Source organism: Astyanax mexicanus, chromosome 1 (genome assembly GCF_023375975.1).
Source record: "Astyanax mexicanus isolate ESR-SI-001 chromosome 1, AstMex3_surface, whole genome shotgun sequence".
Taxonomy (NCBI): Eukaryota; Metazoa; Chordata; class Actinopteri; order Characiformes; family Acestrorhamphidae; genus Astyanax; species Astyanax mexicanus.
The window spans coordinates 1,230,646-1,302,500 of record NC_064408.1 but is presented as its reverse complement, the minus strand read 5'-3'; the positions used below and the strand labels follow the sequence as shown (position 1 = coordinate 1,302,500).

At 39.4% G+C, this 71,855-nt stretch overlaps 4 protein-coding genes and 1 long non-coding RNA gene across 9 annotated transcripts in view; 4 read left to right on the top strand and 1 right to left on the bottom strand.

The window, feature by feature from the left end:
• LOC103045620 (asialoglycoprotein receptor 1-like) overlaps positions 1-10,131 on the top strand; it is a 12,345-nt gene extending 2,214 nt beyond the window's left edge. Inside the window, exons 4-13 of the mRNA XM_049465478.1 lie at positions 158-262; positions 800-904; positions 3,068-3,163; positions 3,378-3,479; positions 3,579-3,644; positions 6,156-6,236; positions 6,319-6,384; positions 7,333-7,478; positions 8,139-8,248; positions 9,072-10,131. Of these exons, the coding sequence (XP_049321435.1) occupies positions 158-262; positions 800-904; positions 3,068-3,163; positions 3,378-3,479; positions 3,579-3,644; positions 6,156-6,236; positions 6,319-6,384; positions 7,333-7,478; positions 8,139-8,248; positions 9,072-9,222 (1,028 nt within the window). The 3' untranslated portion in view covers positions 9,223-10,131. The remainder of the gene's footprint in view (positions 1-157; positions 263-799; positions 905-3,067; positions 3,164-3,377; positions 3,480-3,578; positions 3,645-6,155; positions 6,237-6,318; positions 6,385-7,332; positions 7,479-8,138; positions 8,249-9,071) is intronic.
• A 4,563-nt stretch (positions 10,132-14,694) lies between these two features.
• Positions 14,695-25,703, top strand: LOC125782201 (C-type lectin domain family 10 member A-like). 3 transcript variants are annotated; one of them, XM_049465484.1, is made up of 13 exons: positions 14,695-14,802; positions 15,177-15,263; positions 16,139-16,246; positions 16,328-16,432; positions 18,194-18,298; positions 18,410-18,502; positions 19,606-19,707; positions 19,797-19,862; positions 20,963-21,043; positions 21,129-21,191; positions 21,973-22,118; positions 23,486-23,592; positions 24,718-25,703. In XM_049465484.1, the coding sequence occupies exons 1-13, from the start codon at positions 14,736-14,738 to the stop codon at positions 24,869-24,871; spliced, it is 1,284 nt and encodes a 427-aa protein (XP_049321441.1). In that variant the 5' UTR covers positions 14,695-14,735; the 3' UTR covers positions 24,872-25,703. The 3 variants fall into 3 exon arrangements, with proteins under 3 accessions (XP_049321441.1, XP_049321450.1, XP_049321439.1); XM_049465493.1 differs by having other exon boundaries at positions 18,407-18,502; positions 21,014-21,043; XM_049465482.1 differs by having other exon boundaries at positions 18,407-18,502.
• Positions 25,704-25,851: 148 nt separating this feature from the next.
• LOC111190475 (collagen alpha-2(IV) chain-like) lies at positions 25,852-34,391 on the top strand. 3 transcript variants are annotated; one of them, XM_049465644.1, is made up of 8 exons: positions 25,852-26,981; positions 27,083-27,125; positions 28,424-28,523; positions 28,815-28,907; positions 29,905-30,059; positions 31,354-31,401; positions 32,668-32,772; positions 33,926-34,391. In XM_049465644.1, exons 3-8 carry the CDS (start codon positions 28,442-28,444, stop codon positions 34,055-34,057), a joined length of 615 nt encoding a protein of 204 aa, XP_049321601.1. In that variant the 5' UTR covers positions 25,852-26,981; positions 27,083-27,125; positions 28,424-28,441; the 3' UTR covers positions 34,058-34,391. The 3 variants fall into 3 exon arrangements, with proteins under 3 accessions (XP_049321601.1, XP_049321605.1, XP_049321602.1); XM_049465648.1 differs by lacking the exon at positions 28,424-28,523; XM_049465645.1 differs by lacking the exon at positions 25,852-26,981 and having other exon boundaries at positions 27,043-27,125.
• Positions 34,392-38,777: 4,386 nt separating this feature from the next.
• On the top strand, positions 38,778-53,890 carry LOC111190855 (macrophage receptor MARCO-like). The gene is made up of 6 exons (XM_049465654.1): positions 38,778-38,937; positions 39,744-39,836; positions 40,902-41,056; positions 42,329-42,376; positions 44,562-44,666; positions 53,425-53,890. Exons 1-6 carry the CDS (start codon positions 38,856-38,858, stop codon positions 53,554-53,556), a joined length of 615 nt encoding a protein of 204 aa, XP_049321611.1. The 5' UTR covers positions 38,778-38,855; the 3' UTR covers positions 53,557-53,890.
• LOC111190410 (uncharacterized) lies at positions 47,048-49,095 on the bottom strand. The gene is made up of 3 exons (XR_007424851.1): positions 48,866-49,095; positions 47,863-47,933; positions 47,048-47,137 (listed from the first exon to the last, which is right to left on the bottom strand). It is a non-coding gene; the product is annotated as an uncharacterized LOC111190410 (long non-coding RNA).
• Positions 53,891-71,855: the final 17,965 nt, after the last annotated feature.

Sequence of the window (71,855 nt, the reverse complement as noted above, 5' to 3'; positions counted from 1 at the left end):
AAACTGCAGACATATTTTTTTAAATTATTGAGTTTTACCCCTAATAAAAGTATTATTTATGCTTGTAAAAGTAGCATAATTACTCTTATAGAACATTTGATTCTCACGCTGTAGTTATACAATGGTTATATAGTTATATTTATGTTTTTTTCTGCAGGTTCTGATCTGGAGAAGATGATGAGTGAACTGAAGAAGACTGTTTCTGGTTTGAGCTCATATGTAGATCTGTATAACTCCAGAATACAGACCCAGTTCAGCAGCGGTGAGAAATATAATATACTGTTTATGTTTAAGCAATAATGCACTCCAGGTTCGTGCTATAACCTGTAATATCGGCACTGTAGTGCTGCGGTCGTAGATCAGTGCCAATATTACAGGTCATAGCACAAATCTGGAGTGTATTATTGTGATTATACCACAGTTCCATTATCACTGTTTATTGAAAGATTTTAAAGAGGAGGAGTAAATAGGATCTGTTTGGTTATAAAAACTCCGGCAGTTAAAATAGTTCCATTGCTGCTCTGTTAGTAGCTGTGCTGTTTGGTTTGTAAGCGCTGCATCGTTGCTAGGTTACCTGTATGTGGTGGAGTAATACATGGAGAGCTTCGGTTACAGTGAATTACTGGCTGATAATGGTACTCATAGAACGCCTCTCAGCCAATCACATTGCAGAATCAGAACTAACTGTGGTATAATAAATGATAATTTAACTAATTCAGTCTGAGCTGTTTATAGAATATTGATGAATCTGATCTGATTTATACTCGGTTGCTGTGTGGATGATGGTGTTTGATTGTAGGAGCTCAGGTGAAGAAGTTAACGGATCTTCAGACTTTAATAAATAACCTCGGCTCCTCCCTCGGATCCATCTCTTCCAAACTCGAGAACCAGCAGAAGGAAACAGGTGAGAACCAAACCCCGCCCACTGGAGTATGTATATGTGTGTATGTATATATATATATATATATCTTAGCTTCTTCGACTAAAATCCTTCACAAATTAGTGCCAGTTCCATCAGTACAAAACTTAAATCTGCATCAAATTCCACCTTGCACCAAAATTACAGTTTTTAATACCAATTGCAGTGCTAAACACTAGCCATTAAAGTCTCCTTAAATCCCTGAATTAGCTAGCCTAGGTATTATAATAAAAAGTAGATATGCTATTTGTAGAGAGTTTTCTACTGGTGAAATGTGTGCTAACTTGTTAGCATGGTAGCTAAGTGATGAAATACCATACCACAGGCAGTTTTAATAAAAAAGTAAAAGCTGATGTACTATATGTAACTTTTTTGTGTAACTTTTCAAATGGTTGAATGTGTGCTAAGATAAGATAAGATAAAGGATTATTTTATCTGATTAATCCCACAATTGGGAAATTCACAATGTTAGAGCAGTACAGAGGAAAGGACAGAGAAACAGGGCAGGAAAAAATATAAACAAATAATAATAAGTATATATATACAAGAACTTTTACAGGAAATATATAAAGATACTAAAAAAAAAAAATATATATATATATATATATACAGTAAAGGAACAAATCTATACATCTAGTGCATAGAGAGATGATTATGGTAGGGTGTGACCAGTATTATTGCACAAAGAGTAACAGTGAATAAATATCAAATAGTAGATAAAAAGGTGAGAAGAATATTGCACGTTAAACATTTTGCATTAATGGTGATAAGGGGATCACAGTTCATGTAGTGAGATTGTGAGGATACTGCACATGGTGAGCATTACAGCTACACTGAGTAGTATGCAAGTAGCATGAAGTACTAAAATAGTAAACTAGTGTTTACTGAGAGCGTGGTGTGTTGTGTGTAGGAATTTATAATGCACCAGAGAAAAACAATATATTATTATTATTATTATTATTATTATTATTATTATTATTATTATTATTATTATTATTATTATTATTATTATTATTATATAAAATTAAGTTGGGTGAAAGCACAGAGCTGCTAAGTAACTCATATCGATAAGCAGAACTTGCTAGAAAATCATTATTTAAGATTTCTACAAATACAAGATATCTGTGAACACCTATTTTATTTCATGGATTTTGAGGAGGGAATAAATAGGATGGATAATTTTAGTCATCTTCAGGGGCTTAGCAGCAAATTCTGGGCCCTGTACACCCTCTATGTTAATGGGCCCCTATCCATGCCAGTAAACAAAGGAAAGTGAGCGAAAAAAAAATCAGGATTTTCATGGGCCCCTCTCCCTACTCTGGCCCTGGGTAGTCAGGTCCACTTTTCCCCCCACTACCACGCCCATGGTCATCTTTCACCATTAGCAAAGCCAGAAAATTGGACTGATACTGTAGAACACTTTTAGATCTCCTGCTGGTAAATCAAAGCATTTGGGTGATAGTTGTATAAAGTTCAGATTAAAAATACAGCTTTAGGAAAAAAAAAAAATAAGATTTCACTTAAAAATGATGATTTTCTTTGATTTTACCAAATTGAAAACCTCTGGAATATAATCAAGAGGAAGATGGATGATCACAAACCATCAAACCACCAAACTGAACTGCTTGAATTTTTACACCAGGAGTAAAGCAGCATAAAGTTATCCAAAAGCAGTGTGTAAGACTGGTGGAGGAGAACATGATGCCAAGATGCATGAAATTAAAACTGTGATTAAAAACCAGGGTTATTCCACCAAATATTGATTATTTCTGAACTCTTAAAACTTTATGAATATGAACTTGTTTTCTTTGCATTATTTGAGGTCTGAAAGCTCTGCATCTTTTTTGTTATTTCAGTCATTTCTCATTTTCTGTAAATAAATGCTCTAAATGAGAATATTATTATTTGTAATTTGGGAGAAATGTTGTCTGTAGTTTATAGAATAAAACAACAATGTTCATTTTACTCAAACATAAACCTATAAATAGCAAAATCAGAGAAACTGATTCAGAAACTGAAGTGATCTCTTCATTTTTACAGAGCTGTATATATTGCAATAAAATATAATGTAAAAGGTCTGTATTCGTTTTGATTTTAAAACAATGCATTTTTACCCATAATGCTTTGTGTTTGTGATATATTTTTCAGCCGGTCGGCAGAGCGGTCAGTACACAGAGCTGAAGGGATTCCTGAACCGGATAAACTCTTCTGTATCAGAGCTGGCAGAGAAACTACAGGAAAACGGTAAATAAATATATACTTTATTAAATACAGTAAATAAAGTGTTTTTTTTATTATTTTTGTACATGTTAACATTAAACTCATACAACTATTAAGAAAAATATATGGTATTATGTGTTTTGTTTAACACTGAAGTTACTACATGATTCCTTATGTCTTCCTTCATAGTCTGAATTATTAATTTATTGTTTTGACTGAATAAAGTGTGTGTTTTTAGTGAAGCAGCAGGATCTGGGTGTAGTTGGAGATTCTCTGGCTGCTCTGAATTTTTCTTTGGCGTCTTTTAAATCTGAACAGCTGAAGCGAAATCAGGACTCTGGTAAGAATGAGACTGTAGTTACACATTATAATACGTTATAATTTTTATTATTAAACAATAAAAGATAATAAAGAATATTTCTTTCTTCATTCTCAACAGATCAGAGAGTGATGAACACTCTGAATGAAATTAAGATAAAACTGGAAAACAAAAGTAAAGATGCAGGTAAAAACATCATTCTGACAGACTGTAATACACTACAGGAAGCGTAGGGGGCGCTCTATAATGCTCTATAATGTTCATATAATCCACAACACGCTCATTCTGACAGACTGTAATACACTACAGGAAGTGTAGGGAGTGCTCTATAATGCTCTATAATGTTCATATGACCCACAACACGCTCATTCTGACAGACTGTAATACACTACAGGAAGTGTAGGGGGCGCTCTATAATGCTCTATAATGTTCATATGACCCACAACACGCTCATTCTGACAGATTGTAATACACTACAGGAAGTGTAGGGAGTGCTCTATAATGCTCTATAATGTACATATGATCCACAACACTCTCATTCTGACAGACTGTAATACACTACAGGAAGCGTAGGGGGCGCTCTATAATGCTCTATAATGTACATATGATCCACAACACGCTCATTCTGACAGACTGTAATACACTACAGGAAGCGTAGGGGGCGCTCTATAATGCTCTATAATGTTCATATGATCCACAACACGCTTATTCTGACAGACTATAATACACTACAGGAAGTGTAGGGGGTGCTCTATAATGCTCTATAATGTACATATGATCCACAACACTCTCATTCTGACAGACTGTAATACACTACAGGAAGCGTAGGGGGCGCTCTATAATGCTCTATAATGTACATATGATCCACAACACGCTCATTCTGACAGACTGTAATACACTACAGGAAGCGTAGGGGGCGCTCTATAATGCTCTATAATGTTCATATGACCCACAACACGCTCATTCTGACAGACTGTAATACACTACAGGAAGTGTAGGGGGCGCTCTATAATGCTCTATAATGTTCATATGACCCACAACACGCTCATTCTGACAGATTGTAATACACTACAGGAAGTGTAGGGAGTGCTCTATAATGCTCTATAATGTACATATGATCCACAACACTCTCATTCTGACAGACTGTAATACACTACAGGAAGCGTAGGGGGCGCTCTATAATGCTCTATAATGTACATATGATCCACAACACGCTCATTCTGACAGACTGTAATACACTACAGGAAGCGTAGGGGGCGCTCTATAATGCTCTATAATGTTCATATGATCCACAACACGCTTATTCTGACAGACTATAATACACTACAGGAAGTGTAGGGGGTGCTCTATAATGCTCTATAATGTACATATGATCCACAACACTCTCATTCTGACAGACTGTAATACACTACAGGAAGCGTAGGGGGCGCTCTATAATGCTCTATAATGTTCATATGATCCACAACACGCTTATTCTGACAGACTATAATACACTACAGGAAGTGTAGGGGGTGCTCTATAATGCTCTATAATGTACATATGATCCACAACACTCTCATTCTGACAGACTGTAATACACTACAGGAAGCGTAGGGGGCGCTCTATAATGCTCTATAATGTTCATATGATCCACAACACGCTTATTCTGACAGACTATAATACACTACAGGAAGTGTAGGGGGTGCTCTATAATGCTCTATAATGTTCATATGATCCACAACACGCTTATTCTGACAGACTATAATACACTACAGGAAGTGTAGGGGGTGCTCTATAATGCTCTATAATGTACATATGATCCACAACACTCTCATTCTGACAGACTGTAATACACTACAGGAAGTGTAGGGAGTGCTCTATAATGCTCTATAATGTACATATGATCCACAACACTCTCATTCTGACAGACTATAATACACTACAGGAAGCGTAGGGGGCGCTCTATAATGCTCTATAATGTACATATGATCCACAACACGCTCATTCTGACAGACTGTAATACACTACAGGAAGCGTAGGGGGCGCTCTATAATGCTCTATAATGTTCATATGATCCACAACACGCTCATTCTGACAGACTATAATACACTACAGGAAGTGTAGGGGGTGCTCTATAATGCTCTATAATGTACATATGATCCACAACACTCTCATTCTGACAGACTGTAATACACTACAGGAAGTGTAGGGAGTGCTCTATAATGCTCTATAATGTACATATGATCCACAACACTCTCATTCTGACAGACTGTAATACACTACAGGAAGCGTAGGGGGCGCTCTATAATGCTCTATAATGTACATATGATCCACAACACGCTCATTCTGACAGACTGTAATACACTACAGGAAGCGTAGGGGGCGCTCTATAATGCTCTATAATGTTCATATGATCCACAACACGCTCATTCTGACAGACTGTAATACACTACATGAAGCGTAGGGGGCGCTCTATAATGCTCTATAATGTTCATATGATCCACAACACGCTCATTCTGACAGACTGTAATACACTACAGGAAGCGTAGGGGGCGCTCTATAATGCTCTATAATGTTCATATGATCCACAACACGCTCATTCTGACAGACTGTAATACACTACAGGAAGTGTAGGAGGACGCTCTATAATGCTCTATAATGCTCTATAATGTTCATATGATCCACAACACGCTCATTCATCTTTATTTCTTGTGTAAGAAGTTTATAACAGGACGCTGATGGAGATGAGACATTTGGCTTCTTCTCTGGAGTCTTTGTCCACTCAGCTTCAGAGCACAGGTCAGACAAAACAATTCTAAAATTATCATTAAATTGCTGGTTTTAATATTTTTTTCCTACATTGATTTTTTTTTCTCCTCAGATCAGAAAGTGATGACTGCTCTAAATGAAATGAAGGCAAAGCGGGAGATCCCCATTAAACCAGCAGGTAAGACTGTAGCTCCGCCCCCTCAGTGTATAACATCACAATACCTACATTTAACAAACTTTAATATCAAATAATCTAATTCTGATAACTGGTAAAGAGTCTTTCTCATCTCTGTGGAGGAATTTAGTTCCTCTCTTCTTTACAGAATTATTTTAATTCAGACACATTGAAGGATTTTATTTTCCAGCATGAACATCTAAAACTGTTTAAGATCATCCACAGCTAATCTCAATCATCCAGACTTAAACTAGACCTTTAACTCCATAACCTTTATTTAGTTTTTAATCCATTCAGAGACGGTGAACTTTAGTGTGGGTTTGTGTGCTTTGGGTCATTGTCCTGCTGCAGAACCCAAGTAAAGCACTCCTGAGCTTGAGGTCAGTAAGGAACAGATGGACGGATTTTGATTCTCCCTCAGGATTTTCTGATAAACAGCAGAATTCCTGCTGATTTAGAGAGTCATGTCTGTCATCTGCTGGTGTTGATCCACTGTGTTTTATTATCAAGTCTAAAGTCAGTGCAGTTTTGTTTTCCCACAAAATCTTACAGCACTTCATATCTTACAGCTTCCCTCTGCTGAAAACAACTTTTACAGAGATGCAGATTTCATTTTCCAGCAGCACTTGGCACACTGCCCACACTGCTCTAAAAGTATCAATTGGTCTTATATAATATTCTAATTTTCTGATTCACTGATTTTTGGGTTTTAATTGGCTGTAATCCATAATTATCACCAATAAAATTATTAAACCACTTAAAATAGATCACTCTGTGTTTAATACATTTATATAATATTAAGAGTTTCACATTTTGACTGAATTACTGAAATAAAGTAACTTTTCAATGATAATCAAATGTTTTGAGATGGCCCTGTATACACTAATGAGAGGCTGTAGCTCCGCCTCCAGTAACAGTATGGTAAATATATCTGTGTTTTGATTGGTTAAGCTGTATCCAGCTGTAAATCTGGTTGGACGTCGTTTGGATCCAGATGTTACTTCTTCTCCAGTGATCAGCTGAACTGGCACCAGGCTCGGGATTACTGCAGATCCCAGAATTCCTTTCTGCTCACAGTGGAAAGTGATGAAGAACTGGTGAGTGATGTGTATACGGTTCAATATGGGTTCTAATGGGTTCCGTATGGGTTTTGTAAAGGTTCTAATGGGTTCGTATAAGTTCTAATAAGTTTTCTATGGGTTCTAATCGGTTCTGTATGGGTTCTGTATCGGTTTTAACAGGTTCTAATAAGTTCTGTGTGGGTTCTGTAACGGTTCTGTGTGGGTTCTGTATTGGTTCTAATTGGTGCAAATGGGTTCTGTATCGGTTCTAATATGTTCTGTATGGGTTCTGTAACAGTTCTGTATGGGTTCTAATGTTCTGTGTGGGTTCTGTTACGGTTCTAATAAGTTCGATATGGGTTATATATGGGTTCTAATGTGTTCTGTCTGGCTTCTAATGGGATCTGTATGGGTTTTAATGGGATCTGTATGGGTTATAATAGGTTGTAATGGGGTCTGTTTCGGTTCTGTATGGGTTCTGTAACGTTCTATTGGGTTCTCTATGGGTTCTGTATGGATTTTGTAGTGGTCTAATGGGTTCTAATAAGTTCTGTATGGGTTCTAGTGGGTTTTGTGTGGGTTCTGTAACGTTCTAATGGGTTCTCTATGGGTTCTGGATGGATTTTGTAATGGTTCCAATGGGTTCTAATAAGTTCTGTATGGGTTCTAATGGGTTCTGCGTTACTCTCTCTGTAGATGTTTGTTCTGACCCGTACGGCGATGGAGTATTCCTGGGTGGGTCTGACGGATGAGAACACAGGACAGTGGAGATGGGACGACGGGACGCCCTACACCATGAATAAAGAGTGAGAACTTAATCATTCTGAAGTGGAAAGAAAATGATGCATGATTTAAATCATTTTTTTTGCAAATAAAAAGCTGAAAAGTGTGGTGTGCAAAAGTATTCAGCCCCCTTTTCTCTGAGTGCAACCATTTGCATTCAAAAGTTGCCTGCTAATGACTAAAGAGTAGATTACATCTGTGTGTTTAATCTAATCTCAGTATAAATACATGCTGCTCTGTGAGCCTTAGAAGTTGGTTAAGAGAATATTGGGGAGTAAAAACAGATTCATAAATCCCAAAAAACAAGGTTGTGGAGATGTTTTAAAGCAGGCTTTGTACATCTCAATGGAAAAAGTAAAACTGAAAACCTACCAAGACATGGCCGTCCACCTACACACCTACACACCTACACACCTACACACCTACACACCTACACACCTAGACACCTAGACACCTAGACACCTAGACACCTAGACACCTAGACACCTAAACACCTAAACACCTACACACCTACACACCTAAACACCTAAACACCTACACACCTACACACCTACACACCTACACACTTAAACACGGACAGCACTGATCAGAGATGCAGACAATAGGTCCATGGTCACTCTGGACGAAATGCAGAGATCCACAGCTCAGGTGGGGGAATCTGTCCGCAGGACAACAATTATAGTCGTGCACTGCACAAATCTGGCCTCTATGGAAGAGTGGGAAGAAGGAAGCCATTGAGGTGTTGCTGTGGTATAAATGCAGGTTGCTAAGGTGTTGCTAGGTAGTTGTTAAGGTATTTCCTGAATGAGTTATTTTATTGATATTAGTGCTTGCTGATCCTTGCAGGGACTGGAGTCCCGGACAGCCGGACGACTGGACGGATCACGGTTTGGGACCGGAGGGGGAAGACTGTGCTCACATCCTGAACAACGGGAAATTTAACGATTCGCACTGTTCAATAAGACTGAAATACACCTGCAAGACCAAGACCGGATAAAATACTCAAACTTCCACAGCGTTCCAACAACATTCCCACAGCGATCCTATAGCATTCCCACACCGTTCCCTACAGTGTTTCCCAGGCTTTCCAACAGCATTCCTACAGCTTCCCCACAGCGACCTTATAACGTTCCCTACAGCATTCCCTACAGCATTCCCACACCGTTCCCTACAGCATTCCCTAGTGTTCTCACAGCATTCCCTACAGCATTCCCTACAGCATTCCCAAACCGTTCCCTACAGCGTTCCCTACAGCATTCCCACACCGTTCCCTACAGCGTTCCCTACAGCGTTCCCACAGCATTCCCTACAGCGTTCCAACACCGTTCCCTACAGCGTTCCCTACAGCGTTCCCTACAGCATTCCCTAAAGTGTTCCCAACAGCATTCCCTACAGCGTTCCCTACAGCATTCCCTACAGCGTTCCCTACAGTGTTCCCACAGCATTCCCACACTGTTCCCTACAGCGTTCCCTACAGCATTCCCTAAAGTGTTCCCCACAGCGTTCCCCACAGCGTTCCCCACAGCGTTCCCTACAGCGTTCCCTACAGCGTTCCCTACAGTGTTCCCACAGCATTCCCACACTGTTCCCTACAGTGTTCCCAACAGCATTCCCAAAAGTGTTCCCACAGCATTCCCTACAGTGTTCCCTACAGCATTCCCTAAAGCGTTCCCACAGCATTCCCTACAGTGTTCCCTACAGCATTCCCTAAAGCGTTCCCTACAGCGTTCCCTACAGCGTTCCCTACAGCGTTCCCTACAGTTTTCCCACACCATTCCAGAACCTGATCAGATCAGTCTTTGATATGTAATGAGATTTTATAAGAAATGTAACTACTGAATCTGTATTTTGTATATTTTAATTAAATGTATTTGACTTTTAATAAACTTGCATTAATGATGTAAAAGTGTAATTCTTAATGCATTTTTTTGGCATCTGAATTTGAATTGTCCTATTTTGGTATGTGGGGTGGTTGATATGGGGTTGCTAGTTAGTTTGCTTTGCTATGTTTAATATGGGTTGCTAAGTGGTTGTTTGGTATCTGAAGTAGTTGATATGGAGTTGCTTTGGTATTTGAGGTGTTTGATATGGGGTTGCTGTGGTATCTGGGTGGTGGATATTGGGTTGGTGTTGTATGTGGGGTGGCTGGTAAGGGGTTGCTAAGTAGTTGCAATAGTATCTGTGGTGGTTGATATAGGGTAGGTGTGGTTTCTGGGGTGGTTGATATGGGGTTGCTAATTGGTTGGTGTGGTATCTGGGGTGTTTGATATGGGCTTGCTGTGGTATGTGGGGTGGTTGATATGGGGTTGCTAGTTGGTTGCTGTGGTTTGTGGATAATATAAATGATATAAACTGTAAGATAAAAGTTTATAGTTTCTACTTTTTGCTGTTTTGTGTGTCAGGAACGTATTTGTATATTCACACACATAAACATATATATGAGATGCATTAGAAATATATTGTTTAATTAGTTTAATTGCTACATGTATTTCAAACAATTGCAGCAGTACTTTAGTACTAGCAACATATGTTTTGGCCACTTTAATCTTTTCCACATTATTCCACATTTTAATCATTACATTAGATTATATAGTTATATTACATCATATAGCCTACATAATAATCAGTGATGGTATAGTTACTTTGAAAAAGTAATCCGATTACTGATTACTCCTTTAAAAAGTAACTTAGTTACTTTATGGATTACTTGATTTTAAAAGTAACTAAGTTACTTTACAAGTTACTTTATTAGTTACTTTCAGCAGCTGCAGACACCACCTCCCGCCGCCTTAACATAAACATTATAACCAGTTTTACCAATACTCCCTTTATTGGAAAATGCATTTTTAACAGCAACAATTTATCTCTATTAAGTCGAACTATTTCCTAAAAAAATAAGTTTTTTTTTTTATAAAAATAAAAAAATTAACTTAACATAAATATTTTTTTTTATAAAAAATAAAATATGGTCTTTCTTGATTTTACTAAACATAAATACTTGTTTTTATTAAAAATATATAAAATAAAGAAAGTCTTTCTTGACCTGACATATTTAACACTGTAAAACTGAACATTGAACCTGTTGTTCTCTGCAGGGCAGCAAGGAGTGGTTTTATAAAACAGAACTGTGTATATGGTCTAGACCAGGGATCACATATTTGCAGACTGCGGTCCGGGTCCGGACCCAGACGTTGTCCAATACGGACCCATACCGGACCCAACTACTGAGAAGGATGTAATTCTGACAGTGTTCATTTAAAGCACCGGAACTTTTCTTGTCTTTACGGTATTGTGAACTTCCAATCACGTGTGGTGTAAAATCTTTAAATGCTCTCCTCTGCCAATCAAATTTGTGGCAGACCGCTGCCCTGGCTAGTGAATTGGGACGCGGCCGCAAAAAAAACGCCTTTATAAAGAGAACTGGCGAAAAACGAAAACGGGCGGAAACTAAAGACACGCCGAGCGCGAGAGAGAGAGACAGGGGAGAAAGAGAGACGCGTGTGATTGGGGAAGAGCGGAGGGCATACCTGTCAAGTCTCCCGTTTTGGCCGGGAAACTACCGTATTTTACTCCTCTTTCCCGCCGTCCTCCCGTATTAGTATTTTCCCGTAAATTTCCCGTATTATACTAAGATTAAAAAATATATATTATTGAGGAGACAGGGCACTGACCCCGCTGTGTCTCTTAACCAATCGTGGAGCCGGTTCAAGGAGAAAGTCCCGCCTTTCAGGAGAAACAGCCAATCAGCTTGCAAGGAGGGTCAGCGTGGGGAAGCCCCCCCCCGTCGCTGTGAGTTCAGGCAGCTAGTCGGAGCTGCTGATGTTAAAACAGATCTGGATATACGGAGATTTTTCTAAAAGAAAGGTAACGGTAGGCTAATCATGGAAACTGTGATGAGATTTTTCTGATAGCTGCTTAAAAATACTCGACTCTGAAACAAAACACACAGATTAAACCTTTTAAAATAAAAGAATTACAGCTTGTGACTCAGTTTAACTAGAAATGTGGAGAGGACCGAAATTAACTGAACTGATCAGTAGTGTTCAAAAGAAAAAAGTATTATTTAAAAATTATTAATTGTGTAGGCCATTAGGACTAATTTTTACTGATGGAATATATCTGGTCCATGTCCTTTTAGTAAAAGCTCATGATACTATTTTTAGGTCACCTACAGTCATTTTGCAGAATTTGTGCACCCTTTGTTCAATTTTAAATCTATTAAATAAATAAAAAAATATATAATATAAAAGAGTGCATTTAAAGGCAAAAAAGACATGAAATCTTAACTTTTTTTAAATATCTAGAAAAGGGTTTTTAATTTGGCTGTATTAAAAGAATGACATATGTAGGAATGTGCACAACATGTTCAGATTCTGATAATCTAATTGTGTGTAAGTGGTTCACATGTGGTTATTTTAGATTTTTTGTAAACCTGTTTTAAAATGTAAGAGATACTGAACCTTCGTTGGGCTGGTGGGACGGCTTTAAGCGTACAGAGGAAAATATCCCTTATTTTTAAATCTAAAACTTGACAGGTATGGCGGAGGGGGAATGGGTAAGGGAGCGGTGTGTGTGTGTGTGTGTGTGTGTGTGTGGAGGAGATGAGGTGGAGAGAGAGAGAGAGATAGTAACGCACAGTGACTTAAATAAGTAACTTTAATCTGATTACTGGATTGGAAATAGTAACGCGTTAGATTACTCGTTACTGAAAAAAAGGGTCAGATTAGAGTAACGCGTTACTGACATCACTGATAATAATACCTTATGATCATCATAAGCTTGTATAAAAATGATAAAAAATTCAATTGACATACTCAACACATTATAAAGAACAGAAATCAGAGAGGCTTCATTTATTATTAGTGTTTAAACTGCTGAGTACAGAACTCTCACTTCCTCTTTATTTCCTCAACATTTCCTACTAAAATCACCAAAAATACAAAAAACTTTAAAAACCCTTATTTTCCTATTTTTACGCTTTCCTGCAGTTTCTGTTCTCCTACAGGAAACCAGAGCTCTGTTAACCTTTCATTTTTACGGTCGTTTTAATTTTATTTTAGAAATCCAGAGCATTATCTGAACACCGTTCTTCTAAAATATATATACAAAAAATGAATTATAATAAAATATTGTAAAATAACATGTAATTAATTACTTATAATATAAAAAAGAACTAACGTTAATCATTCATAACGGATACAGAATTAATTACCTGAGCTGACCATAAATTATTTACTGTTACCATGTCATGAATTTAAACATGTATTAATCACTATCCACTATGTATTATTCAGTATCCACTATGTATTAATTAGAATACTTTTAATGTACTGTTATATTATTTTTTTTTCATTAACCTTTTACATATTTTGTATCCACTATGAATTAATCAGTATTCACTATTATTCAGTTTCCACTATACATGATTCTGTCTCCACTGTGAATAATCCGGTATCCGCTATAAATGATTCGGTCTCCACTATGTATTATTCAGTATCCACAATGAATAATTCGGTTTCCACTATGCATTAATTAGTATCCACTATGTATTGTTCATTATTCTCTGTGTATTATTCAGTATCTATTATAAATTATTTGGTATCCACTGTATATTAATCAGTATTTACGATTAATGATTTGATATCCACTATGAATGATTCAGTATCAACTATTTATTATTCAGTATGTACTATGAATGATTCAGTATCTACTGTGTATTATTCAGTATCCTTTTTATTTATTGTTATATTCACTATTATAATCTGTTTTTCATTAATCTTTTAAAATAGTTTTGTATCCAGTATGAAATATTAAGCAACTACTATAACATTTTCAGTATGCAGTTTTATTTTTCTATAATTACTTTGAATTGGGAGACGGTGTCTCCTGTGATTTTTTTTATTTTATTTTTATGTGTATTATAAATTTTTATACGTTTTTTTTTTTTCTCAGTATCCACTATGAATTATTAACTATTGTATATGAAATATTACGTATCCACATGAATCATTTTAGGCTGTAATTAGTTTTTTCTGCGTCTATTTTGAATTTTACAATATCTATTCTGACTTATTTTTCTATATCCACTATGAATTATCTATCAAGAATTCAGTATCTACTCTAAATTGTTCGGTATAAACTCACCAATATGTAATATAATTAAAGTTCTTTTAAAGTTAAAACATTTTCCTGTGAGTTAGTCGGTATGAATTGTTCTGTATCCACTGAGAATTTTTTATTGTCTCACATGAATGACTTTTGTTAGTTGTTTATTGTGAATTATTTATGATGTAATATGAATAGTTTAGTATTTTGTTTTAAAGTAGTTATTGAGTATCCACTGTGAATGATCCAGTATGAATTGTAATGTACTCTTTCTCTTGAGGGGGGAAGAGTTAATAATAGTATGAGCAGGTCAGTGAACTGCTGTTTCTTCAGAAAGAGGAAGAGAAAACGTCCTCAGTTCTTCAGTAAAGATCTGATCTCTCAGAGTTTCTGCTGCAGAGCAGGATGGAGGACGTCCTGGAGCCGTACTGCAGGATGGAGATGGACGGAGAGAGCAGGACGTCTCGGACAGGTGCAGTTTTACCTTTACCTTCCCATACAGGTGTGCTGTTAGTGTCTGTAATCAGACTCCTCAGTATGGTTTAGGGGTTCTGTAGGAACTTTTAACAGATGTACTGAAGGGTGGACATGGATAGAGGAAGCGGGACGTCCTGTACAGGTGCCGTATAAATGTCTGTAATCAGACTCTGCGGGATGTGATGATTACAGTGTCTGTAATCAGACTCCTCAGTACAGTTTAGGGGTTCTGTAGGAACGTTGAACAGATGTACTGAAGGGTGGACGTGGACAGAGGAAGTGGGACATCCTGTAAAGGTTATTATATAATGTTTTACCGGTTGTAGGTTAGTAATAAATATAAACGAGATGTTTTTCTGATTTCTGCAGGTCGTGTTCGTGGTAAACTGAGTCTGATCTTCTCGGTATCTGCGGCCGTGGTCGTCTTCATTCTGTTGGTGATGACTTTTGTCACATGTGGGTATTTTATGAAGTACTAAGAAGGAACAATTAAGGAATTATGTAGTAACTTAAAAGTGTTAAACAAACCAAAATACTCTGTGAAGAAGCTTTTAGATGCTATTATCTTCAGAACTGTTAACTTGCAGTGAATGGACGAGCATTGTCCTGCTGGAAAATGAAATCTGCATCTCTGTAAAAGTTGTTTTCAGCAGAGGGAAGCTGTAAGATATGAAGTGCTGTAAGATTTTGTGGGAAAACAAAACTGCACTGACTTTAGACTTGATAATAAAACACAGTGGATCAACACCAGCAGATGACAGACATGACTCTCTAAACCATCACTGATTGGTGGAAACTTCACACTAGACCTCGAGCAGTTTGGACTGTGTGTCTCTCCACTCTTCCTCCAGACTCTGCTCTCTTGATTTACTTTAAATGAAATGTAAAATTTACTGATGATCAGTGATGGTTTGTTTGGAGAGACATGTCTGTCATCTGCTGGTGTTGATCCACTGTGTTTTATTATCAAGTATAAAGTCAGTGCAGTTTTGTTTTCCCACAAAATCTTACAGCACTTCATATCTTACAGCTTCCCTCTGCTGATAACAACTTTTATAGAGATGCAGATTTCATTTTCCAGCAGGACTTGGCACACTGCCCACACTGCTCCAAAAGTATCAATTGGTCTAATATAATATTCTAATTTTCTGAGACACTGATTTTTGGGTTTTCATTGGCTGTAAGCTTCATAATCATCAACAATAAAATAAATAAACACTTAAAACAGATCCCTCTGTGTTTAATACATCTATATAATATATGAGTTTCACATTTTACACAACTGAATTACTGAAATAAAGTAACTTTTTAATGATATTGTAATTTTTCAGTTGGGTATCAGGAGAGGAGGTTTGCTGGGATGGAGAGCTTCATGATCAGTCATGATTCCTCTCTGAACTCTGTGAACTCTGAGCTGAAGTTAAAACTGCAGAACACGGGTAAGAATCTACAGCTTTATCATCATGAACTTCAGGAGATAATTTGTGTGTTTAATTCGATAATTACTATGTTTATTGCAGGTTCTGATCTGGAGAAGATGCTGAGTGAAGTGGGGAAGTCCGTTTCCAGTCTGAGCTCCTATGTGGACTCGTATAACTCCAGACTGCAGGACCAGTTCAGCAGTGGTAATCACCTGATTCAGATTCTCCTCCAATAGAAATTTAATATAATTATAATAACCTGTGACAGTAGGAATCCCATCGCTATCTCACACCCCACCAACAGTCTATTATCACTCCTTCCTCCTGCCTGTTTATCTTGGTAACAGAAAACACAGGAGCTCCACTGACTAAATACAACCAAGACAGACGCCAACAGTCAGACGTTCATCGCTATCTTTGCAGTGCAGAATACTAAATAAAATAACATTGCTGTTCCCGTAAATGAGCTGCTGGAGCTCCTTCACAGCGTCAACCAGCAGCTCAGTTTCCTCTGCTGAGAAGAGTTTGTTGGACACGTCCAGGTAGCTGCACCGTTACAATAGCAATCCACCAAAGTCAGAGATCACCTGATCTACTCTTAAAGAGAACGATGAGCAAGAGACACTCTGATTGGTTTATTTCACGTTACGCCCAAAATTAACCACAACCATGATTAATTATGACTTTTGCACATTGTGTACTTTTCCCGTCGTTATGATAGCAAAGACACACTGACACGCCCTAAATCAAGCTGCATAGTTAATGGCTCGCCTATAGATCAGTAAAATAGGGCTCAAACTTATTATATTATATTATATTATATTGTAGCCACCTACAGCAGTGAATTAGCTCCGCCCATTCTAACTGAAGTTATAAGCTGTGTTTCAACCTGAACTTCTTTTTGGATGAGATACAATACAAGAGATCCAATAAGAAGAGAGCTCATTTACATACAGTGGCCTGCAAAAGTATTCATACTTAAGTATTCACCCCTTGAACTTTTCCACATTTTGTCTCCTTACAACCACAAACTTAAATGTATTTTATTGAGATTTTAAGTGATAAACCAACACAAAGTATTGCATAAGTTTGAAGTGAAATGAAAATCATCTATGGTTTTCAAAATGTTTATAAAATAAAAATCTAAAAAGTGTAATGTGCAAAAGTATTAAAACCAACTTTACTCTAAAACGCCTAAATAAAATCCAGTGCAATCAACTGCCTTTATAAATCTTAACTTAATGAGTCTATAACTTAATGAGTTTATAAATCTTAACTGAATAAGAAGCAGCCAAGAGGCCCATGGTCACTCTGGAGGAGCTGCAGAGATCCACAGCTCAGGTGGGAGAATCTGCTCTCCACAAATATGGCCCTAATGGACGAGTGTCAAGAAGAAAAAATATTTTTTTTGATAAAAGAAACATGAATTGCTGTTTGGAGTTGCAGCAAACATGTGGAAGAAGTTCTGTGGTCAGATGAGACCAAAGTTGAACTTTTTGGTCTAAATATAAAGCGCTTTATGGGGAGGAAAAGTAACACTGCTCATCACCCTGAACACACCATCCATCCCCACTGTGAAACATGGTGGTGGCAGCATCATGGCAGGGAAAGATTTAGGAAGCTGGTCAGAGTTGATGATGGAGGGAAGATGGATGGAGATAAATAAATACAGAACAATCCTGGAAGAAGAAAAGCTGTTGGAGGCTGTAAAAGACTTGAGATCTTCCAGCAAGACGATGACCCTAAACATACAGCCAGAGCTACAGTGGAGCTATAATGATTTAGATCAGAGAATATTCAGTATAAGTTTGTGGTTGTGATGTGACGAAATATGAATACTTTTGCAAGCCACTGTATTACCCACAGCAACATAATTAACTCTGTTTTTATAGTTATGAGTTTAATGTTGCCAAATTCTACTTTTATTAAACACTTAAATAAAAAATTCTGATTTATCTCCTGTAGGAGCTCAGGTGAAGAAGTTAACAGATCTTCAGACGTTAATAAATAACCTCGGCTCCTCCCTCGGATCCATCTCTTCTAAACTCGAGACCCAACAGCAGGAAACAGGTGAGAGCTCTGATTGGTTAATAAATACTGTATAATAATGAATATAGAATATTAATTTTATAGTAATTTATAGTTTGACGCTGTATTTTTTATTATTATGTATTTCAGCAGGTCAGCAGAGCAGTCAGTACTCAGAACTGAAGACGCTCCTGAACTCCATCAATAATACAGTATCAGATCTATCAGCCAAACTTCAGCACAACGGTAACTAATCAATAATCTATAACGCTAATATATAACCTAGCCACGCTCCCTACTGTATATGTATGCAAGGACTAATCCTATACACTGGTAAGAGTTTATTATAAGCGCCAACCCTCTACTGTATAAACAGACTGATCATATACACTGGGAGGAGTTTATAATAACCAAGCTCCGCCCCCTCTTATATACGTATACACAGACTGATCATATACACTGGGAGGAATTTATAATAACCAAGCCCCACCCCCTCTTATATACGTATACACAGACTGATCATATACACTGGGAGGAATTTATAATAACCAAGCCCCACCCCCTCTTATATACGTATACACAGACTGATCATATACACTGGGAGGAGTTTATAATAACCAAGCCCCGCCCCCTCTTATATACGTATACACAGACTGATCATATACACTGGGAGGAATTTATAATAACCAAGCCCCACCCCCTCTTATATACGTATACACAGACTGATCATATACACTGGGAGGAGTTTATAATAACCAAGCCCCACCCCCTCTTATATACGTATACACAGACTGATCATATACACTGGGAGGAATTTATAATAACCAAGCCCCACCCCCTCTTATATACGTATACACAGACTGATCATATACACTGGGAGGGGTTTGTTATAACCAAGCTCCGCCCCCTCTTATATATGTATACACAGACTGATCATGTACACTGGGAGGAGTTTATAATAACCAAGCCCCACCCCCTCTTATATATGTATATACAGACTGATCATATACACTGGGAGGGGTTTGTTATAACCAAGCCCCGCCCCCTACTGTATACAGTACACAGACTGATCCTATAAAAATAAATTTAATGAAGCCCCTCCTCCTCCTCAGGTTATCCTAATGAAGCCCCTCCTCCTCCTCAGGTTATCCTAATGAAGCCCCTCCTTCTCCTCAGGTTATCCTAATTAAGCCCCTCCTTCTCCTCAGGTTATCCTAATTAAGCCCCTCCTCCTTCTGTTTATTCTGATAGTAAACCCTGGAAATACATAAGTATAATGAATTATAAGAATGATATAATAAAATGATTATAGTTTTTATATATTTTATGATGTATTTGTGTGTTTTTAGTGAAGCAGCAGGATCTGGGTGTAGTTAAAGATTCTCTGGCTGCTCTGAATTTCTCTTTGGCGTCTTTTAAATCTGAACAGCTGAAGCGAAATCAGGACTCTGGTGAGAATCAGAATCAGATTTTTCGTAAAATTTTAAAAATTAACCAGTTCAGATCAGATTTATACAGTGATTATCACTTTCCTTCTCAGGTCAGAGAATGATGGACACTCTGAATGAGATAAAAGCTAAACTGGAGAGCATCAATGATCCAACAGGTAAGAAGCTTTATAATGCTCTATAATGTTCATATGATCCACAACACGCTTATTCTGACAGACTGTAATACACTACAGGAAGCGTAGGGGGCGCTCTATAATGCTCTATAATGCTCTATAATGTTCATATGATCCACAACACGCTTATTCTGACAGACTGTAATACACTACAGGAAGTGTAGGGGGCGCTCTATAATGCTCTATAATGTTCATATGATCCACAACACGCTCATTCTGACAGACTGTAATACACTACAGGAAGCGTAGACGGCGCTCTATAATGCTCTATAATGTTCATATGATCCACAACACACTCATTCTGACAGACTGTAATACACTACAGGAAGTGTAGGGGGCGCTCTATAATGTTCATATGATCCACAACACGCTCATTCTGACAGACTGTAATACACTACAGGAAGCGTAGGGGGCGCTCTATAATGCTCTATAATGTTCATATGATCCACAACACGCTCATTCTGACAGACTGTAATACACTACAGGAAGTGTAGGAGGACGCTCTATAATGCTCTATAATGTTCATATGATCCACAACACGCTCATTCTGACAGACTGTAATACACTACAGGAAGCGTAGGGGGCGCTTTATAATGCTCTATAATGTTCATATAATCCACAACAGGCTTATTCTGACAGACTGTAATACACTACAGGAAGTGTAGGGGGTGCTCTATAATGCTCTATAATGTTCATATGATCCACAACACGCTCATTCTGACAGACTGTAATACACTACAGGAAGTGTAGGAGGACGCTCTATAATGCTCTATAATGTTCATATGATCCACAACACGCTCATTCTGACAGACTGTAATACACTACAGGAAGCGTAGGGGGCGCTCTATAATGCTCTATAATGTTCATATGATCCACAACACGCTCATTCTGACAGACTGTAATACACTACAGGAAGTGTAGGGGGCGCTCTATAACGCTCTATAATGTTCATATGATCCACAACACGCTAATTCTGACAGACTGTAATACACTACAGGAAGTGTAGGGGGGGCTCTATAATGCTTGGCAGTAGAAAAGAACCCTAATATGAATTTATTATTTATATTTTTGTTTTGTTTAAGAGTTGCTGAACAGAATGATGACTGAAATAACAAAACTCTCTACTTCAATAGAGTCTCTGTCTACTAAACTACAGAGCACAGGTGAGTCTATATATATATATATATATATATATGTGTGTGTGTGTATGATATGCATAATATCTTTATAAATAAATTGATTCTTCAGATCAAAGAGTAATGGCTGCTCTAGCTGAAATGAAGGCCAAGCTGGAGAACAAAAATGTAACAAGTAAGTTTTTTCTATTTAATTTCATTTCATTTTATTAACATGTACTAGTGCATCTAAAAAAATTAGAATATCGTTAAAAATTGCTTTATTTCAGTAATTCAGTTGAAAATGTGAAACTCTTATATTATATAGATGTATTAAACACAATTTTATTGTTGATCATTAATGAAGCTTACAGCCAATGAAAACCCAAAAATCAGTGTCTCAGAAAATTTTAATATTATATAAGACCAATTGATACTTTTAGCTGTAGTGTTGGCAGTGTGCCAAGTCCTGCTGGAAAATGAAATCTGCATCTCTATAAAAGTTGTTATCAGCAGAGAGAAGCTGTAAGATATGAAGTGCTGTAAGATTTTGTGGGAAAACAAAACTGCACTGACTTTAGACTTGATAATAAAACACAGTGGATCAACACCAGCAGATGACAGACATGACTCTCCAAACCATCACTGATCATCAGTACATTTTACATTTCATTTAAAGTAAATCAAGGGATCAGAGTCTGGAGGAAGAGTGGAGAGACACACAGTCCAAACTGCTCGAGGTCTAGTGTGAAGTTTCCACCAATCAGTGATGGTTTGGAGAGACATGTCTGTCATCTGCTGGTGTTGATCCACTGTGTTTTATTATCAAGTCTAAAGTCAGTGCAGTTTTATTTTCCCACCCCTTAACGGTAAAGCATTTGACGATGAGTGATGAGTATACCCACTCTAATGAGAGACTGTAGCTCCGCCTCCAGTAACAGTATGGTAAATATGTCTGTGTGTTTTGATTGGTTAAGCTGTATCCAGCTGTAAATCTGGTTGGACGTCGTTTGGATCCAGATGTTACTTCTTCTCCAGTGATCAGCTGAACTGGCACCAGGCTCGGGATTACTGCAGATCCCAGAATTCCTTTCTGCTCACAGTGGAAAGTGATGAAGAACTGGTGAGGAAGAGCTACTTTAAGTTGACACAGATATGCAAATGCACAAACATGCACAACCTGTCTAGACGTGCTCTACTTATTTATATGTTTAAATAGCCGGGATGGTGATCAAAGTCTCTATTGCTCATCATTCCCTTTAAGAGTAGATCAGGTGAGCTCTGTCTTTGGTGGATTGCTATTGTAACGGTGCAGCTACCTGGACGTGTTCAACAAACTCTTCTCAGCAGAGGAAACTGAGCTGCTGGTTGACGCTGTGAAGGAGTGATATATTGTATATATTACTTTGTTAATGTAAAAATTAATGTGGAGAAATTTGAAAGCCGAATTTTTGAGATAAGAAGACGAAGCCTTTTAGAACTTCTCACATTCCTTTTTAGGAACCACCTAGCAACGGCTTAGCAACACCTTAGCAACCACCACAGACACCATACAGTAGCAACCACCAAGCAACTACCACGGATACCATAGCAACACCTTAGGAACCGCTTAGCAACACCTTAGAAAACACCATAGACAGCATAGCACCACCTTAGCACCTAGAAACACTTTAGCAACCACCTAGCAATCAAACTGCATAGCAACCAACATGTATACCATAGCAACACCTTAGCAACCACCACAGATAACAGCACCACCTTAGCAACCACCTAGCAATACTTTAGCAACCACTAAGCAACACTTCAGCCACCAACATGCAGACCATAGCAACCACCACAGATAGCATAGCAACACCTTAGCAACTACTTAGCAACACCATAGTAACCACCACGGACACCCTCGCAACACCTTAGCAACCACTAAGCAACACTTCAGCCACCAACATGCAGACCATAGCAACCACCACAGATAGCATAGCAACACCTTAGCAACTACTTAGCAACACCATAGTAACCAGCACTTAGTAGCAAGCACTTAGAAACTACATAGCAACCATCTTGCATCCAACACAGATACCATGACAACACCTTAGCAACCAGCTAGCAACCACTTTGCAACCACCACAGAGACAAGTTTTTAGACTTAAGCTTTTAGCCAAAGGTTTCTGTTTATTGTTGATGTAAAAGTTGGGTTTGTGCTGCTGTGTGTTCATGTGTGTGTAATAAGTGGGGGCGTACGCTCGGCTCGGCACGGCGCCTGTGTTACCGAGATAGCGATGAACGTCTGACTGTTGGCGTCTGTCTAGGTTGTATTCAGTCAGTGGAGCTCCTGTGTTTTCTGTTACCAAGATAAACAAGATAAAACTCCAGAAATGTACCTGAACACACCTCATTTCCAGAACACCACGCCCATCAGTGTAGATATATTCAGAAGATCTGCTGCTGTTTAAACTCTATGCAGTTTAATTTGATTATTTTGTGTTTTTGTAGGCGTTCATCAAGACTCGGATTACAGCGTTTCACTGGGTGGGTCTGACGGATGAGGTGACGGGACAGTGGAGATGGGATGATGGAACTCCGTACATCATGAATAAAGAGTGAGAAGTTTTTGTTTTAAGGATATAAACAAAACATTTAAGGAATTATTTTATAGTTCGTAATCAAAACACTTCACACTGTAGTGGATGTTTATAATGTGATGTTTATAATGTAATGGCGACTGTCACTGTATGAGATCATCACCAGATTATTGATCACACTGCAGTTTACAGGGGCAGTGTGTCGCTCCACATCACAGACAGCTGCGTGATGAAGAGGACAGCACAAGCTCTAATGACAGTTAGCTTAGAGACAAAAGTGACAGTATGATGGCATTTTAGGAACAAATAGTTGACTCTGAGAATGAAGTCATAATATTGCAAGAGTTAAGCTGTAATATTGTGAGAATAATGTCATAATATTATAGGATTAAAGAATAAAGTTGTAATATTATGAGATTAACATCATAATATTGTGAGAATAAAGTAATATTGCAGGTAGTAGTAAGATTAACGTTGTAATATATTGAGGATAAAGTCGTAATATTGAAAGACTTAAGTTGTAATTTTATGAGCATAAAGTTGTAATATTATGAGAATAAAGCTGTAATATTATGACAATAAAGTTAATATATTACGAGAATAAACATAATATTACAAGATTAATGATTAAGTCGTAAAATGATCAGAAAAAAGTTGTGTATGTTACCGGTGCATATTTAATTAAAAGTTTTAAAAAAGCTTCTTCCCATCCATAGTGAGTAAGGCCAATTGTGCTTTCTCGGGGCTCTGGCAGCTGATGGCAAGCTGCATGACCGGGATTTGAACCAGCGATGGGTCACTCCCCTCTGGACTACTTTTACCTTTTAATATTACAATATATTCTCGTATTGTTACGACTTTACTCTCGTGACTCTCGTTAACTTTCAATGGAAGTCAATGTAGAAAGAGTTTATTTCAGGTCATTTTGAAGAGTTTCTATTGGTCCGTTCATCAAAAAAATTTGGCACAGTGTAAAGGACAGTTTCTGTAGTAAACTAAATATAGACAAAAATGTAGATACTTGTTTTTCATTGGACAGTGACCATATGTACAATTAGTGGGTGTGGCTTACAGTCAGGTGCGCTCAATATCGTGAAATTCACAGTAAACCTGAGATAATCTGTTATTGTGTCTCTGTTTCAGTCAGTGGGTTCCAGGACAGCCGGACGACTGGAAGGATCACGGTCTGGGGGAGGAAGGAGAGGACTGTGGACATCTGAAACCCGGCGGGAAACTCAACGATGTTCACTGCTCCACTCGCATGAGATACATCTGCAGCACGTCCACCAATCACTGAATTCATCACAATTCTTTATTTACTCCTCGCCAAGTATTCCACATAAAGATAAAAGCAGAAAATATACGATAAGATAGAAATACTAACTAAATCTAAATATTAAATTAGTGTTAAATTTACATCCAGGATGGAAATATATACAAGAAAACAGTAATGGGGTATGGATATTATTTACAAGTAAGAACATGATATCTACAGCAGTGAAATATGAAAAAAGTGCAAAAAATTCAGTAGCGCAATTATAACATTTTTGCAGTAAAGTGAGCATGTGCCTCTGAGAAATGTTCTTGACATGTAAACATGTAGAGAGTAAAGTGCAGGTTATTTCTGAGGTAGGTTCAGGAGTCTGGTAGCAGTGGGGAAGAACCTGTTCTTTAGCCTGGTGGTTTTGAATTTCCCACAGTCCTGAGCGAAAACTGGCTCCAAAATTAATATTATCAAACATTTATATCATTATTACTGGTGCAATGTTTTAACGCAACATAATATCGTCGCTGTCCTATGAAAAACACTTATCTCCATTTTTGTCGATTTTTAGTTTACTACATAATTTAAACAGACAAACTCTCCCTTACCCTGTGCCAAAATTTATACATGAACGGACCAATAGAAACTCTTCAAAATGACCTGGAATAAACTCTATTTACATTGACTTTCATTAAAAGTTTACAAGGTTTTTTCTCTCTCCTGTAAAGTTGCTGTTTTGGAGATAAGTGTTTTTCGACAACAGCGACGAACTAATTTTGGCCAAGTTTTTGCTGTGATTCAATTTATACTTTTCTTTATTATTTGTTTGCTATACAGTCTAATCTTGCATGCAGCTGTTCATTAAATACCTAAAACTGTAATTACAACACAAATCAAACATTAAATGTGTTTTTATTCTGCTACTTTTTTCTGCTAATTGTTCTGTTATCATTTTAATTAATACACTATTTTATAGTTTTATCATTTGGGATTAAATTTTAGAATTTTTAATGCATTCTGTTTTATTATTATTATTATTATTATTTAAAAAAAATTCAGGTTTGTAAATGTATATACAGTAGTTGAAATTATCATTTATCAAGAATAACCAGATGCCATATTACAAGCAGAGTAACGTCTGAAATCCATAGAGGTACAGCTCTGGAAAATAATATATATTTATAGGTTTATGTTTGAGTAAAATGAACATTGTTGTTTTATTCTATAAACTACAGACAACATTTCTCCCAAATTCCAAATAAAAATATTCTCATTTAGAGCATTTATTTACAGAAAATGAGAAATGGCTTAAAAAAACAAAACCCTGGTTTTTAATCACAGTTTTTTTCATGCATCTTGTCATCATGTTCTCTTCCTCCACCAGTCTTACACACTGCTTTTGGATAACTTTATGCTGCTTTACTCCTGGTGTAAAAATTCAAGCAGTTCAGTTTGGTGGTTTGATGGTTTGTGATCATCCATCTTCCTCTTGATTATATTCCAGAGGTTTTTAATTTGGTAAAATCAAAGAAACTCATCATTTTTAAGTGATCTCTTGTTTCTCTTAATTTTGTCCTCTATACAGTTTATTCATGTGTGCAGCTGTTCCCTAAGTACCTAAAACTGTAATTACAACGCATATCAAACAATTAATGTGTTATTATTCTGCTATTTTATAAATATACATATTTAATAGTTTAATCATATGGAATTTTTTAAATTACATTTATTTTCTTAAATTGTTCTGTATTTATTTATCTCCATCCATCTTCCCTCCATCAGCTCTCACCAGCTTCCTAAATCTGTCCCTGCTGAAGAAAGAAAAGCTTATCCCCACAGCGTGATGCTGCCGCCACCATGTTTCACAGTGCGGTGGAGATTCAGGATGATGAGCAGTGTTACTGTTCTGCCACACACAGCAAATCATTACTATTTTTGCTTACAAACTGAAAATACATTAATAAACCTGCTAATATAAGTTAAGTGCTGGATAAGCACTAATGCTGGGGGTGAAAATTCACAGTTGTGCAACACATCCTCCAGAACTGCTCTTCTGCATAATCTTATCTCAAACCTCAATCTCAAACTGACTAAACCAGCTACACCACGTCTGCAGAACGTCCTCAGAACATCTTTAACAGCTGTACGGATCTTCTATATCTGTATTATAATTATAGAATGTATAATGATAAAGTTTACAGGATGTAATTTCAGATGTTTAAGTGCAGATTGTTCTGTTTTTAGAGGAACAGAAGAGGAACGGGACTCAGAGCTCCATCAGTGAACGGTAGGAGAACCGAGTTCTACAGCTAATGAGGAGAATCAGGAGAAACAGTTTAAAGAACAGCTTTTTCCCCAGAGCTGTTTCCATACTAAACTCTGTTCATAGCTGATCCTCCTCACCACCATTCTGATCATCAATTCATCTATTTATTGTAATATATAATGTACATTTTATATCTGTGGCTTAATCCATAATGTCTTTTTAATCTGTAAATCACTGTTAATATTCTGTAAATCATATTTACAATACCATATTTCTGTTCATATGTATAAATATATATCTATATTCTGCATATTTGGTATATATTGCACTTCCTCCTTTCCTCCTATTTTTACCGGGTAACTAAATTAATTTAAAGTGGCTTGCAAAAGTATTCAAACACCCCACATTTTGTCGACTTAACAACCAAAAAACTTGTATTTATTGAGATTTTAAATGTATTTTATTGATAAAATGTATTTTATTGAGATTATAAAATGTTTTTTATTGAAAAAATGTATTTTATTGAGATTATAAAATGTATTTTATCGAGATTTTAAAATGTATTTTATTGATAAAATGTATCTAGTTGAGATTTTAAGTGATAGAAAAGCACAAAGTATTGCGTAAGTGTGAAGTGGAACGAAAATGATACATATTTTTAAAAGATATTATCAAATAAAAATCCCAAAATGTGATGTGCATTTATATATATATATATATAACCTTTCTTAAATTGTTTTTGCAGGTAAAAAAATGGGATACATTTTTCACACTCAATATTTTACTTTAAAAACTTTTTTTGATCAAATTTTTATGTTTACTATTGTGGTTTAATTAATTTACAGTAAATTACAGTAGAATTCATTATATTCTGTGTGTAGAATGTTCATTTCACACAATTATATATATATAATTAAATTGTCTTTTGCAGGTAAGAAATGGGAAAAAAATGACTTTTTTTAAAAAGAATACTGATAAATTTAAATGTTGTAACTCACAGTTGACAGTGTTTTACAGTTAAATCCACTCTTTACAAAGCTGTAAAAATATGATCAAACACAACTGTCAGTATTTCACTATAAACTTCACATAAACATAATATAATGAATTTTACAGTAATTTACTGTAAATTAATTAATCCACAGTCGTAACCACCTTAAAAAATGCAGTCAAATACCATCGATCACAACCGTCACTATTATACACTAATTTTACAGCAGTTTGTTTCATACTGAAAGTTTAGAGCTCTTTTATCTCTAATGAAATTTAGAGAAAATTATTTCGCTATAATTTCTAATGATCTGGTTTTTATTAGAAAGTTGAAGATCCTCTCTGAGATGTCGTCGTCTGAGAAGACGGAGGACGTCTACCAGACCCTGAACCAGCCTTCAGTAGTGAAGAACCTCCACCCAGAACCCGGTGAGACCCAACGTTACCAAACACCACCATCACCATCACCATCATCACCACCACCAACCCCACCTTCACCATCACCATTATCACCATCACCATACCATCATCACCATCACCACCTTCACCATTATCACCATCATCATCACCATACCAACCCCATCATCACCACCATCACCAGTATCACCATCTCCATCATCACCAGTATCACCATCACCATCACCAGTACAGTGATCACAATTATTAATATTAATTTAATGTTATTTTAACAAATGTCCTGCTGAATTCCGTCTCCTACAGGATCAGAGAGGAGCAGCAAGCTGATGATGATGCTGATGATCTTTAACTCTCTGTTATTGATCGCTGGATTGATCCTGATCGGACTCTTTTACAGTAAGTACTGATCAGTTTAGATAGTTCGTTCTGGTTTATGATTTTCACTTTAATAAGAAACAGAAGTTTTATTAATGTTCAACACAGAAATCAGTTTTCAATTCCAAAGGGTTCACTTACTTTTTCTAGCCTGCACTGTCTGTGTTTAATTAATATTGAGGATATTCATTATTATTAAGGATTTATATTTAAAAAATCATGTTTGATAAGAAATGTTATTGAAATTCCTAACATTTTATTTTATTCAATTATTTAATAAAATTGTATTTAAATAAATCTGCAACTGCCAAAATATAAATAATAAAAATCATACAATTTGCACTTTCTTTCTTATACTTTATTGAACACAAATTAATCAGTTCAAGTTCCTCCAAACCTTTCGTTTTTGTTTTAGTTCTCTAGTTTTTATGTTTTTAATATTGATGATTTCTATTCAAGTTTTTAAATAAAAAATATTTATTCCTTCATTAGAAATGGTATTAAAAAGCGGGCTAGGCGCTGCCACTATGATCGGGAGATCGCTCTCTCTGGGTGGGTACAGTACAGTAGATGGTGCTCTCTCTTTCCCCTCATCACTCCTAGGGTGATGTGGATCAGCACAAGGCTGCATCTGTGAGCTGATGTATCAGAACCGAGTCACTGCGCTTTCCTCCGAGCGTTAGCGCTGTGATGCTACTCTGCAATGCTACAGCATCAGCAGCAGTTTAAAAAGAGGCGGAGTCTGACTTCTGTATCGGAGGAGGCGTGTGCTGGGGCACTACTAGTGATACTAGTGATAGGGGGAGTCTGTGTTGGGTAATTGGCTATGGGTAACAACTAAATTTTTGATTTAGGTAATTAATGCTTTAGGTAATTATTCATCAATTCAAAAATTTACACAATTCCAAAGAGTTCAGTTACTTTCTCTAGGTACTGTGATTAGGGTCGGTCTATGAGAATTACACTTGCAAATTTAATTATTATTATTATTATTGGTCTCATTGTATCATTTTTTCAGGGTCGGTATTGGAGGAGAATAAAGGGGCGTGGCTTCTTCATGATGATTCTTTCTACTTTATCTGGGAGGCGGAGGGGAACTGTACTAAAGCAGCGAACTACTGTAGCGCCAAAGCATCCAACATCAGACTCGCTGTACTCACACCTGAACTGAGGGTAATTTATCACCTGAGTATTAATTTTAATAATTATATTCACTGATTAGATTCATACTATAGACAGTATACATATCTACAGTAAATCAACACTAGTTTAAGTTCCAAATACCAAGAAACACCCTACAAACCACCTAGCAATAACCTAAAAACCAAGTTACCAATATCTAGTAACACCCTATCAACCACCTACACACAGAAGACAGATATACCTTATTTTTAAGCTATATTAATAATGACTAACATAATTAGATACATGATTATATTAGCTTAGCAAACCCACTGTACTCTACTTTGTATTGATTTAAACTGACATGATTTAAACTAGTAGTGCACTAGCAACAACCTGTCAATACCCTAGAAACCACTTTACGCTAACCTAGAAACCACTTAACAAATGTTTAGCCACAGCACAATACCTAAAAACCCAACTAATACCCATCAGCACCTTATAAACCATCTACCATTACCCTTAAAACCTTAAAACAAATATCTACCATCCACCAGGCAATACCCTAGTAACCACCTTTCGCTAATCTAGAAACCACTTAACAAATGTTTATTTACAAACTATAGTAACCGCAGGGCAATACCGAAAAAAACAACCTAATACCTATTAAATCCCTAAGAACCATCTACCATTAACATTAAAACCTTAAAACTAAAATCTAGCAACACCCTATCAACCACCTTACGCTAACCTAGAAACTGCGTAACATTTTTAGCCACACTCGAACAATCATCATCAATATAGCCTTAAAAACAACTGGTAAAAACCTCCCAACACCACAAGAACAACATAGGTGGTTACTATGGTATTGCTAACAAATATCCATCAACACCAACCTAATAACCAAGGAACCACCTCACAATAACTAGCGACTCCCTGCCAACCACCTTGCAATACACTAGAAAGCACAAAGCATCTACCTAGCAAAACTCTAAATACCACTAAACACCTAGCAACACCATAGCAACCACTAATAAATACCCAACAGAAATATTAGCAACACTGCAGCATCCACCCACCAATACCCTAAATACCAACTGATAAACACCTGGCAACATCATACCAACCCTCTGGCCATAATCTATAAAGCACTGAAGTAAGACTGTAAAACAGTATATCCACCTTAAAATCACGTAGAAACCTGGAAACAACACCACTTCAACAGCCTAGCAACACCCTAGAAACCACCAATCCAACACCTAACACTGCATGTGTGTGTGTGTGTGTGTGTGTGTGTGTGTTTATGTGTGTGTGTGTGTGTGTGTGTGTGTGTGTGGACGTGCAGGATTGGCTGATAACTCAGGCTAAAGGAAGAAAGCTCCTGGTTGCAGAGGTGAGTAACTGACTGTAGAGTGATATGGGGAGTGTAGTGGAGTGATCTGGGGGTGAGTAACAGACTGTAGAGTGATGGGGAGTATAGTGGAGTGATCTGGGGTGAGTAACTGACTGTAGAGTGATGTGGGGAGTGTAGTGGAGTGATCTGGGGGTGAGTAACTGACTGTAGAGTGATGTGGGGAGTGTAGTGGAGTGATCTGGGGGTGAGTAACTGACTGTAGAGTGATGTGGGGAGTGTAGTGGAGTGATCTGGGGGTGAGTAACAGACTGTAGAGTGATGGGGAGTATAGTGGAGTGATCTGGGGTGAGTAACTGACTGTAGAGTGATGTGGGGAGTATAGTGGAGTGATCTGGGGGTGAGTAACAGACTGTATAGTGATGGGGAGTATAGTGGAGTGATCTGGGGTGAGTAACTGACTGTAGAGTGATGTGGGGAGTGTAGTGGAGTGATCTGGGGGTGAGTAACTGACTGTAGAGTGATGTGGGGAGTGTAGTGGAGTGATCTGGGGTGAGTAACTGACTGTAGAGTGATGTGGGGAGTGTAGTGGAGTGATATGGGGGTGAGTAACTGACTGTAGAGTGAAGTGGGGAGTGTAGTGGAGTGATCTGGGGGTGAGTAACTGACTGTAGAGTGATGTGGGGAGTGTAGTGGAGTGATCTGGGGGTGAGTAACTGGCTGTAGAGTGATGTGTGGAGTGTAGTGGAGTGATCTGGGGGTGAGTAACTGGCTGTAGAGTGATGTGGGGAGTGTAGTGGAGTGATCTGGGGGTGAGTAACTGACTGTAGAGTGATATGGGGAGTGTAGTGGAGTGATCTGGGGGTGAGTAACTGGCTGTAGAGTGATGTGGGGAGTGTAGAGGAGTGATCTGGGGGTGAGTAACTGACTGTAGAGTGATGTGGGGAGTGTAGAGGAGTGATCTGGGGGTGAGTAACTGACTGTAGAGTGATGTGGGGAGTGTAGTGGAGTGATCTGGGGGTGAGTAACTGATTGTGGAGTGATGGGGAGTGTAGTGGAGTGATCTGGGGGTGAGTAACTGACTTTAGAGTGATGTGGGGAGTGTAGTGTAGTGATCTGGGGGTGAGTAACTGATTGTGGAGTGATGGGGAGTGTAGTGGAGTGATCTGGGGGTGAGTAACTGGCTGTAGAGTGATGTGGGGAGTGTAGAGGAGTGATCTGGGGGTGAGTAACTGACTGTAGAGTGATGTGGGGAGTGTAGTGGAGTGATCTGGGGGTGAGTAACTGACTGTAGTTGTAACTCCACAGGATGAGAGTGTGAGTGGGTGTAAACTGGTTGGAGATCAGGTGAGCTTGGAGACGCCGTTCATCCCTGGAGAAGAACAAGGCTGGGTGTGTGAACACCTTCACCAGGTAAGGGGGCGTGGTTTACACTAATAGGCGGAGTTTTAATTAATAATTGATGATTCGTACATGTTTGTTCTTCCCTCAGGTGTTTCTAAATCAGAATGTTCTGAAACTTTCTAGGAAATCTTTAGCAACACCCTACCAACCACCTAGCGACACCATAGAAACCAATTAAAGGTCTCATTCCATTGTTTTTTCCATCATGTTAAAATGTCTAGTTGTGGCTCTAGTATGAAAGAATACCATGTGAGAACGATAGAATTTTAGCTCTTGCTCATGAATATTCATACATGCAAACATATCGCCTCTGATTGGCTAACAGCACTGCAACACCAGGAGGCAGCGAGATGAACAACAGTTATAAACATTTTAAAATAAAGATATTTTTACACTAATAACAGTCTTTACAATGTATTACAATATATTCGCACAAATAACACAGGAATGAACTGCATGCTGTTCCTAGAGCTATTAGTTATCTCCTATCTGACGAGACGGCGCCGCCCGGCTTCAGCTCTGCCAGTAGGAGGTCCCGAGCCCAGGTGGGCGGGGCCATGAATACTAATTGACGGGTCGATGTAGACACGGTGCTTTTCCTGATCGACTCATTTTTCTGAATATTTGCAGACAATATCACATCATAGTTAATGATCTCTCACCAGGAGGTTCACTACCATAATGTGGCCTCTGAGAGACGTTTATAGACACCTTTACACCCTCAGTGTCTACCCTTTTGAAAAGAAAGTATACTTACGAGCATTAAAAGTATGTTTTAATTAGGTAAAGAATACTAAAAGTACATTTTCAATTCAATTTTCAAGCAATATGCTTTAAATAAAACGTTGTGTTGATTAAAACAATGTATTGGCATTAAATGCTGCTTAAAGTGCACTTTAGTGTAGGTGTTGTACATTTATTATGTATTTAAATAATATTAACTTTTATGCTGAAAGTATGTAAAACAAAATAGACTTAAATTCACTTTTCTTTTACAAGAGTAATCAGAGATTTGTGTTAATCCAGGCTGTGATGTGGGTTTTTATTGCAGTATTTGTGTTAAAAACGTTGAATGGTAATGCAGGTTAAACAGGATGTTTCAGAACTCAATCCTAGAAGCGTTTCTTTTACTCCCTCAATTTTAAATACCCCTGATTTACAGAAATTATCTGGGCCACCCGGACCACCTGGACCTGAAGGACCACCTGGACCAATGGGACTAAAGGGAGAACGTGGACTACCTGGATTCCCTGGAGTACCTGGACTACCTGGATCACCTGGACCAAGTGGATAAATGTAATATAACAAATGACTTGTGATTTAAAAATACATTTTTCCTGCATTATTTCCTGCATTAAATGAGAAATATACTGTAATATGAATAGAGTCTTGTGTGTACAGATTCCCTGTATGGATCTGTATAGACTCCTGTATTAAACCACCATCAGATCAACAGCTATGCTCTTAACTCCGCCCATCTTCCTCCACCTGATGGGAGGAGATCACCAGAAGTAATAAAGAAAAAATAATTCTTAAAATATATAAATATACATCTGTAATGCACTTAATTTGCCTGTGTGAAAGAAAGAAAGATGCCATACAAATAAACTTTCCTTGCATTAAACTTCTCCTACTTATCTCTACAATCTCTAACAGTAAGAACTGAAGGGTTAAATGTAGGAGGAACAGTGGAATTACTGTAGAATTAAAGAATTTCTCCTCAGGAGTTTTTATAGAGATTCTCCTTAATATTTTAATTTTTTGAGAATAATCTGACCACAACCTCATGACTTCAAGTTGAATCAAGTGTAACACTAGAATGACCAAGTTCTCCATCCTCAGCTTTTCTAGCTTTAAAACAGTAAATATCCATTACTCTGATACACTGTTTAAACTCAAATGATTTAAGTCTGTTTTATATAAAATTGGATATTTCTAAAGAATACTCAACTATTTTGAGTTAGTTGAACTGAATTTGTGAGCACATATACTGTACTATTCAAACTGAGATCTTTGAGTTGTTGAACCAACTTATATAATAACTGAGTTTAGTCTGTTTTGTCATTAACAGCTTCCTTTCTATTGGTTTCTGTCACAATCTATTTGCATACTGGGCGTGTCCAACAGTTTCTGACTAACCAGACACTCACCATCAGTGTGTAGTGATTCCCCCCCTGTGCTACCTTACAAATAAATCAACTTCCCCTGTTTTTAATTTATGCTAACTCAATTTTCATTCCTCGTTACTTAACAAAAAAAATGAGCAAACCGGCTGCTTAAAAAAGTTAAGTAAACTCAAATTATCCAGTATTACAGTAAAACAAAAATCAAAAAGTTAAATCAACTTCCCCTTTAATTGTAATAACTTGATGTTTTAAGTTATGCTAACTTAAGTTTTCATTTCCCATTACTCAACTTTTTTAAGGCAACTGATTTCCTATTTTTTTTTTTTAATTAACTCGATTTATCAGGCTCACAGTGTAATAACTCACAATAGACCAGCCCTGCAGCCCCTCAACCTGATATACACTACCAATCAAAATGTATCCTTTATTTCTATTATTTACCACATTGTAGATTAATATTACACACTTAAAAACGGATTAAAAAAAGGAACGCAGATACAGTTCAGTAGGAGACAAAAGAAGTGTTTGATCTTCACATGAACATAAAACACCTGAACACAAAAACCCAACTCAGGTGTTAATCAGGACGAGTTGGTGAGCAAACTCGAGTTCAGCACCTCCAGAACTCCTTTAAAGGCAACTGCACGAACGAGATGCACATTTTGGTGGCTTGTCTTGCAGTGTCTCGTGAGCTGATTTCCCAGAATTCACTGCAAATATGCCCATAAAAAAGCCTTTATTTTGGAGTGATGGGCTTTTCCATATGGGTTTCTTGGTTCTGGATGTATAGAGCACTCAGGTTTTTGTATGAGTCGTTACTGAATAGTTACAAAATGCAAAAAATAAGCAAAAACCCTTAATAAGGCTGTTTTTGAGGAAATTGTGCAACTTTTCCTCCAGAATTTCACATCTGCATGAGCTTGTCTCAAAGATTAATCACAAACCAACAAACCACATCATCAGAACATCTTCAGAGCATCATCAGAGCATCTTCAGAACATCTTCAGAACATCTTCAGAACATCTTCAGAACATCTTTAAAGCATCTTCAGAGCATCTTCAGCAGCTGTAAGGATTTTATTCTCTATTACGTTTATATAGTTTATTATAATAAAAGTTTGGGTGTTAAACAGTAGATTGATCTGTGTTTAGAAGGACAGGAGACAACGTGGTTCAGAGCTCCACCAGTGAACGGTAGGAGAAAGCAGCTCTTTAGTTATACTGGAGTTAATAGGGGGTTTCTGAATAAAATTCATATTAATTCATTTTAATTGCTAAAAGTAGCTGAAAAGATCCAGTCAGTGGTTGTGGGGAAGAAGGGCTGAGGATAGGTGGTCTTAATTCAGTGAGACACTGATGAAGGAAGGTGCCGAGCTGATGCCCCCTGTGAAGAGCTTGTATTGAAGTTGGTGTTTAGAATATGGATGAAGGGGATTGGGTGTTTTTTCTTGCTGTTCTTGTAGTCATTTGTCGCATATCTTTCTGTGAAGGGTGGATATTTGGCAGCTGAGGCGATGAACCATGAACTTAGTGTTATTCTGTGCTTCTGGATTCTTGTTGAATCAGTATCAGATTGTAGCGGTTAGGGGTGGGCGATATGGCTCTAAAATAATATCACAATATTTTAGGGTATATTTACGATAACGATATACTTGGCGATATAGTAAATAAAATTTAAAATAATTAATTCATTTCAGGAATATAGTATAATAGTATAACAGAATAATCATAATGTGGCAAAATAAATAATATAGCATAAAATAATATAATGCAGCAAATAATATGGCAGAATATTTAGTGCATGCATATAAACTGCAAAATAAAACAATTATACAATAAATACACCTAAAGCTTCACAGTGAATAATAGACTACTTTTAAGACAGAACATCTCTTTTATCACGATATGGATTTTTAATATCATGATATTTCTGTCACGATATATTGTATACGATATAATATTGCTCACCCCTAGTAGCAGTTGCTGTATTCCGCACACACAACCTTAAATTACTGTAAATGATTGTGTGATATTGTGTTTAGGTAGTGTTAGTGTTAGTCGTTGGTTGTCTATGGTTAAAGGGAGTGAGCACAGACTAACCCTGAGTTCACTCTGTAAAAGCAACACCGAAGCAGGTGATCGTTCATTTCCTATGGCATGGTGAGAGTTGAAATTTTCCCAACTTTGTGGTGGGGAAGTGATACTCTAACCCGATTGGCTGCTGGCATTTCTTTGGACCCATCATATAAAAGGCAGTCCGAGGTCCTCAAGCTTCTGCTCTCTGAGCTTTTGGTTATTTTCGCAATTCCTTCCCTTCCTAATTCCTAACACACAAATCTGCAGAATAAAGTGGCCGAGCGATTTCTTATATTTATACCATATTATATTATCTCCATCTATGTCCATTTTCAGTTTACTACATAATTCCAACAGACAAACAGTTCAACAAATACACTGTGCCCAAATTTATTGATGAACGGACCAATAGAAACTCTTCAACACGACCTGAAATAAACTCTTTTACATTGACTTCCATTGAAAGTTTACATGTTTTTTATGTTCTCTCTCCTGTAAAGTTGCTGTTTTGGAGATAAGTGTTTTTTTTTTTATTGGACAGCGTTGATATGTATATTTTTCAAGTGGGAATATATATATATATATATATTTATACATAAAAAACATGCAACATGTCTTATTATTAATTAAAGTCAATTTATTTTTAACCCTTTTAGTGATCTTAATTTAGTAAGGAAAAAAAACATATTTAATACAAAAACACATTTAATAAATATTTTTTTAGCGCCGTTAAAGCAATACAATGTTTTGTGTCATTTTTATTGTCGGAAGCTGAACTGTGATACACACACATGTTGAGCTTTGACACGCCCACAAGCGACAAACGGAAAGCGACGCGAGCGACTCGTCCCGTTCTACTGTGAACACAGGATGAGGAGTATTTTTTTAGTTTGTTGTGAAGAGTACTGAGTACTGGGTAATTTTCTCTATAGGTCTGGATACTTGGCAGTTGAGGAAATGGAACATGAACACTCAGACTACACAACATTTTTGTCCCTCACGATGTTCACTATGTCAGATTAAGCAGTTATCTTCGCTTTGTGTCGTTCTCGGGGGACTGGCAACACTACACGATAGTAACCAAATAATCATCGCCGGCGTCCTTGCGAGAGTTCGTAGGTCATCGCGGCGGAGAGGCATAGAATCTGACGATCATCAATCCTGGCCACAGAAACGCTTTGCGTGATGGATGCGCTTTTGTGCTCAGAAAAACGCAAAAAGAAGAGGAAGAAGCCACTGTGGGCTCGATCCTGGGCTTTGATTACTCTGTTAAACTAGGCGATAAAATACTAACTTAGTGAACTAAAGCTAGGCTAAGTAAACAAAACTGTAATAAAAAAATGTTTTAAAGTTAATCGATTGCCGGTTTTTAATCTACACAGATTTCTCTCCTGAAAACTGTTTACTGGGTGAGGAAAGAGCTTCTGCTTATTTACAGTAAGATTAGAGTCTTAGCGGGTAATGCTAATGCTGCTCCAGTAGTGCTAGCTGGGTTTAGCAGCAGGCTACCGGTTGATAATACTCACCTCTGAACAGGAAACTAGTTAAACTTCACTGAAACCCCTGTATAACTCTGTACTTCAGTGGAGTGTCTTTACTGCTCCTTAATACCTGACTGATAGAATTCATACATAAGGAGCACCGGATTATAAAGAGCTGTGATGATGATTTTGGGAAAAATTAAAGGATTTTAGGTGCAGCTTATAGTGCAAAAAAAAACAGTAATAAATCCTGGCTGAGCCCTATCCATAACTCCAGTTGTTAGGTGCAGGATTCATCGTCTTCCTGAATTATATTAATTAATTGTTTTAAATGTTTAAAATAAACTAATTTAGAAGAGAGCTGAAGATCCTGTTGGAAAGTGAGGAGGCTCCAGAAGATCCTCTCTGAGATGTCGTCGTCTGAGAAGACGGAGGACGTCTACCAGACCCTGAACCAGCCTTCAGTAGTGAAGAACCTCCACCCAGAACCCGGTGAGACCCAACATAACCCAACACCACCATCACCATCACCATCATCACCACCACCAACCCCACCTTCACCATCACCATTATCACCATCACCATACCATCACCACCACCATCACCACATCACCATCACAATCACCACCATCACCACCACCATCACCACCATTACCATCATCACCACCATCACCATTACCATCATCACCACCACCAACCCCACCTTCACCATCATCATTATAACCATCACCATACCATCACCACCACCATCACCACATCACCATCACAATCACCACCATCACCACCATCACCACCACCATCACCATCATCACCATCACCACCACCATCACCACCATTACTATCATCACCACCATCAGCCTTCAGTAGTGAAGAACCTCCACCCAGAACCCGGTGAGACCCAACATTACCCAACACCACCATCACCATCACCATCATCACCACCATCATCACCATCATCACCACCATCACCATCACCACCAACACATCCATCACCATCCCCACCATCACCATCACAATCACCACCATCACCATCATCACCAACACTACCATCACCACCATCACGAACACCACCATCACCACCATCACTATCATCATCACCAACACCACCACCATCATCATCACCAACACTACCATCATCATCATCACCATCATCATTACCATCATCACCAACACCATCATCACCACCATCACCATCACCACCATCATCACCATCACCATCACCAGTACAGTGATCACAATTATTAATATTAATTTAATGTTATTTTAACAAATGTCCTGCTGAATTCCGTCTCCTACAGGATCAGAGAGGAGCAGCAAGCTGATGATGATGCTGATGATCTTTAACTCTCTGTTATTGATCGCTGGATTGATCCTGATCGGACTCTTTTACAGTAAGTACTGATCAGTTTAGATAGTTCGTTCTGGTTTATGATTTTCACTTTAATAAGAAACAGAAGTTTTAATAATATTTAAAAGAGAAATAAAATTTCAAAATCAGGGTTCACTTACTTTTTCTGGCCTGCACTGTCTGTGTTTAATCAATGTTCTGTCTGATATTACGCTCATTAATATTGATGATTTATATTCAAGCTTTTCTTAAAAAGGTTTCATGTTAGATAAGGTATGAAAATCATAACTAGAAAACATTTTATAAAATTAAAATAAATCTGCATGGCCAAAATATGAAGAATAAAAATGTAACGTCTTAAGCATCACTTCAAAATAAATATTTTAGTAAATACAAATCAGTTCATGTTCCTCCAAACCTTTTATTTTGTTTTAGTTCTCTAGTTTTTATGTTTTTAATATTGATGATTTCTATTCAAGGTTTACATGAAAAGATGTTATCCTTCATAAGAAATGGTATTAAAAAGCAGGCTAAGCACTTCCACTATGATCGGGAGATCACTGGTTCAAATCCCGGTCATGCAGCTTGCCATCAGCTGCCGAAGTCCTGAGAGAGTACAGTAGGTCTTGCTCTCTCTGGGTGGGTACAGTACAGTAGATGGTGCTCTCTCTTTCCCCTCATCACTCCTAGGGTGCTGTGGATCAGCACAAGGCTGCATCTGTGAGCTGATGTATCAGAACCGAGACGCTGCGCTTTCCTCCGAGCGTTAGCGCTTTGATGCTACTCTGCAATGCTACAGCATCAGCAGCAGTTTAAAAAGAGGCGGAGTCTGACTTCTGTATCGGAGGAGGCGTGTGCTGGGGCACTACTAGTGATACTAGTGATAGGGGGAGTCTGTGTTGGGTAATTGGCTATGGGTAACAACTAAATTTTTTATTTAGGTAATTAATGCTTTAGGTAATTATTAATCAATTCAAAAATTTACACAATTCCAAAGAGTTCAGTTACTTTCTCTAGGTACTGTGATTAGGGTCGGTCTATGAGAATTACACTTGCAAATTTAATTATTATTATTATTATTATTGGTCTCATTGTATCATTTTTTCAGGGTCGGTATTGGAGGAGAATAAAGGGGCGTGGCTTCTTCATGATGATTCTTTCTACTTTATCTGGGAGGCGGAGGGGAACTGTACTAAAGCAGCAAACTACTGTAGCGCCAAAGCATCCAACATCAGACTCGCTGTACTCACACCTGAACTGAGGGTAATTTATCACCTGAGTATTAATTTTAATAATTATATTCACTGATTAGATTCATACTATAGACAGTATACATATCTACAGTAAATCAACACTAGTTTAAGTTCCAAATACCAAGAAACACCCTACAAACCACCTAGCAATAACCTAAAAATCAAGTTACCAATATCTAGTAACACCCTATCAACCACCTACACACAGAATACAGATATACCTTATTTTTAAGCTATATTAATAATGACTAACATAATTAGATACATGATTATATTAGCTTAGCAAACCCACTGTACTCTACTTTGTATTGATTTAAACTGATATGATTTAAACTAGTAGTGCACTAGCAACAACCTGTCAATACCCTAGAAACCACTTTACGCTAACCTAGAAACCACTTAACAAATGTTTAGCCACAGCACAATACCTAAAAACCCAACTAATACCCATCAGCACCTTATAAACCATCTACCATTACCCTTAAAACCTTAAAACAAATATCTACCATCCACCAGGCAATACCCTAGTAACCACCTTTCGCTAATCTAGAAACCACTTAACAAATGTTTATTTACAAACTATAGTAACCACAGGGCAATACCGAAAAAAAAAACAACCTAATACCTATTAAATCCCTAAGAACCATCTACCATTAACATTAAAACCTTAAAACTAAAATCTAGCAACACCCTATCAACCACCTTACGCTAACCTAGAAACTGCGTAACATTTTTAGCCACACTCGAACAATCACCATCAATATAGCCTTAAAAACAACTGGTAAAAACCTCCCAACACCACAAGAACAACATAGGTGGTTACTATGGTATTGCTAACAAATATCCATCAACACCAACCTAATACCCAAGGAACCACCTCACAATAACTAGCGACTCTCTGCCAACCACCTTGCAATACACTAGAAAGCACAAAGCATCTACCTAGCAAAACCCTAAATACCACTAAACACCTAGCAACACCATAGCAACCACTAATAAATACCCAACAGAAATATTTAGCAACACTGCAGCATCCACCCACCAATACCCTAAATACCAACTGATAAACACCTGGCAACATCATAGCAACCCTCTGGCCATAATCTATAAAGCACTGAAGTAAGACTGTAAAACAGTATATCCACCTTAAAATCACGTAGAAACCTGGAAACAACACCACTTCAACAGCCTAGCAACACCCTAGAAACCACCAATCCAACACCTAACACTGCGTGTGTGTGTGTGTTTATGTGTGTGTGTGTGTGTGTGTGTGCGCGTGCAGGATTGGCTGATAACTCAGGCTAAAGGAAGAAAGCTCCTGGTTGCAGAGGTGAGTAACTGACTGTAGAGTGATGTGGGGAGTGTAGTGGAGTGATCTGGGGTGAGTAACTGACGGTAGAGTGAGGTGGGGAGTGTAGTGGAGTGATCTGGGGGTGAGTAACTGACTGTAGAGTGATGTAGGGAGTATAGTGGAGTGATCTGGGGGTGAGTAATTGACTAGAGTGATGTGGGGAGTGTAGTGGAGTGATCTGGGGGTGAGTAACTGACTGTAGAGTGATGTGGGGAGTGTAGTGGAGTGATCTGGGGGTGAGTAACTGATTGTGGAGTGATGGGGAGTGTAGTGGAGTGATCTGGGGGTGAGTAACTGACTGTAGAGTGATGGGGAGTGTAGTGGAGTGATCTGGGGTGAGTAACTGACTGTAGAGTGATGGGGAGTGTAGTGGAGTGATCTGGGGGTGAGTAACTGACTGTAGAGTGATGTGGGGAGTGTAGTGGAGTGATCTGGGGGTGAGTAACTGACTGTAGAGTGATGTGGGGAGTGTAGTGGAGTGATCTGGGGGTGAGTAACTGATTGTGGAGTGATGGGGAGTGTAGTGGAGTGATCTGGGGTGAGTAACTGACTGTAGAGTGATGTGGGGAGTGTAGTGGAGTGATCTGGGGGTGAGTAACTGACTGTAGAGTGATGTGGGGAGTGTAGTGGAGTGATCTGGGGGTGAGTAACTGACTGTAGAGTGATGTGGGGAGTGTAGTGGAGTGATCTGGGGTGAGTAACTGACTGTAGAGTGATGTGGGGAGTGTAGTGGAGTGATCTGGTGTGAGTAACTGACTGTAGAGTGATGGGGAGTGTAGTGGAGTGATCTGGGGGTGAGTAACTGATTGTGGAGTGATGGGGAGTGTAGTGGAGTGATCTGGGGGTGAGTAACTGGCTGTAGAGTGATGTGGGGAGTGTAGTGGAGTGATCTGGGGGTGAGTAACTGGGTGTAGAGTGATGTGGGGAGTGTAGTGGAGTGATCTGGGGGTGAGTAACTGACTGTAGAGTGATGTGGGGAGTGTAGTGGAGTGATCTGGGGGTGAGTAACTGACTGTAGAGTGATGGGGAGTGTAGTGGAGTGATCTGGGGGTGAGTAACTGATTGTGGAGTGATGGGGAGTGTAGTGGAGTGATCTGGGGGTGAGTAACTGGCTGTAGAGTGATGTGGGGAGTGTAGTGGAGTGATCTGGGGGTGAGTAACTGGGTGTAGAGTGATGTGGGGAGTGTAGTGGAGTGATCTGGGGGTGAGTAACTGATTGTGGAGTGATGGGGAGTGTAGTGGAGTGATCTGGGGGTGAGTAACTGACTGTAGAGTGATGTAGGGAGTGTAGTGGAGTGATCTGGGGTGAGTAACTGAGTGTAGAGTGATGTGGGGAGTGTAGTGGAGTGATCTGGGGGTGAGTAACTGACTGTAGAGTGATGTGGGGAGTGTAGTGGAGTGATCTGGGGGTGAGTAACTGACTGTAGAGTGATGTGGGGAGTGTAGTGGAGTAATCTGTGGGTGAGTAACTGACTGTAGAGTGATGTAGGGAGTGTAGTGGAGTGATCTGGGGGTGAATAATTGACTAGAGTGATGTGGGTAGTGTAGTGGAGTGATCTGGGGGTGAGTAACTGGCTGTAGAGTGATGTGGGGAGTGTAGTGGAGTGATCTGGGGGTGAGTAACTGGCTGTAGAGTGATGTGGGGAGTGTAGTGGAGTGATCTGGGGGTAAGTAACTGACTGTAGAGTGATGTGGGGAGTGTAGTGGAGTGATCTGGGGGTGAGTAACTGACTGTAGAGTGATGTGGGGAGTGTAGTGGAGTGATCTGGGGGTGAGTGACTGATTGTGGAGTGATGGGGAGTGTAGTGGAATGATCTGGGTGAGTAACTGGCTGTAGAGTGATGTGGGGAGTGTAGTGGAGTGATCTGGGGGTGAGTAACTGGCTGTAGAGTGATGTGGGGAGTGGGGTAGTGGAGTGATCTGGGGGTGAGTAACTGGCTGTAGAGTGATGTGGGGAGTGTAGTGGAGTGATCTGGCGGTGAGTAACTGATTGTGGAGTGATGGGGAGTGTAGTGGAGTGATCTGGGGGTGAGTAACTGACTGTAGAGTGATGTGGGGAGTGTAGTGGAGTGATCTGGGGGTGAGTAACTGACTGTAGAGTGATGTGGGGAGTGTAGTGGAGTGATCTGGGGGTGAGTAACTGACTGTAGTTGTAACTCTACAGGATGAGAGTGTGAGTGGGTGTAAACTGGTTGGAGATCAGGTGAGCTTGGAGACGCCGTTCATCCCTGGAGAAGAACAAGGCTGGGTGTGTGAACACCTTCACCAGGTAAGGGGGAGTGGTTTACACTAATAGGCGGAGTTTTGATTAATAATTGATGATTCGTACATGTTTGTTCTTCCCTCAGGTGTTTCTAATTCAGAATGTTCTGAAACTTTCTAGGAAATCTTTAGCAACCACCTAGCGACACCATAGAAACCAATTAAAGGTCTCATTCCATTGTTTTTTCCATCAGTTTAAAATGTAAAGTGTCAAGATGTAGTTAAATCAAGGCGGCAGGTAGAAATAGAAAAACTGGTTAAGGAATCAAGGTTACTCAGAAAGAAGTGGAAGAAGGGGAATGAGGCAGAAAGAGAGGGCATTGAGTTTTGCAGGAGGAGTTGAGAAGTAAGTTGGTAAAATTGCGGAGAGCAGAGGCTATGAGGAAAAGGAGGAAGAAGAAGGAGCGTGCTAGGATAGAGTTCTTTAGAGATCCATTTAGGTTTGTTAAGAGTCTGTTTAGTAAGGAGAAATCAGGAAATCTAAAGGTCGGAAAGAGGGAGTTGGAGGAGCACTTTAAGAGTGTTTACACAGAGAAGGAAAGGTCTAGCGACCTGGACCTACCAGCAGACATGCCGCCGTTAGGTGATATAGGGTCTGTCCCAAAACCTAGTGAGCTCTCTATGTAGGCACTGACTACGTAGACAGCTGTTTAACTAGACAGCGTTCTAACCACCATCCAGCCTTATAAGACACATTATTGGGACTCTCTAGTTAGGCAGCGACTGCGTCACGACTTGGCCCCGCCCACAGCACGCGCCCACTGTTTACTTACCTCAGCCGCGGGAACCACCTCATCACCCTACCGGCATTATGGACGAACCTCTTGCTGTTTTTATTACAATTTTAATCGTTTTTGCGCTGGAGGAAGAGCGACAGAGACGTGAGAGTAGACATGCTGCAGCCAGAGTCCGAAATTTAAGAAGAAGAGCGCTGATTTCTGCCCTTGAACAGGTAAGATCCGCTCAGAAAAAAACATTTCCTCTTATACTCTGTGGTAAAAATTCCACTATTAACACCCCCCCATATTAGTTCATTGTAAAAACTATGGTATTTTAACAACAATTAATTAATTAAGCTATTAATAATAATCATAATAATAATAATAATAATAATAATAATAATAACAATGAATAATTATTATAACAACATGTACAGAACACCTACATAGTTTATTTAATACATTTATATTGATTAAATAGTTGCTAATAATCAAGCTGATACAATTAATTGAAAATTGTGGGGGGGAAAAAGTTTATATGCAGACAGACAAATGCTGTCTTTTAAGCATGAAAGGTTTGTTTAAAGAATAGCACTCATCTGTTTTTGCAAATGCATTTTATTTTATGCTAACTTCAAAGTGATACAACTATACATATGCAGACAATTCATTTATTAACAATTAATCAATCAATCAATAAATAAATACATAAATAGAACCTGTGCAAACAGTTAATTTACAAAACAGGAAAAAAAAAAGGAACAAATCACTTTTCTGTTTTGCAAAATAACTGTTCACACACACTAAATAAATAAATAAATAAATAAATAGCATATATAAAAGTAATTTTTCTTGCAGGGAGAAAGACCTACAAGATACTGTGCTCTGAATTCAAGTGTACCACTTCTGAGAATATTCCCAGACGACACCCAAGACACCAAGCCTGACTTTCGCCTGAATCGTGAATCCCTGAAAGTGCTTTTTAAACTTATTCAGCACAAGAGCACCCATGGTTGGGGAGGGACCATTGAAGTCTTGTTTTTTCTTTTTTGGTTGGCCTGTGGCACATCATACTGTGTTGTGTCCCGTGCTTTTTCTATGCCCCGTTCTATAGTGCACCGTGTAATTCACAGAGTGGCCAATGAAATGCGGTGAATCCTTCCGAAAGTTATCCGGCACCCAAAACCCGGAGAACTGCAGAGCATCTCTGATGACTTTGTGAGGCTGGGAATCCATGCAGCTTTCCACTCTGTAGTGGGTGCCATAGATGGGTGCCATGTGCAAATCAAAGACCCTGGAGAACCTGATGCACAGTGCTACAGAAATCGGAAGCTCTACCCCTCTGTGCAATTTCAGGCTGTCTGTGACCACCAGGCAAAGTTTCTTGATGTTTTTATTTGCTTTCCTGGCTCAGTACGTGATGCAAGGGCGCTCTGTTACAGCACTCTGTATCGGCAGGCCACTTTCCCACCCAGAGGCTACATGATCCTTGGTGATGGTGGGTACCCATGTATCTCTCAGCCCATAGCCCTCATCACTCCATTCAAGAAGCCTGTCAGAGGAGAAGAGAGGGTGGCCTTCAATAGGCATCATGCAAGGGCACGTTCTACAATTGAACGTGGTTTTGGGACGCTGAAGACCAGATAGAGGTCAATTTTCCTGCATGCTCAAGAAGTGAACCCAAGGTATGTGCCAGAGGTGATTGCTGCCTGTGTCACTCTGCACAACATCTGCATGGGAGCGGGAGATGTTGTTCAGCCTGAGGAGGAAGCAGATGAAGATGAGGAAGCTGATGTGCAGGAAGAAGACATCACAGCTGTCAGTGGCCACCAATTACGGGAGCAACTTTGTCCCAACATTGCTGGTGTCCAGTGATTTTATCAAACTGGAAACAAATAGATCAGTTTGGTTTTCATTAAATGTTAAATTTGCACTGCCAATATTGTGTAAATATTGTACACGCATCATTCATGTTTGTTTAATGTTCTAGTTTAAAATGTCTTATTTCATTGTCTTATTTTGTGCTACTTTAAACCAGTTCACGTGTTCCACTCACTGTTAATATTAGTCTTGTTCTGTAAGTGTGGTTAGAATAAACAATACAAACAATATAACTGAAGTATGAATTTCAGTGTTATTATGAACAACCTATTAAGTAGGTTTATATCAGTATAGAATACCTACAAGGCATGCATTAGTTTTCCATGACTGCTTTAAAAACACACAAATGCCAGTTCTCAACTTAAAAAAAACGACAACTTTATTGTAAAACATGCATAAATTATTCTCAGTTAATTTTGTTAACTAGCTTTTCTAGGAGGTTATACAAGCGCTCTGACCGCTCCTGCTCTGCTCTCTTCTCTCTCCCCCTCAATTATACTTTAACAATAATTTACATATCTATACTACACTCAAATCAATACATAAAAATCAATAAAATACATAAATTATTCTACACAATTTCAGATTCATCTTTGAACTTACATTGTATTTATTTTTTAAGTTTTCCCATTTCTTTTACTTTGTCCGCAAGCCCCAATTCCAGAACAATAGTCCTGTCAAAGAACAAACAAAAACAAATTATGGCATTAAGATGCTTTATAGTTGAGGAAAATAACACCATTTTAACTTCAGTGATCTACACAATGGCTTCGATTTAAGTGTAAACAAACATTTTGCAAAATCTACCTACATTTTTTAATTAGTTTAGAAAGATGCCTAAATGCATGAATGTATAACTTAAGCAATTATTAGCTTAATATTAGCTTAGATATGCTGTAACTGGCAATGCATTAGTTACGTATTAACTAGTTTTCTAAAGCGGGTTTTCTATCAACTTATTTGCCACAAACCTATTGTTTTATTATTGTAATCATAAGCCATTAGCTAGCTGGTTGGATTAATGTATCAAATTGTAAAAGCTGCATAATTTAAGATGGAATATAATAAGAATATATTATCGTTAAATAACTAACTAGTTTAGCTTAAATAAGCTCTTAATTCCATGCTGAGAGAGCTGAGTTTTTCTCCCCAGTGAAGAGCCTCTCTTGCGAGCCTTTATAAAGGCTTCTATTGCTGATCTGCTCCCTAAAAGAGTGGAAGTAATTTGTATATCTGAACACTGGCTATCACGTTAAACAGCCCACATACAGATCGTATAAACCCGACAGGTCTAACTAACTATACAGAAAGGGTTAACTGAGTTAACTAATAAAATATTACGGCGACTGATAAAAAAAAGCGCTGAATATCGCCAGTGAGGCTACTTAGCTATTGAGCTAACAGGCTAGTTAGCATCAGCCCATCTAAAACAATGCACTGGCGCTTCAAAACCCGCTAGCATAAATGCTAACACCTCGATATATAAAAAACTGGAAAACGGCCACCAACTAACCAAAACTACAAATAAAACGCTAATTTATGTTATTTTATGCCAAGAAAACTCATGAAACACCACACTTACGCTATAAAAACTTAAATAACTTACATTTGAAAATGACTTCGCCGCTGGCCGATCCACTTCCGTCCGCCATGATGGAAGAAGTTGAGCTACGCTGTGCTGCCCGCGCTGCATCATGGGATTGCCTTACCGGCTGAGGAAGGGTCTAATGCTCTCTTATTACAGGGTCAGAATAAGGTATCTTAGTAGACAGCATTTTAAGGTATCTAAGAATTGGGACAGCCTACTTCTCGGGAACGCGCATCCCATGACGTAAGAAGCTGTCTATGTAGAGAGCTCCCTAGGTTTTGGGACAGACCCATAGAGTGGAAAATGGATGTTAACCCCCCTAGGTGGAGTGAGGTTCAGGAGGTGGTGAAGGCTGCAAAGGCAGGTTCTGCCCCAGGGCCAAATGGGGTTCCATATAGATTATATAAAAGTGCACCAGATGTTTTGAAGTTTCTATGGAAATTAATGGCTATAGTGTGGAAGAAGGGGATTATTCCAAAGGAGTGGCGCAGAGCAGGTGGTGTTCTTATCCCAAAAGAAAAGGATTCTGTGGCTATTGATCGGTTCCGTCCCATAAGCTTGTTGAATGTGGAGGGTAAGATCTTCTTTAGTGTGGTTGCACGTACTAGCAGCGTACCTGAAAAGAAATCATTTAATTGATACGTCTGTTCAAAAGGCAGGAATTGCAGGTTTTTCTGGTTGCATAGAGCATAATAGTATGATTTGGCATCAGATTCAAACAGCAAGAGCCGAGAAAAAGGATCTACATGTGGTGTTTTTAGATCTGGCTAATGCTTTTGGTTCGGTACCGCATGCATTGTTGTGGAAGGCATTCAATTTTTTTAGGGTTCCAGAAGAGATTTCAAGGTTAGTTAAAGCCTATTTTGAAGACATACAGTTTTGCTTTAGTGTAGGGGAGTGTGTCACATCTTGGCAACGACTGGAAATAGGTATAATGGCAGGTTGTACAATTTCACCGCTAGCGTTTACGATGGCAATGGAGGTGATTATTAGGGCTTCTAAGTGGGTCGTAGGCGGGGAGAGGCTGCATGATGGCACCCGGCTCCCACCAGTTAGGGCGTTTATGGACGATATGACAACATTAACGACCACGGTGCCATGTACCCGGCGACTGCTAGGGAAGTTAAATGATAATCTTAGGCTGGCTAGGATGAAAGTTAAACCGAGCAAGTCTAGGAGTGTATCAATCGTTAAAGGGAAATTGATACAAGAAAGGTTTATGATGGAGGGAGAAGTCATACCATCTATATTGGAAAAGTCAGTTAAGAGTTTAGGTAGGTGGTATACTGCAGCACTGAATGATAAAGAGCAGGTGGAAGGGTTGAGGACAGAAATGATGGAGGCCATTAATAGAATTGATAAGTCTTTTCGGCCAGGTAAATTAAAATTGTGGTGTCTGCAGTTTGGTTTGTTGCCTCGTCTAAGGTGGCCACTTACAGTTTATGATATTCCGATTTCTGAGGTTGAGAGGTTAGAAAGGGTTATGAGCAAGGCTATGAGGACATGGTTGGGGGTGCCGCGTTGCCTTAGTAGTGTGGCGTGGTGTGGGAGAGGGATGCTGGAACTGCCGTTGACGAGCTTGGTTGAGGAGTTCAAATGTGCTAAGGTAGGACGTGAAATGCAGTTGTTAGGGTCAAAAGACGGGCTGGTTAAAGCAACAGCACCAGTGACTAGGTCTGGGAGAAAGTGGAATGCTCGAGAAGCTACTCAAGCCGCAAGGAGGGCACTGGAGCACAGGGATGTTGTGGGGCAGGTGCAAAAGGGGAGGGCAGGATTAGGTTTAGGTGATTCTTGGAAAGCATTCGGCAAGGCCACATCACCTGAGAAAAGGCGTATGGTTACAGGGTTTATTCGTGAGCAGGAGGAGGAAGCAAGGAGGGCAAAAGCAGCAGGGCAGAGTAAACAGGGGCAGTGGATGAGATGGGAAAGTGTAGAGAAGCGGAGAATCACCTGGCGAGAGTTATGGGGATTGGATACAGGCCGTATAAAGTTTCTTTTGGGAGCTACATATGATGTTCTGCCAACGCCACAAAACCTTGCTCAGTGGGTGGGTGAGGATCCAAGTTGTAAGCTATGTGCAGGAAGTGGCACGCTGAAGCACATTTTGTCGGCATGTAAGGTGAGTCTATCCCAGGGGCGCTACACATGGAGGCATAATCAGGTACTTAGATCTTTTGCAGGTGCACTTGATAAGAAACGGTTAGAAGTTAATAACATGCCCGTGGTAGGTTGCAGTAGGGTAATCACGTTTGTGCGTGAGGGGCAGCATAGTGGAGAAACAGCACAGTGCTTGAAAACTGCTGGTAAGTGGGCCAATGCACGAGATTGGAAGTTATTAGTGGATGTAGGTAGTAAACTGCAGATCCCAGAGTGCATTCTGGTTACAACCTTGAGGCCGGATGTAGTGTTGTACTCTGAAAGTAAGCGGATAGTGTATTTTATAGAGCTGACTGTTCCGTTTGAAGACGAGGTAGATGGAGCTTATGAAAGGAAAAGGCTGAAGTATACAGACTTGGTGGCTGAGGTGAGAGAGCGTGGGTGGCAAGCGTATATTAGACCGGTAGAGGTAGGTACTAGAGGCTTTGTTGCGAAGTCTGCCACAAGACTGCTGTCTGAATTGGGAATTGGAGGTCGTGTGCTAAGGACTGTAGTGAAGGAGTTGTCAGATGTAGCTGAAAGGTCTAGTCAGTGGTTGTGGTTCAGAAGGGCTGAGGCTACGTGGGGAAGGGAGTGAGTTTGTGCTTCTACAGCAAGCTTGGAGGGGGGTGGGTCTGGGACGCCAGACTTCACTGTTGAGCCTTTTGGAGGTGTCGTGGGCCTAATTCAGCAAAACACTGACGAAGGAAGGTGCCTGCCTGATGACCCCTGAGAAGAGCTTGCACTGAAGTTTGTGTTAGAGTTTGATGAAGGGGATTGGTGTGGTCCTGCTCTTGTAATAATTTGTCTCATGAGTTTTTGTAGACGTCTGAGTACTTGGCAGTTGAGGCACGGACCATGAACATAGTTCGCTATGCTTCTGGATTCTTGTCGAGCCAGTATCAGATGGTAGTGGTTGCTGTGTTTTGCTCACGCAACTTATAATGTGATTTATTGTGTGTGATTGTGCTTAGGTAAGTGTGTTGTTGCCATAGTTAAAGGAAGTGAGCTTAGATTAAGGAGGGATTCTGTGTGTTCATAGGTTATTTTTTGGTAGGTCTGTTACTTGGCAGTTGAGGCAATGGACCATGAACATAGTGTTAGGCTGTGCTTCTGGATTCTTGTCGAGCCAGTATCAGATTGTGGTGGTTTTGCTATTGTTGTTAGTTGAGTGAGTAGTAGATCCTGGCTGAGCCCTATGCATAACCCCAGCTGTTAGGTGCAGGATTTGTCAATTTCCTGTATTATATTACTTAATTACTAGTTGTGGCTCTAGTATGAAAGAATACCATGTGAGAACGATAGAATTTTAGCTCTTGCTCATGAATATTCATACATGCAAACATATCGCCTCTGATTGGCTAACAGCACTGCAACACCAGGAGGCAGCGAGATGAACAACAGTTATAAACATTTTAAAATAAAGATATTTTTACACTAATAACAGTCTTTACAATGTATTACAATATATTCGCACAAATAACACAGGAATGAACTGCATGCTGTTCCTAGCGCTATTAGTTATCTCCTATCTGACGAGACGGCGCCGCCCGGCTTCAGCTCTGCCAGTAGGAGGTCCCAAGCCGAGGTGGGCGGGGCCATGAATACTAATTGACGGGTCGATGTAGACACGGTGCTTTTCCTGATCGACTCGTTTTTCTGAATATTTGCAGACAATATCAGACAATATCACATCATAGTTAATGATCTCTCACCAGGAGGTTCACTACCATAATGTGGCCTCTGAGAGACGTTTATAGACACCTTTACACCCTCAGTGTCTACCATTTTGACAAGAAAGTATACTTACGAGCATTAAAAGTATGTTTCAATTAGGTAAAGAATACTAAAAGTACATTTTCAATTCAATTTTCAAGCAATATGCTTTAAATAAAACGTTGTGTTGATTAAAACAATGTATTGGCATTAAATGCTGCTTAAAGTGCACTTTAGTGTAGGTGTTTTTTTTTACCATTAGCACTAAAGTATTAAATTTACAAATATATACTTCAAGTGTATTACAAATTATATTTAAAAAACACAAACTTAAATCTATCTTAAATCTGCTTAAGTTTGCAGAAGAAAAAAGCGCTCAGATGCACAACCTCATACTCTTAATGTTGTATTTAAATTAAGCTTAATTACAGTTATAGAAATAGGCTTACGTTGCCATAAGTTGTTCCAAAATTGTACATTTATTATGTATTTAAATAATATTAACTTTTATGCTGAAAGTATGTAAAACAAAATAGACTTAAATTCACTTTTCTTTTACAAGAGTAATCAGAGATTTGTGTTAATCCAGGCTGTGATGTGGGTTTTTATTGCAGTATTTGTGTTAAAAACGTTGAATGGTAATGCAGGTTAAACAGGATGTTTCAGAACTCAATCCTACAAGCGTTTCTTTTACTCCCTCAATTTTAAATACCCCTGATTTACAGAAATTATCTGGGCCACCCGGACCACCTGGACCTCAAGGACCACCTGGACCAGTGGGACCAATAGGAGCACGTGGACCACCAGGACAAACTGGACCACGTGGACCACCTGGAGCACCTGGACCAAGTGGATAAATGTAATATAACAAATGACTTGTGATTTAAAAATACATTTTTCCTGCATTATTTCCTGCATTAAATGAGAAATATACTGTAATATGAATAGAGTCTTGTGTGTACAGATTCCCTGTATGGATCTGTATAGACTCCTGTATTAAACCACCATCAGATCAACAGCTATGCTCTTAACTCCGCCCATCTTCCTCCACCTGATGGGAGGAGATCACCAGAAGTAATAAAGAAAAAATAATTCTTAAAATATATAAATATACATCTGTAATGCACTTAATTTGCCTGTGTGAAAGAAAGAAAGATGCCATACAAATAAACTTTCCTTGCATTAAACTTCTCCTACTTATCTCTACAATCTCTAACAGTAAGAACTGAAGGGTTAAATGTAGGAGGAACAGTGGAATTACTGTAGAATTAAAGAATTTCTCCTCAGGAGTTTTTATAGAGATTCTCCTTAATATTTTAATTTTTTGAGAATAATCTGACCACAACCTCATGACTTCAAGTTGAATCAAGTGTAACACTAGAATGACCAAGTTCTCCATCCTCAGCTTTTCTAGCTTTAAAACAGTAAATATCCATTACTCTGATACACTGTTTAAACTCAAATGATTTAAGTCTGTTTTATATAAAATTGGATATTTCTAAACAATACTCAACTATTTTGAGTTAGTTGAACTGAATTTGTGAGCACATATACTGTACTATTCAAACTGAGATCTTTGAGTTGTTGAACCAACTTATGATAATAACTGAGTTTAGTCTGTTTTGTCATTAACAGCTTCCTTTCTATTGGTTTCTGTCACAATCTATTTGCATACTGGGCGTGTCCAACAGTTTCTGACTAACCAGACACTCACCATCAGTGTGTAGTGATTCCCCCCCTGCGCTACCTTACAAATAAATCAACTTCCCCTGTTTTTAATTTATGCTAACTCAATTTTCATTCCTCGTTACTTAACAAAAAAAAAGAGCAAACCGGCTGCTTAAAAAAGTTAAGTAAACTCAAATTATCCAGTATTACAGTAAAACAAAAATCAAAAAGTTAAATCAACTTCCCCTTTAATTGTAATAACTTGATGTTTTAAGTTATGCTAACTTAAGTTTTCATTTCCCATTACTCAACTTTTTTAAGGCAACTGATTTCCTATTTTTTTTTTTTAATTAACTCGATTTATCAGGCTCACAGTGTAATAACTCACAATAGACCAGCCCTGCAGCCCCTCAACCTGATATACACTACCAATCAAAATGTATCCTTTATTTCTATTATTTACCACATTGTAGATTAATATTACACACTTAAAAACGGATTAAAAAAAGGAACGCAGATACAGTTCAGTAGGAGACAAAAGAAGTGTTTGATCTTCACATGAACATAAAACACCTGAACACAAAAACCCAACTCAGGTGTTAATCAGGACGAGTTGGTGAGCAAACTCGAGTTCAGCACCTCCAGAACTCCTTTAAAGGCAACTGCACGAACGAGATGCACATTTTGGTGGCTTGTCTTGCAGTGTCTCGTGAGCTGATTTCCCAGAATTCACTGCAAATATGCCCATAAAAAAGCCTTTATTTTGGAGTGATGGGCTTTTCCATATGGGTTTCTTGGTTCTGGATGTGTAGAGCACTCAGGTTTTTGTATGAGTCGTTACTGAATAGTTACAAAATGCAAAAAATAAGCAAAAACCCTTAATAAGGCTGTTTTTGAGGAAATTGTGCAACTTTTCCTCCAGAATTTCACATCTGCATGAGCTTGTCTCAAAGATTAATCACAAACCAACAAACCACATCTTCAGAGCATCTTTAAAGCATCATCAGAACATCTTCAGAACATCTTCAGAGCATCATCAGAACATCTTCAGAGCATCATCAGAACATCTTCAGAACATCTTCAGAGCATCATCAGAACATCTTCAGAGCATCTTTAAAGCATCTTCAGAGCATCTTTAAAGCATCTTCAGAGCATCTTCAGCAGCTGTAAGGATTTTATTCTCTATTACGTTTATATAGTTTATTATAATAAAAGTTTGGGTGTTAAACAGTAGATTGATCTGTGTTTAGAAGGACAGGAGACAACGTGGTTCAGAGCTCCACCAGTGAACGGTAGGAGAAAGCAGCTCTTTAGTTATACTGGAGTTAATAGGGGGTTTCTGAATAAAATTCATATTAATTCATTTTAATTGCTAAAAGTAGCTGAAAAGATCCAGTCAGTGGTTGTGGGGAAGAAGGGCTGAGGATAGGTGGTCTTAATTCAGTGAGACACTGATGAAGGAAGGTGCCGAGCTGATGCCCCCTGTGAAGAGCTTGTATTGAAGTTGGTGTTTAGAATATGGATGAAGGGGATTGGGTGTTTTTTCTTGCTGTTCTTGTAGTCATTTGTCGCATATCTTTCTGTGAAGGGTGGATATTTGGCAGCTGAGGCGATGAACCATGAACTTAGTGTTATTCTGTGCTTCTGGATTCTTGTTGAATCAGTATCAGATTGTAGCGGTTAGGGGTGGGCGATATGGCTCTAAAATAATATCACAATATTTTAGGGTATATTTACGATAACGATATACTTGGCGATATAGTAAATTAAATTTAAAATAATTAATTCATTTCAGGAATATAGTATAATAGTATAACAGAATAATCATAATGTGGCAAAATAAATAATATAGCATAAAATAATATAATGCAGCAAATAATATTGCAGAATATTTAGTGCATGCATATAAACTGCAAACTAAAACAATTATACAATAAATACACCTAAAGCTTCACAGTGAATAATAGACTACTTTTAAGACAGAACATCTCTTTTATCACGATATGGATTTTTAATATCATGATATTTCTGTCACGATATATTGTATACGATATAATATTGCTCACCCCTAGTAGCAGTTGCTGTATTCCGCACACACAACCTTAAATTACTGTAAATGATTGTGTGATATTGTGTTTAGGTAGTGTTAGTGTTAGTCGTTGGTTGTCTATGGTTAAAGGGAGTGAGCACAGACTAACCCTGAGTTCACTCTGTAAAAGCAACACCGAAGCAGGTGATCGTTCATTTCCTATGGCATGGTGAGAGTTGAAATTTTCCCAACTTTGTGGTGGTGAAGTGATACTCTAACCCGATTGGCTGCTGGCATTTCTTTGGACCCATCATATATGTAGCCTGCAGTCAAGGGGTACCTTTAATTTGAAGGTAACTCCTGGAGGCAGCCATCTTTATCTTAAGTGTATTTAGTTTTGTGGCTAAAGGGGAGCGGGACTTTTATCTTGAAGGTAGTACTTGGGGGCAGCCATCTTGAGGTGTATTTCAGCCCAGCGATAGGTGGGGGAAGTATCGTTTGGTCTCGTCTGGTCTCGTTTGGTCTCGGACGGTCGTATGTAGTGAGTTAGCCTTCGGAACAGGCTAATTTTGTAACTATATTCCTCTGGTTTTGCTTCATTTAATTGGAGCTTGGTTGTTGAGTGTCCCGGGAAGAGACAAGTTATGCAAGTTGGAGAATCATTTTCTGATTGACGCCGGTGGCTGTGTGGACCATGCGAGTGAATGGACCAGTCGACTGAGGATTGTAGAGCCTGTTTGGGAAGTTCATCAGTGAAGCTTAGCACGTTATAACTAACAAGCAGCTGGAGCCGGATTCGGATGGCTGGTAGGGATTAAAGGACTGTACTAAAGGAGAACATCAGTAGACAGGGTGCTGAGACCTGTGGGGCAATAGCCACTGTTTATTTCTATAGTTTTTTTTTTAGGATTTAGTGGTTTCTGTGTATTCCTTTGCTGTTATAAGGATTGATTTTATATCTACCTGTACAGAAAGGGTGGTACTTGTTTAAGAACCCTTAGTTTTACTGGGTGCCCGAAACGTACTTGTGTAACATAATAACTAATACCACGTTCCCTTACTGTAGAAGGATTTTGTCCCAAAGTGATACTCTTAAGTGTTCCAGTTTGATTCTTTGGACGCTACTCACTTAAACCTGATTTTGGGTGTACTTTGCTGTGATATGCATGTTAATTTGTTACTATTATTAGTTGAGATTTAAGTTTGGTTTGCATATTATTTATTTTATTTCTTTATTTCTTTATTTTTTTGCTTTATCTTTGACTATTTTTGTATTTATTTGTGTGCATTTGGTTAGTGTGAAACTAGTATCTCCAGAGTTTGATTTTTGGAACATTAGAACTATTCTTGCGACATTATCATCTAGCTTGGAAATTGTGTTTAAATGCTCAGTGGTGATATTCTCTATTGATGTGAACCGAGGTTTTAGAGTTTAGTTGGTATGTATTTTAAATAATTGATGAAAAATAAAATTATATATTTTTTTTTACTACGATTGGTGGTTCTGAGTCACTCTTATCCCTGTTATCTAGCCCTCTCTAATGGTATCAGGTGTATGAATTTTGCGTGATCTAGAAATTGATAACCTCAAGGGGTGAGGGTCACATACTGGCGTAGTCGGCTATTCTGATGCAGAGGAGAGAGGTTCGGATAATTGGCTTGAGATTGTTAGATTAAGGGCACCCAGTTGGTTAGTTTAAAAAAAAAAAAAAAAAAAAAAAACAGAAAAAAAAAACAGTGGTTATTGTCTGAAGACCAGCCGGGACCACGGATCAAGCTGTTGAAGACTGTTTTTTTCTTTATTTGATATATATATATTTCTTTTCTCTTCTTTTTTTTCTGAGGGGGGACCAGCAGTGGGCTTGATCTGTTCTTTTTCTTTTTTTTTTTTTTTTTTGTTTGATATGTCTGTGGCGGACCTCAATATCGAAGAACAGCTCAGGGTTTTAACAGAACGTGTGCAGCAGCTTCAAGCTGATAATGAGAGATTAAGGGCTACTGATGGGGCTAGCAGTAGTGCTAATGTTAATGATGGGGCTCGGAGCAGTAATCTGTTAGATGCACGTAGTGCTGTTGAGAGATATGTGTATGTACCTAGGGAGAGAAAATGCCCAAGGTTTTCAGGCAAACCGACAGATGGGCTAACAGTGGAGGACTGGGTGGAGGAGGTTCGTAGGTCCTTGGAGAGCCGTCATATGTCTCAGGTCGAACAGGCTTTGTTTATATATGACCATTTGGATGGTGAGGCGAAGACTGAAATTAAATTTCGTCCTGTAAGTGAAAGGAACAATCCTGAGAAAATCTTAACTGTTTTAGTAGAAATTTATGGATGTTCCCAGTCATATATAGGTCTACAAAAACAATTTTTCCAACGTAGGCAATTGGAAGGTGAATCGTTACGTGAGTATTCACATGCTTTGTTATCACTAATGGAGGTAATTAAACGTAGAAGCCCCCGTACTATTCCGAACGCAGACCATCTGGTGCGGGATCAATTTATTGAGTATGTTCGGGATAGTATGCTTCGGAGAGAACTTAAACGATCTGTGCGACTTAATACTGATGTTTCTTTTTTAACTATTCGCAGTGAAGCCATCCGATGGGTGGAGGAGGGTGAGCATGTGGGCAATCCAAGGACCCGGGCCTTCTCCTGTGATACTCAGGTTGAAGTGGTAGGTGAATGCAATGTTGAAAGCCAAGCTGTAGTAGTAAAGCCCAGCACTGAATTGTCGGAATTGAAGGAGTGCCTTAGAAAACAACAAGCTCAGTTAGACATGTTGTTAAACCATTTTGCTCTGACTAATGTCCACTCTCATCCCAGTAGGGAAACTACTGGTAATCCAACTAGGACGTATCGTTATGACTCCACGGGGAAACCTATTTGTTTGCGTTGCAATCAGGCAGGGCATATAGCAAGGTTCTGCCGGGGAGGCAGGGGGTCAGAAACACTGTCTAGGGGTGGGGAGAATCGGTCTAGCCCTAGGACAGGGGTGGTGGCTAGTATTTCTGAGCCACAGGGAAACTAGTACCCTCTGATGGCACGAGCCAAACATCAGGACAGGGTAATAAGGGCTCAACAGTCACATCTAGATGTGTTTCTAAGCTTATGGGTGAATGCCCGGTAGTTGAAGTAGTTATGGGGGGTGTTACAGTTTCCTGTTTGTTAGACACAGGCTCTATGGTAACCACTCTTACTGAACAGTTTTACTATGAACATTTGCATTCATGGTCAGATCAGCTTCAAGATTGTCACTGGCTCCAACTTAGGGCTGCTAATGGATTAGAAGTCCCTTATTTGGGATACTTAGAGATAGATATCCAGGTCCTAGGTAGGATGTTACCAAGGATGGGAATTTTAATAGTTCGAGATTCAAGTGACCCCCACACTAGGGCTCAGAAGGCTAAGGTGCCAGGCTTACTAGGTATGAACGTTATTGGTCTGTGCTATAGCGAATTGTTTCAACAGCATGGGTCTTCTTTGTTTCAGTCTCCTTTGCTGAAGTCAACAGGGAAGGCATGGAGACAGGTTTTCACTGAGTGTCACCAATTAGACTGCGTGCCCCCAACAGGTTGCCTGGGACAGGTCAAAGTAGCTGGGCGTACGGCAGTGCGTGTTCCTGCTGGTTCATTGAAAATGGTGGAGGCGATAGGAAATCAACATTGGGGACCATCCATCCGTTCTGTACTCTTTGAACCAGTTAGTGGGAGGCTCCCGCCAGGCATTCTTTTGTCTAGAGCATTTCTGTCAACTAACCGAGGACAGGTTTTTGTACCAGTTGTTAATGTGGAGACTAGAGATGTATGGATTCCTCCCTCCACTGTTCTCGGAACTTTGTTTTGGGGGGAACAACAGACGAGTGGTCGGGAGGTGACTTTCGAAGAGCTGGCAGATGAGGGAGGCCGTGTTGCTGTGATTCGGTCGCTGAGTGTAGAACACAGTTCGTTGGACCTGTCCGGTCTTTCTTGGCCTAGGTTGTCTGTGGAGCAAGAACAACAGGGAAAGGCGCTTCTCGAAAAGTTTAGTAAGGTGTTCAGTCAGAGTGAGGGTGATGTAGGGTGTACTGACCTCATATATCACGAAATTCCCGTAGTAGATGATGTCCCAGTTCGGCAGCGATATCGACGCCTTCCACCTACACAATATGAACAGGTTAAAGCCCATATCCAAGAATTGGTAGACAGGGAGATTGTGAGTGTGAGCTGCAGCCCCTATTCATCACCAATTGTCGTGGTACAGAAGAAAGATGGTACTATACGGCTATGTGTAGACTACCGACAATTAAATGCGAAGACCAGAAAGGATGCCTACCCTTTACCCCGAATAGAAGAATCGTTAGATGCTTTAGCTGGTGCTAGCCTGTTTTCAACTCTTGACCTGACCAGTGGTTACAATCAAGTTCCCATGGCTGAGAAGGACAAACAAAAGACTGCATTTTGTACTCCATTTGGACTATTTGAGTTCAATCGTATGCCTTTTGGTCTCTGTAACGCCCCTAGCACCTTTCAGCGGCTAATGGAGCGTATTTTTGGAGATGAAAGATTCCATTCCTTGTTACTATACCTCGATGACATAGTAATTTTCTCTCCTTCATTTGATACTCATTTACAGCGCCTTGAAATGGTGCTGGGAAGACTACAGCAGCATAATTTAAAGTTGAAGCTTGAAAAGTGTCATTTTTTTCAATCTGAAGTTCATTACCTTGGCCATGTTATTTCTCCTCTTGGTGTGGCTACTGACCCCGAGAAAATTCGCGCAGTCTCTGAGTGGAGACGTCCCGGGACTGTAAAAGAACTGCGCTCCTTCCTGGGCTTTGCGTCCTACTACCGCCGATTTGTAGACCAGTTCGCAAAGCATGCTGCTCCGCTACATAAGTTAGTAGCCACCCTTCAAGGTAGTAAAAAGAAGCCAGGGGTTAGCTCCCTAGAGGGGAAGTGGGATGACACTTGTGAAAGGGCATTTTGTATACTGAAAGATAAGTTAGTGACTGCACCAGTACTTGCATATGCTGACTTCTCAAGACCGTTCTTTTTAGAAATTGATGCAAGCCACAGTGGGCTGGGAGCAGTCCTTTCCCAAGAACATGAGGGGAAGAAGAGGCCAGTCGCATATGCTAGCAGGGGGCTTCATCCAACCGAGAAGAACATGTCCAACTACAGCTCTATGAAACTGGAACTCCTGGGGTTAAAATGGGCAGTTACAGAGAAATTTCGTGAGTACTTGTTAGGAGTGAAGTTCACTGTCTTCACAGATAATAATCCCCTGAGTTATTTGCAATCTGCAAAATTAGGAGCGGTTGAGCAGCGTTGGGCATCACAGTTGGCTCTTTTTGACTTTGAAATTAAGTATCGTCCTGGAGCGGCAAATTGAAACGCTGACGCTCTATCTCGGCAGCTAGAGTTTCCATCTCCTGTGTCAGTAGAAGAGATAGCTCCAGGTCTAGCAGTCCCCCACATTGGCTGCAGTAAGCCAGAAGTACCGCAGAGTTTGGCTGCAATGTCAGCGATTGATGCCTTTCCACTACGTCAAAAAGCCGACCTGGTGGCTTTGCAATCAGTGGATCCAGTTATCGGTGCATTCCTTGTTTATTGGAAGAGGGGGCAACCTCCCTCCGCAGAGGAGCGAGGAACCGAAGCACGGCCAGTCTTGGAATTGGTTAAGCAGTGGAAGAGGATCAGAGACTGCCATGGGGTGTTGTACCGACTGACTCATATGCCGGGTGAGAATAAAGAAGTGTTGCAGTTGCTGTTACCGGAATCCTTAAAGTCAGAAGTACTAACAGCTCTCCATAACAACCATGGACATCAAGGGTGTGAAAGAACAACTTACCTGGTGCGGCAGAGATGCTATTGGCCCCAGATGAGGCAAGACATTGGCCAGTGGTGCCAGCAGTGTTCCCGTTGTGTAACATCAAAAGCTGTGTATCCTAAGGTGAGAACTTTCCCAGGCAGTTTGTTGGCTTTTAAGCCATTAGAGATTGTAGCAGTAGATTTCACAGTGCTGGAACGGGCAAGTGATGGCCGGGAAAATGTGCTTGTGGTCACTGATGTGTTCTCAAAATTTACACAGGCCTATCCCACCTCTGATCAAAAGGCCAGTACAGTGGTACGTATCCTGATGGAGAAATGGTTTTATTTGTATGGGATTCCCCTGCGCATACATTCGGATCAAGGCCGTAACTTTGAGGGAGATTTGATGAAGGCTTTGTGTAGAATGTATGGTGTTGAGAAGAGCCGCACTACACCATATCGACCAGAAGGTAACGGCCAGTGCGAAAGATTCAATCGTACTATGCATGACCTATTGAGAACATTGCCAGTAGAGAAGAAACGTAAGTGGCCTCAACACCTCCCCCAATTAGTGTTTGCATACAACACCACAGTGCATCAGTCAACTGGCCACACTCCGTATGAGCTTATGTTTGGTCGAAAACCGCAATTGCCAATTGATTCACTGTTGGGAAGAGTGGATGAGGAGTTGGCGGGAGGTTCAGTTGGAGATTGGATGATGGAACAACAAGAATTCCTCCAGTTTGCATATGCGAGTGCCGAAAGCAATTTGAAAGCAGCAGCCACTCAAAGGGCCCAGCGACATAAAATGGGCACATCCCCAATACTTCCCGTTGGGACAGTTGTCTACAGGAGAAATCATGTGCAAGGCCGCAACAAAATTCAGGATGTCTGGGACAGCACTAGACACCGGGTGGTGAAGTGTTTAGATGAGGTTGGGCGAGTATATACCATCTGCCCAGCAGAAGGCCATGGCCCGGAAAGAAACATTCATAGAACAGAAATGCGAGTAGTCCCGGGCCAGATACACACTGATGCCCCTGATGCTTTGAATGAGGAAGAAAGGTCCTCAGAAGGAGAACTGGAGTTGAGTCAGTGTACAATTGCGGAGGAGGAATCTAGTTACTGGCTAGTGGAGTGGGAGGCAGACGAAGAAATGGTCATAGACCCTCAACCTCAAGGACCAGAGGTATCTCCACCCCAGCCAGTACAGGCAGCCCGTAGAAGAACAACTCGGACCACGGCAGGCAAACACTCAAACCCGCATAACCTCCCTCGTCCTGTAGCCGACACTGGTGGGTCGGTGGGGGCTGCAGCTCACCCGGTACTTAATGCAGTACACTGCTTCTTTAGACCTTGGTAAGTGCTGATAACGGGTCACCGGGACGGTGACGTTTCAAAGTGGGGTTGGATGTAGCCTGCAGTCAAGGGGTACCTTTAATTTGAAGGTAACTCCTGGAGGCAGCCATCTTTATCTTAAGTGTATTTAGTTTTGTGGCTAAAGGGGAGCGGGACTTTTATCTTGAAGGTAGTACTTGGGGGCAGCCATCTTGAGGTGTATTTCAGCCCAGCGATAGGTGGGGGAAGTATCGTTTGGTCTCGTCTGGTCTCGTTTGGTCTCGGACGGTCGTATGTAGTGAGTTAGCCTTCGGAACAGGCTAATTTTGTAACTATATTCCTCTGGTTTTGCTTCATTTAATTGGAGCTTGGTTGTTGAGTGTCCCGGGAAGAGACAAGTTATGCAAGTTGGAGAATCATTTTCTGATTGACGCCGGTGGCTGTGTGGACCATGCGAGTGAATGGACCAGTCGACTGAGGATTGTAGAGCCTGTTTGGGAAGTTCATCAGTGAAGCTTAGCACGTTATAACTAACAAGCAGCTGGAGCCGGATTCGGATGGCTGGTAGGGATTAAAGGACTGTACTAAAGGAGAACATCAGTAGACAGGGTGCTGAGACCTGTGGGGCAATAGCCACTGTTTATTTCTATAGTTTTTTTTTTAGGATTTAGTGGTTTCTGTGTATTCCTTTGCTGTTATAAGGATTGATTTTATATCTACCTGTACAGAAAGGGTGGTACTTGTTTAAGAACCCTTAGTTTTACTGGGTGCCCGAAACGTACTTGTGTAACATAATAACTAATACCACGTTCCCTTACTGTAGAAGGATTTTGTCCCAAAGTGATACTCTTAAGTGTTCCAGTTTGATTCTTTGGACGCTACTCACTTAAACCTGATTTTGGGTGTACTTTGCTGTGATATGCATGTTAATTTGTTACTATTATTAGTTGAGATTTAAGTTTGGTTTGCATATTATTTATTTTATTTCTTTATTTCTTTATTTTTTTGCTTTATCTTTGACTATTTTTGTATTTATTTGTGTGCATTTGGTTAGTGTGAAACTAGTATCTCCAGAGTTTGATTTTTGGAACATTAGAACTATTCTTGCGACATTATCATCTAGCTTGGAAATTGTGTTTAAATGCTCAGTGGTGATATTCTCTATTGATGTGAACCGAGGTTTTAGAGTTTAGTTGGTATGTATTTTAAATAATTGATGAAAAATAAAATTATATATATTTTTTTACTACGATTGGTGGTTCTGAGTCACTCTTATCCCTGTTATCTAGCCCTCTCTAATGGTATCAGGTGTATGAATTTTGCGTGATCTAGAAATTGATAACCTCAAGGGGTGAGGGTCACATATAAAAGGCAGTCCGAGGTCCTCAAGCTTCTGCTCTCTGAGCTTTTGGTTATTTTCGCAATTCCTTCCCTTCCTAATTCCTAACATACAAATCTGCAGAATAAAGTGGCCGAGCGATTTCTTATATTTATACCATATTATATTATCTCCATCTATGTCCATTTTCAGTTTACTACATAATTCCAACAGACAAACAGTTCAACAAATACACTGTGCCCAAATTTATTGATGAACGGACCAATAGAAACTCTTCAACACGACCTGAAATAAACTCTTTTACATTGACTTCCATTGAAAGTTTACATGTTTTTTATGTTCTCTCTCCTGTAAAGTTGCTGTTTTGGAGATAAGTGTTTTTTTTTTATTGGACAGCGTTGATATGTATATTTTTCAAGTGGGAATATATATATATATATTTATACATAAAAAACATGCAACATGTCTTATTATTAATCAAAGTCAATTTATTTTTAACCCTTTTAGTGATCTTAATTTAATAAAGAAAATAAACATATTTAATACAAAAACACATTTAATAAATATTTTTTTAGCGCCGTTAAAGCAATACAATGTTTTGTGTCATTTTTATTGTCGGAAGCTGAACTGTGATACACACACATGTTGAGCTTTGACACGCCCACAAGCGACAAACGGAAAGCGACGCGAGCGCCTCGTCCCGTTCTACTGTGAACACAGGATGAGGAGTATTTTTTTAGTTTGTTGTGAAGAGTACTGAGTACTGGGTAATTTTCTCTATAGGTCTGGATACTTGGCAGTTGAGGAAATGGAACTTAAACTAGGCGATAAAATACTAACTTAGTGAACTAAAGCTAGGCTAAGTAAACAAAACTGTAATAAAAAAATGTTTTAAAGTTAATCGATTGCCGGTTGTTAATCTACACAGATTTCTCTCCTGAAAACTGTTTACTGGGTGAGGAAAGAGCTTCTGCTTATTTACAGTAAGATTAGAGTCTTAGCGGGTAATGCTAATGCTGCTCCAGTAGTGCTAGCTGGGTTTAGCAGCAGGCTACCGGTTGATAATACTCACCTCTGAACAGGGAACTAGTTAAACTTCACTGTAACTCCTGTATAACTCTGTACTTCAGTGGAGTGTCTTTACTGCTCCTTAATACCTGACTGATAGAATTCTTACATAAGGAGCACCGGATTATAAAGAGCTCTGATGATGATTTTGGGAAAAATTAAAGGATTTTAGGTGCAGCTTATAGTGCGAAAAAAAAACAGTAATAAATCCTGGCTGAGCCCTATCCATAACTCCAGTTGTTAGGTGCAGGATTCATCGTCTTCCTGAATTATATTAATTAATTGTTTTAAATGTTTAAAAAAAACTAATTTAGAAGAGAGCTGAAGATCCTGTTGGAAAGTGAGGAGGCTCCAGAAGATCCTCTCTGAGATGTCGTCGTCTGAGAAGACTGAGGACGTCTACCAGACCCTGAACCAGCCTTCAGTAGTGAAGAACCTCCACCCAGAACCCGGTGAGACCCAACATTACCAAACACCACCATCACCATCACCATCATCACCACCATCACCATCACCATCATCACCACCACCATCATCACCATCACCATACCATCACCACCACCATCACCACATCACCATCACCACCATACCATCATCACCACCATCAGCCTTCAGTAGTGAAGAACCTCCACCCAGAACCCGGTGAGACCCAACATTACCAAACACCACCATCACCACCACCAACCCCACCTTCACCATCACCATTATCACCATCACCATACCATCACCACCATCATCACCACCATCACCATCATCACCATCACCACCACCATCACCACCATTACCATCATCACCACCATCAGCCTTCAGTAGTGAAGAACCTCCACCCAGAACCCGGTGAGACCCAACATTACCCAACACCACCATCACCATCATCACCACCATCACCACCATCACCACCACCATCACCACATCACCATCACAATCACCACAATCACCACCATCATCACCATCACCACCATTACCATCATCACCACCATTACCATCATCACCACCACCATCACCACCATTACCATCATCACCACCATCACCATCACCATCATCACCACCACCAACCCCACCTTCACCATCACCATTATCACCATCACCATACCATCACCACCACCATCACCACATCACCATCACAATCACCACCATCATCACCACCATTACCATCATCACCACCATCAGCCTTCAGTAGTGAAGTACCTCCACCCAGAACCTGGTGAGACCCAACATTACCAAACACCACCATCACCATCACCATCATCACCACATCACCATTACCATCATCACCACCACCAACCCCACCTTCACCATCACCATTATCACCATCACCATACCATCACCACCACCATCACCACATCACAATCACCACCATCACCACCACCACCACCATCATCACCATCACCACCACCATCACCACCATTACCATCATCACCACCATCAGCCTTCAGTAGTGAAGAACCTCCACCCAGAACCCGGTGAGACCCAACATTACCCAACACCACCATCATTATCACCATCATCATCACCATCATCACCATCATCACCACCATCACCATCACCACCAACACATCCATCACCATCCCCACCATCACCATCACAATCACCAACATCACCATCATCACCACCATCATCACCATCATCACCACCATCACCATCACCACCAACACATCCATCACCATCCCCACCATCACCATCACAATCACCACCATCACCATCATCACCAACACTACCATGACCACCATCACCAACACCACCATCACCACCATAACTATCATCATCACCAACACCACCATCATCACCAGCACTACCATCATCATCACCACCATCACCATCATCATCATCATTACAATCATCACCAACACCATCATCACCACCATCACCATCACCACCATCATCACCATCACCATCACCAGTACAGTGATCACATTTATTAATATTAATATTAATGTTATTTTAACAAATGTCCTGCTGAATTCCGTCTCCTACAGGATCAGAGAGGAGCAGCAAGCTGATGATGATGCTGATGATCTTTAACTCTCTGTTATTGATCGCTGGATTGATCCTGATCGGACTCTTTTACAGTAAGATCTTTACACTACAATATAAACACTATCGATGAGTTTAGGTAATAACTCTTGCGCATTCTAACCTGCAGTGTTGGTGTTTGTTGACTCAGTCTGCACAATAAAAGACACAGTACCACTTAAAAAAAAGACTACCTTTATAAAGGATTTATAAGTAGTTAATAGGTAAATTAGATTATTACTTATTATTGATTAGGTTGTAAATGCCTTTAAAACCATTGATAAGCAGTTAAAACACATCAATTAAAAAAGCAACAGTGGCAACTTTTAATTTATGGTAACATTTAATTTATGGTAAATAGATAAACATATTTATATATATATATTAATATGGCAGGTAAAATCAGTATCTAGAACAGGGGTGTCCAAACCAGACTATTTTTTATTTGTAATAAAACAAATAATGAAATATACCACTTTAAATAATACATTTTTCCTGATTATTTCATTTACACACCATTTTACTTGACTTACTATCTTTATCTTTGACAGTGTTGTGTAAACTAAGATTTTTCAAATTGATGTTTCATTTCATGATGTCGCTTAATATAAAACTCTAATACAACAACTTTTAGACTTGTTTTTCTGCGCTAGAAATGCGCACTCTCTCCGCTTTTAGACTCTTTGTTCCGTTTTTCTGCGCTAGAAATGCGCAGTCTCTCCGCTTTTAGACTCTTTGGCCCGTTTTTCCGCGCTAGAAATGCGCAGTCTCTCTGCTTTTAGACTCTTTGTTCCGTTTTTCTGCGCTAGAAATACGCACTCTCTCCACTTTTAGACTCTTTGGCCCATTTTTCCGCGCTAGAAATGCGCAGTCTCTCCGCTTTTAGACTCTTTGGCCCGTTTTTCCGCGCTAGAAATGCGCACTCTCTCCGCTTTTAGACTCTTTGGCCCGTTTTTCTGCGCTAGAAATGCGCACTCTCTCCGCTTTTAGACTCTTTGGCCCATTTTTCTGCGCTAGAAATGCGCAGTCTCTCCGCTTTTAGACTCTTTGGCCCGTTTTTCCGCGCTAGAAATGTGCACCCTCTCCGCTTTTAGACTCTTTGGCCCATTTTTCTGCGCTAGAAATGCACACTCTCTCCGCTTTTAGACTCTTTGGCCCGTTTTTCTACGCTAGAAATGCGCAGTCTCTCCGCTTTTAGCTATTTGGCACGTTTTTCTGCGCTAGAAATGCGTACTCTCTCCGCTTTTAGACTCTTTTACCACGTTTTTCTGCGCTAGAAATGCGCACTCTCTCCGCTTTTAGACTCTTTGGCCCGTTTCTGACACCTAGCGTTCAAACTTTGAATCTCACATTATAAAAACCTGCTTAACAGCGGGTCAACTTTCATTCTATTTCTAAAATACCTCGCGGGCCGCTCCAAAAAAGGAAACGGGCCGCAAATGACCCGCGGGCCGTAGTTTGGACACCCCTGCTCTAGAAAGATCTTTTTTGAGGTTTGACAGTAGAAATGAGTGTGGAATCACTACTTTGCTAATTATCAGCTCACTGTTGCCATTTCTATTTATGTTATATAATAACTGCTTGTTCGTGGGTTTTAAAGTATTTGCAACCTAATTAATAATCATTAATAAACTCCTTTATAAACCATTCATAAACCCTTTATAAAGGTAGTCTTATTTTAAAGTGTTCTTAAAGGCACTGATAATCAATACAGAAATCTATCCAATACCAAAGGGTTTACTTACTTACTCTAGAAACTGGGATTAGAGTCAAACCGGTGAAACTGTTTGACTAATTTATAAAGGAATTTGGATTTTTTTTTGCTGTTTTGTCTGATAGAATTGTGACTTTTAACCCTACTGAGCCCCTCGATAACATCACAGCTAAACCAGCCTGGCTGTTAGCATTAGCATCACAGCTAACCCTCTGTAAACCTTCTTAGCCTGTCTGCTTTTGTCTCTTAGTATCTTTTAAAATTGTGTATCTCATTCTATCAATCCCAGTTATGTTAGCATTGTCGCTAACCTGCTTTAATCTTGCTGAGCCCGACAACTGAGTCAGTTAGCATTGTGATTCCAACTTTGGAATCAAACCTGGCTGTTAGCATCACAGCTAACCCTCTGTAAACATTCTGAGCCTGACTGCTTTAGTCTCTTAGCATATTTTAGCATTGTCTATCCCATCCTAACAATCCTAGCTATGTTAGCATTGTAGCTAACATGCTTTAATCTTGCTGAGCCCAACAACTGAGTCAGTTAGCATTGCGATTCCAACCCTATTAAACCTGGCTGTTAGCATCACAGCTAACCCTCTGTAAACCTTCTGAGTCTGACTGCTTAGTCCCTTAGCATCTTTTAGCATTGTGGATTTTATCCTATCAAACCTAGCTATGTTAGCATTGTAGCTAACCTGCTTTAATCTTGCTAAGCCCCACTGTGTCAGTTAGCATTGCGATTCCAACTCTGGAATCAAACCTGGCTGTTAGCATCACAGCTAACCCTCTGTAAACCTTCTGAGCCTGACTGCTTTTGTCTCTTAGCATCTTTTAGCATTGTGGATTTTATCCTATCAAACCTAGCTATGTTAGCATTGTAGCTAACCTGCTTTAATCTTGCTAAGCCCCACTGTGTCAGTTAGCATTGCGATTCCAACTCTGGAATCAAACCTGGCTGTTAGCATCACAGCTAACCCTCTGTAAACCTTCTGAGCCTGACTGCTTTTGTCTCTTAGCATCTTTTAGCACTGTGTATCCCATCCTATCAGTCCTAGCTATGTTAGCATTGTAGCTAACCTGCTTTAACCTTGCTGAGCCCGACAACTGAGTCAGTTAGCATTGTGATTCCAACCCTATTAAACCTGGCTGTTAGCATCATAGCTAACCCTCTTCAAACATTGCAAGCCTGACTGCTTCGTCTCTTAGCATCTTTTAGCATTGTCTATCCTCTCCTATCAGTCCTGGCTAAGTTAGCATCATAGCTAACCTGCTCTGTCCTTGCTTAATCCCACTGTTTCCATTAAAATTCTGGCTGCTGTCCCTGGTAGCATAGCACCTTCTGGAGGTTCCAGAAAATAATTGACATTCCAGATGCATTCTGAAAACATAATAAGGGTTTGCATCACAACGTTATTAGAACGTTTTTCACATAACATTCCCAGCTAGATAAATACTGACATTATGGAAACGTTAAAGTAACATTCCCAAAAACTAAAAATAAAAACACTGACTAGAATGTTTAAAAATGTTCAATAAAAGCGCTCTAAGAACATCCAGAAAACTTTAGTTCATTGTAATGTTTATAGAAACGGTTCTACTTACCAAGAAATTTTAGTGATCTGATTGTTACTTTAATATATACTGCATTTTATGGACTAAAAGGTGCATCATATTATAAGACACATTTTAAGCGGTAAGGAACAGCGCTAGTAGCGCTAGTAAATTCTGCCTGATAGCGCTACAATGAGGAACCTCAAGTGTTCTGGTTAGCCAGGATGCTATTAGCTAGCAGTTTGTCGCAAGTAGCTTATATTAACACAGTAAACACACAGGCTACAGTCTGATATACTCTCCTCTGAACGGTGAAAAAGCTAGTGCTGCGGTTAGCGGCTAATGCTAATACCGCTGCACCCAGCCTTATAAATTAAAATGTGTGAGATTAAAAGTGAATAACTGGTTCCACCTGTATTTGCTCTCCAGTACTAATGAAGGATTTGTGTTACAAATTTAATAATGTTTTTTTTTTGTACATTCTTTTTTTTTTACACATTTTTTAGGGCCGGTATTGGAGGAGAATAAAGGGGCGTGGCTTCTTTATGACAATTCTTTCTACCTTATCTGGGAGGCGGAGGGGAACTGTACTAAAGCAGCGAACTACTGTAGCACCAAAGCATCCAACATCAGACTCGCTGTACTAACA

Excerpts from the sequence above, each read along its gene's own strand:
- LOC125782201 (XM_049465482.1), top strand. The coding sequence starts at position 14,736 with ATGGAGGACGTCCTGGAGCCGTACTGCAGGATGGAGATGGACGGAGAG. Across the intron at positions 16,433-18,193 it reads GCAGGACCAGTTCAGCAGTG|GAGCTCAGGTGAAGAAGTTA; the intron begins GTAATCACCTGA and ends TATCTCCTGTAG. Across the intron at positions 21,044-21,128 it reads TACTAAACTACAGAGCACAG|ATCAAAGAGTAATGGCTGCT; the intron begins GTGAGTCTATAT and ends TTGATTCTTCAG.
- LOC111190475 (XM_049465644.1), top strand. The coding sequence starts at position 28,442 with ATGTCGTCGTCTGAGAAGACGGAGGACGTCTACCAGACCCTGAACCAG. Across the intron at positions 28,908-29,904 it reads CCTGATCGGACTCTTTTACA|GGTCGGTATTGGAGGAGAAT; the intron begins GTAAGTACTGAT and ends TCATTTTTTCAG. Across the intron at positions 31,402-32,667 it reads GAAAGCTCCTGGTTGCAGAG|GATGAGAGTGTGAGTGGGTG; the intron begins GTGAGTAACTGA and ends GTAACTCCACAG.
- LOC111190855 (XM_049465654.1), top strand. The coding sequence starts at position 38,856 with ATGTCGTCGTCTGAGAAGACGGAGGACGTCTACCAGACCCTGAACCAG. Across the intron at positions 41,057-42,328 it reads TACTCACACCTGAACTGAGG|GATTGGCTGATAACTCAGGC; the intron begins GTAATTTATCAC and ends GTGCGCGTGCAG. Across the intron at positions 42,377-44,561 it reads GAAAGCTCCTGGTTGCAGAG|GATGAGAGTGTGAGTGGGTG; the intron begins GTGAGTAACTGA and ends GTAACTCTACAG.